Here is a 72089-nt window from a genome sequence, read left to right as displayed (position 1 = left end):
AGAAAGAAAGAAAAAGTAAAAGTAAGAGGAAGCAAGAAAGGAAGGAAGGAACAAAGAGAGAGAAAAGAAAGGAGGAAAAGAAAGAAAAAAGAAAGGAAAAAATGAAGGAAGAAAAGAAAGAACAAAGGAAAGAAAAAGAAAGATAAAGATAGAAAAGAAAGAGAAGAAAAGAAAGCAAAGAAGAAAAGAAAGAAAAGAGATAAAAGAAGGAAGGAAGAAAAGAAAAAAGAAAAAGGAAGGAAGATAGAAGGGAGAGACAATGGAAGAAGAAAAGCAAAAGAAATAAAGGAAGGAAGCAAAGAAAGAGGAAGAGAGAGAGAAAGAAAGAAAAAAGAAAAATACAGAAGAAAAAAGAAAGATGGAAGGAAGGAAAGAGAAAGAAAAAGAAATAAAGGAAAGAAGGAAGGAAAGAGAAAGAAAGGGCCAAAGAGGTAGCATGGAGGTAAGGCATTTGCCTTGTATGCAGGACAGTGGTTCGAATCCTGGCATTCCGAAAGAAAAGAGAGGAAGAAAAACACAAAGAAAAGAAACAAGAAAGGAAGAAAGAGAAAGAAAGAAAGAAAGAAAGAAAGAAAGAAAGAAAGAAGAAAGAAAGAAAGAAAGAAAGAAAGAAAGAAAGAAAGAAAAAAGAAAGAAAGGAAAGAAAGAAAGAAAAGAAAGAAAGAGAGAAAGAGAAAGAGAAAGAAGGAAAGAGAAAGAGAGAAAGAAGGAAAGAAAGAAAGAAAAAGAAAGAAAAAGAGAGAGAGAAAGAAAGAAAGAAGAAAGAGGAAGGAAAGAAAGATGAAGGAGAGTGAAAGAAAGGAAGGAAGAAGGAAGGAAGGAAAGATAGAAAAAGAAATAAAGGAAAGAAGGAAAGAGGAAAAAGAAGGAAGATAGGAAGAAAAGAAAGAACGAGGACGAGAGAAAGAACAAGAAAGAAAGAAAAAGAGAAAGAAGAACCAGAAAAGAAAAGAAGGTAAGATATAAGAGGAAGGAAGGAGAGAAAGGAAATAAAGAAAGAAAAGAAATAGAAAAGAAAGAAAAGATGAAAGCAAAGAATAAAAGAAAGAAAAAGAAGAAAGCAAAGAAAGAAAATAAAGGAAGAAAGAAAGGAGGAAAAAAGGAAAGAACGAAAAAGAAAGGAAAGAAGGAAGGAAAGATGAAGGAAGAAAGGACAGAATAAAAAGAAAGAGGGGCTGGAGAGAGAGCACAGCAGCATTTCCCTTGCAAGCAGCTGACCAAGGACCTAAGGTGGTTGGTTCGAATCCCAGCGTCCATAAGGTCCATGTGCCTACCAGGAGCTATTTCTGAATAGAGAGCCAGGAGTAACCCCTGAGCACCGCTGGGTGTGGCCCAGATAACTAAAAAAGAAAGAAAGGAGGAAGAAAGAAAGAAAAAAGAAAGAGGAAGAAAGAAAGAAAGAAAGAAAGAAAGAAAGAAAGAAAGAAAGAAAGAAAGAAAGAAAGAAAGAAAGAAAGAAAGAAAAAAGAAAGAGGAAGCAAAAAAGGAAGGAAGGAATAGAGAAAAGAAAGGAGAAAAAGAAAGAAAAAAGAAAGAAAGAACAAAGGAAAGAAAAAGAAAGATAAAGATAGAAAAAGAAAGAAGAAAAGAAAGAAAAGAGATAAAAAAGGAAGGAAGAAAAGAAAAAGAGAAAAAGGAAAAAGATAGAAGGGAGAGACAATGGAAGAAGAAAAGCAAAAGAAATAAAGGAAGGAAGCAAAGAAAGAGGAAGAGAGAAAGAGAAAGAAAGAAAAAAGAAAATACAGAAGAAAAAAGAAAGAAGGAAGGAAGGAAAGAGAAAGAAAAAGAAATAAAGGAAAAAAAGGAAGGAAAGAGAAAGAAAGGGCCAAAGAGGTAGCATGGAGGTAAGGCATTTGCCTTGCATTCAGAAGGAGAGTGGTTTGAATCCTGGCATTACAGCTGGTCCCCTGAGTTTGCCAGGTGCAATTTCTGAGCATAGAGCCAGGCGTAACCCCTGAGCGCTGCCGGGTGTGACCCAAAAATCAAAAATAAATAAATAAATAAATAAATAAACAAATAAATAAATAAATAAATAAATAAATAAAAACAAGGAAGAAAGGAAGGAGGAAAGGAAAGAAAGAAAAGAGAAAGGAAGAAAAAGAAAATAAAGAGAGGAAGAGGAAAGGAAAGAAAAAGAAAAAGAAAGAATAGGAAGAAGGAAAGAAATAAAAAAGAAGGAAATAAATAAAGGAAGAAAGAGAAAAAAAGAGGAAGAAAGGAAGAAGGAAGAAAAGAAAGGAAGAAGGAAAGAAAGGAAGAAAGGAGAGAAATAAAGAGAAAAAGAAAAAGAAAGGAAAGAGAAGAAACAAAGGAAGAAAAGAAAGACAGTAAAAAGAAAGAAAAAGAGAAAAAAGAGAAAGAATGAAAAAGAAAGGAAGAGGAAGCAAGTATACTCCATTCCATATTTTATAAAAGTTAGATAGCCAGGTAGACAGATTAGTGTCTTGTGGTCTGTGGGAATTTTATTTGTTTGGGGTTTTGTTTGGGTGGGTCATTTGACTTTTGGTAAAGAGATTATAATTCCCTTGTAATGGTGAGATTCATGAATCAGGAGTATGATTTTAGTGTTTTTTATTTTTATTATGTTTGTTTTGGAGATCTGAGTATTTTAAATACATATTTAAGTTATATTACAGTTATTTTCAAATAAATGTTTTTATTTGGGGTATTTATTACAACTTGAAAAAGAATGGCATATTGGACATAAAACTACCAAAAGAAGGAATGTTGTGGTATCCTAAACAAAGAATAGGAAGTAATCATCAGACAGATGGCAACTAACCTCTGTATTAGAGTTTCAGCCATGATAAATATGCCAATCATGACTCTCTTGAGGAGACAGTATTTTAAAATTTAATGGACAGATGATGTCAAACTAGGATGGAATGGGTAAAATATTAACATCAGTGATAAAAGTGAATCTAGACTCGCATGGCTATGCAGTAAGGAAAGATTGTACTTTCTTTGTACATTACTTAAAGATTAACATGAAGTTAAGCATGCAAAAGCTATAAAATGTCCTATTAACAATTTGACTCTGGTGTGTACCTTCAAAGGCTCACACCAGGATGTCTACAAGTATGACCAATGACCCACACTTTGATGTCACATCAGATAACCTGTACTATCAGATATGTACAAAATTGGTCTGTTAAGTAGGGGGAAAAACTGCCATATAGTTAAAATGGTTGGCCATTTGACAAAGACATGTCTGTTCATTTCTTCTCCCCATTTCTCCCCATTTTTTGATGGGTTTAGAAGATTTTTTTTTCTTGTTTGTACCTTGTACATCTTACATATTAGCCCCTTATCTGATGGGCAGTATTGGGTGGATAGTTTCTCTCATTCTGTGGGTGGCTTTTGTATCCTAGTCAGTCATTGTTTCCTTTGAGATGCAGAAGCTTCTCAGTTCAATGTAGTCCCATTTACTTATCTCTGTTTGCACTTGTTTTTTGTTTTTTTGTTTTTTGTTTTTTTTTGTGTGTGTGGTTTTTGGGTCACACCCAGCAGTACTCAGTGGTTTTTCCTGGCTCCATGCTCAGAAATTGCTCCTGGCAGGCACGGGGGACCATATGGGACGCTGGGATTCGAACCGATGACCTTCTGCATGAAAGGTAAACATCTTACTTCCGGCCCCTCTGTTTGCACTTGTTTGGACAGTGCTGTTCTAATTCATTAATTGTTTATGTTTTAGAGCCACATCTGGTGATGCTTAAGGGTTTCACCACTCCTGGCTCTGCAATCAGGTATCACTCTGATCCAATGACAGAGATGAAGATGTGGTGCTGAGCCCAACACCAGTGCACAGGGGGACCATATGGGATATAGGGGATCAGACTCAGATCAGCCACTTGCAAGGCAAAAGTACCTTAACCATCTCACTAGCCCTGGTCCTATTTTTTAATAGATTACATAGTAATTACATATATATTAAAATCAATCAATTATTTATTTATTTATTTTTGGTTGTGGGGTCACACCCAGCAGCGCTCAGGGGTTACTCCTGGTTCTATGCTCAGAAATTGCCCATGCTATTTCTTCGTCCCAAAAGTAATCTATTTTTAAAAAGAATTTGTGGTTGGGAAGATGATTCAAAGGACTGTAGCTTTTGCTTTGAAGGAGCTCCATATTCCAGCTCTTGTCCCCTAAACACTCCTGGGAACAGCTGCTCAGCATTCTGAGTGTGGCCCCAAACTAAATCTATTCAGGTACATGTTACCCACTTCATGCCACAAACTGTGTTACAACCAACCCCAAAACTTGGTGTGTTAAAACAAAATGAGTTATTTGGTTTATGAATGAATAGCAGGGCTTAGGGATTACAGCTAGATCAGTTGGGTTCTAGGTTTAACCTTTCAGCACTCATGACTGTTAAAGTGCTATATACTTTTCTCTGTGACAAAATATGTTGGGCATATCCATTTGTCTCCACATGGGTTTTACAACACCATGGCTAATTAGGCTTCCTTATGACCCAAACATATGGTAGCAAAGTTTCAAAAAAAAAAATTTTTTTTTTTTTGGTTTTTGGGCCACACCCTGTGACTCACAGGGGTTACTCCTGGCTCTGTGCTTAGAAATTGCTCCTGGCTTAAAGGACCATATGGAATGCTGGGGAATCCAACCTTAGTTCATCCTAGGTCAGCCACGTGCAAAGCAGACGCCCTACTGCTGCATCTCTGCTTCAGCCCAAGAAAAGGCTTTTTTTTAAAAAAGATTAAGTTTCTTGTTTTTACAAAATGATTCCTTGTAAGATTTTTGCATTTTTGTTTGCAAAGATTTTGGCGAAAGTGTTCAGCAGGGAGTGAACAGGAGATCTTGTGGAGCATATCCAGAAACCCTAACCAAATCACATAAGTCAAAGTTTAGGGGAAGGATTTCCAGGGTGACAGTTTTATTCACAATTCCCCCCATCTTCAAGGCGGGTCTCTTGTGTTTTGTCATTAGTGTGACTATAGTGGCCCATGATAGTATTGCTTTGAAGGGAATAATGTGTCTTGCCACATCCATGAAGACCACCTTCATCCCCCCACACACAGAGACAGTCCAGAGGGACAGCAGGATATTGTGGAAACTCAGAGCAGCAGCCCACACGGGTATGGGCAGGTGCATGACAACTTATGAAGATGATGTATGTATACTTGGGTGAAATTTAGGACATCTTTTCCACTTGACTATCCCACACCCCCACAAATTGCTGCTCTCTCAGAAAACATCACTTCCCTCCTATCAGCTATGGGAGCCCTGAGGTTTGGTGGCCATCTAGTCAGCGATCTTCCTGACACTTCTGTTCAGTGTCCCAAAATCAGAACTGATAAAAGTCTTGGAAAGGACATCACTTCTCAGAGGGTCTGTCTACTGGGGACAGCTATGAACTTATGTAAGCAATCATGTAAGGGTAGTTATATTATTCCTTTGTTTCAAATGAGTAAACCGAATGATTAATTTTCTTTTTCTTTTTTTTTTTTGAATGAATAATGTTCTAAAGATCTCACAGCTAAGAAGAAGAAAGATCTCACAGCAATTAAGAGGCAGAGTAGAGACTTGAAAACAAGTCTGCGTGGAGCAAAAAACAAGCCTAAATTAATTATTTTTTACATCCACCAACTAATTTTCTCAGCACCATTTTAAAAATAGTCTTTCTTTTGCCCCTCTTCAAACTTTTTGCTTCTTTGTCAAAGATTAGTTTCCCATATATTTGAGTCTTTGTCTCTGGACTCTGAATTCTATTCCCTTGGTTTGAGTTTGTCTTTAATCTGTCTTGATTACTATTGTTTTATAATATAATTTAAATGTAGAGAATTAAATTAACCACCCAGCTTCAACTCCCAGCACTATACCTTGTATCACAAGTACTACCAGGAGTGATCACTGAACACTGTGTGAGGAGTAAGCCCTGACTACCACCAAGTGTGACAAATATAGATCTTCAATCCTCCTATAGTTTATGCTCTGGTCACTAATTTCTGCTACTCTGATTTTTGTCTTGTCTTGAATGTTGCAAAAGATATAGGTTCTAAATTTGTCCTCTTTCACTTGGCCTAATAACTTGAGATTCTTCCATTTGCTGCATAGGCGAATACTTCAGTTCCTTTATGTTGCTGGCAGTTTTGCATTATGTATGTAAAATGTGTTTGTTTAGCCATTTGCTGTTGTAGATCTCTTGGCTTATCCAGGGGATTTTGGGGCAATGATGAGTCAAGTTAACTATAAGAATTTGCATCCAGATTATTCTTGGTCTTAAATGTTATTTTCCCCCCATTAGATTACATGCCTTAGCGGCGTTTGCCTTGCAAGCAGCCAATCCAGGACCAAAGGTGGTTGGTTCGAATCCCGGTGTCCCATATGGTCCCCCGTGCCTGCCAGGAGCTATTTCTGAGCAGACAGCCAGGAGTAACCCCTGAGCACCACCGGGTGTGGCCCAAAAACCAAAAAAAAAAAAAAAAAAAATAGATTACATGCCTAATACTGAGATAGTTAGGTTGTGTGCCAAGTCATATTTAGTGTTCATGAAACAGCCATACTGTTTTTCCCAAGGGCTGACATTTTGGCTACCAGTCAGCAATACAGTAGACTTCCTATTGCCCTGCACACTAGGTCAGCAGTAACAGTTTTGGGTTCTGTTTGCAATGTTAGCAATAGTAGTAAGTGTGTAGTATAATTCCCCAGTGTCTATGTTGAGCATGTTTTGTATTTTGCATTCTGTACATTCTTTGACAAAGTATTCAAAGATTTTGTTCTTTTTAAAAATTGGACAAATTATATTTTCTTCAGAATTTTGAAAAATTTTTTTATCTATTCCGGCAAGAGTATTCTTAGAAGATACTTGCTTTTCTCATATGAGTCACTATTCAGAGGCAAGATTTCATTTGGGGACATTTTCTTATTTAAAAATTTCCCCACTCTGACTTTCTAAACAATACAAAATAATTGAATAAATGCAGGTACTTGAGAGAAAATTCCCTTGTCCTATTTGCAGTTGCAGACCAGGTTTCCCCTCCAGAGACTCAAAGCTTCCATAAAGTAGTTACTTTTGGTTAAGGTCAACTGCCTGGTTCTTTCAGAGACTGACGTTTTAGGAAGTTGTACACATGTACACCTCTGACACTCTTGGTTCTGGGCTCCTCCTCCTGTCAGCAGAGAGATGTTCTCCTTTCCTCTCTGCTTTTGGCCAGAGAACCAGTAAGAGCATACAATTGCCTGAGGAGAAGATATCAGCAAGTGGAGTGGGGGGCCTCTACTTAGAGAAAACAGGTAAGTCCAAGGCACTAAAGGGAAACTATGGATCATGGAAGCATCTTAAAAAGTAGAAAAAGAGGTCTGCTTTTGAGGAGGTAACAAAGGAGGTAATTAGGTAAAAACAGACAGCGATACAATGCCTACTAGATTTTAGATACCAAGTCAAGCTCTTGTAGGTTTTACCTCCGTCCTACAATCACAGCAGTAGATGGAAAGCAGCTGAAAGGCAGGACTTTTTCAAAAGAAATCTATGCAAGAAGGGGTCCTCTCTTAGGCTCTTAATTTCCCACAAAGTGTCTAATGAAACCCACCATCTCTTTCCCCAATGGGTTGAAAATACATGGCAAATTCCTGCCTCTATAAATAAAGTTATGTCTATTGAACACACACTGTGGCAGGGGAATGGAAGTCACATAGAAACTGGTAGACAACTGTCTCGATGTAACATTTCTGGACCTCAGTTTTGGCATTTTTACAGGGAAACAATATAAGGAATGCCTAGTTAATAGATAAGACCCAATGAGTAGATTTTATTATCTTGCACCACTTTTTTCATTAGCCTGCAAGTAGCTTTTTTTGGGGGGGTGGTGGGAGGACATACCTGTGACACTCAGGGATTACTCCTGGTTCTACACTCAGAAATTGCTTCTGGCTCGGGGACCATATGGGATAACGGGTATCGAACTAAGGTTGGTCCTGGATCGGCTGTGTGCAAAGTAAATGCCCAACCGCGGTGCTATCACTCCAGCCCCAGCCTGCAAATAGCTTTTGGAAAAAAATAATCCCATTGTGAAATGCCTAGGGTAGAAAGTGAAGTGAAAATTTGAATAATTGAACTATCTGAAAATCTTTACAGGATTATGATTGTTGTCTTAGGTCTCAGTTCATATCCTGGGAGCTAGGAGCCATCATTCCACCTGCTAAATGAAATACACTAAAGGTCCCCTCTTTTCCTGAGAATTGGGAGTTATTTGATATTTTCCCCCCTGAATCCTTACAGCCCTTTCTCTAGATTCCTATAACAATTTTTTAATTTACTTTTTTTGTTTTCGTCAGACCTATTCATGCTCGTGGATATGTTTCCTGGCTATGCTCAGTAGAAACATGTGCAATGCTAGAGATTTAAATCTAGATTCATAGCATGCAAAGCAAACATGTTAACCCCTGTATTACAGTGTCCTATTTTTAATCTTTTAATGAGCTCCTCAAATGTAGATTTTTTTTCTTATTCAAATATTTTCTTCTGACACATATTGGCTCTAATTAAGAGATGGGTGATTAGCCCATGCCAACGATAATTGCCACACTAACATTGTTTTTACAGTGCTCCTTTGACTTCAAACCTTAAAAAAAAGTTGATGGTCACTATCACTAACAGGTATAAATAGCACAAACCTGAGAACAATAATCCATGTTAATTTATAAGAATTGTGTCCTTGTGGTGTCTTATAAATAATGCACTGTATGCAGTACTAAATAGTTGCATCATGCTGATATATTTAATTTTGTGTGTATCCTGTAATTATGTTAAAGATAAGGACCTCAAATATTTATTTATTAGGATATGAAGAATTACATGACTAAGACATATGGTTTGACTAGTGTAAAAAAGAAGAGATGGGTGATTGGAAATGTAAAGAACAATTTTTCTTGAGAAAGAAAAGTAAAAGAATAGATATAACATTCTCCTCTCTTCTTTCTCCTCTCTCCTTTCTATCCTTCTCCCCCCCTCTCTCAGCTGTGGGCTGGGAGGGTTGTGGTTTCCTGTGTTGACTGTTTGGGCCTGGCCCAGAGTGCCCGTTGCCTGCCTGGGCTGACTGCCCTGTCTTGTTTCCTTGTACCCCCACCCGCGCCACCCCCTCCTCCTTATAAAAAAAAAGAATAGATATAGCGTGACTAAAAACGTATTGATTGATGTCACAATATGTTATTTTTTAAACTTTGATGTTTAAGATTAAATATTAGTTGTTTAGGGGCCAGAGAGATAGCATGGAAGTAAGGCGTTTGCCTTTCATGCAGAAGGTCGGTGGTGCGAATCCCGGCATCCCATATGGTCCCCTGAGCATGCCAGGAGCGATTTCTGAGCATTGAGCCAGGAGTAACCCCTGAGCGCTGCCGGGTGTGACCCCAAAACCAATAATAATAATAATAATAATAATAGTTTAAAAACTGGGGACTATATATAATATAAACAGAAAAAATAAACTGGCAAGTCATTATTAGCAAAAGTCATTTACATTTCTTTTTTGTTTTGTTTTTTTTCTTTTGGGCCACACCCAGTGATGCTCAGGAGTTACACATGGCTATGCACTCAGAAATTACCCCTGGCTTGTGGGACCATAGGGGACACCAGGGGATCAAATCTCGGTCCATCTTAGGCTAGCACATGCAAGGCAGATGCCTTACCGCTTGTGCCACCATTTCGGCCCTCATTTGCATTTCTTTAGGAAGAGACAGTAATACCGTTGCCTGCTCTGGCTTTGCAAATTGGTATACTTTATTTTATTGTATTTTAAAATTCCATTTTAAAAGTAACCTGTTTCACAAATATTTATTCAAGTGTTTCTCCTTCTGTCTTCTGCCTTATTTTTCTTTTTGTTGTTAATTACATTAAAATTAGAAACTTTTTGGGCCTGGAGTGATAGCACAGCGGCGTTTGCCTTGCAAGCAGCCGATCCAGGACCAAAGGTAGTTGGTTCGAATCCCGGTGTCCCATATGGTCCCCCGTGCCTGCCAGGAGCTATTTCTGAGCAGACAGCCAGGAGTAACCCCTGAGTACCGCCGGGTGTGGCCCAAAAACCAAAAAAAAAAAAAAGAAAAGAAAAAAAGAAACTTTTTGCACTTATGTTTAAATTATTTACTAACCCCCAAATAAAAAAATCTTTAATAAAACTCTTTATGGTAATATTGCTCTATATTTAGCCACATACATTCAATAGATGATATCAAATATAAATATATTTTCCAATTAGCTCACCTACTTAATATACATCTTTTTGTTTTGGTTTGGTTTTGGGCCACACCTGGTGACGCTCAGGGGTTACTCCTGGCTATGTGCTCAGAAGTTGCTCCTGGCTTGGGGGACCATATGGGACGCCGGGGGATCGAACCGCAGTCCGTCCAAGGCTAGCGCAGACAAGGCAGGCACCTTACCTCTAGCGCCACTGCCTGGCCCCTTAATATACATCTTTATTTTCATAGTGACAAAATAGTTATTTTATATGTGTATATATACACACAAATACGTATGCATATATATCATCTCATATCTACTTGGATCTTTCTACCACTTCGTTACATTCATAGTTTAAGATAGTTCCATATTAGAGTCACTGAATTAGAGTCACTGAAAAATTTCCAGTGATATCCCATCACAGAAAGACTTCATTCTCAGTTTCTCCTTTCAGCCCATCCTCTAGTCCCTCCAATAACCACCATATATTTTTCATAATTTTTTCTAGGAATTAATGTTGCATTCCTCTACCTTCCTTGCTTTTATTTATGTTCACATATCTGTGAAAACATCTGATAATTATTTTTCATTTCTTATTTTACTTTGTGAAATAATTTGAAGCTTTCTTCACTTTGTCCCTAAATGAAGAGCTTTGTATGTTTAAGTGTGTGTAAGTACTCTGTTGATTATATATGTTACAATTCCTTTAATCAGTCATCTACTCATGGATATTTCTTCATAGAAGCATTATATACAAAATTATATCCAAAATCTAAAATACTTTTGAAGTTCACCTCTCATCACCCATTTATCATCTTCTATCTAAATATTAGCCACCCAATTATTATGCAGATCAAATTTATTATAAAATCTGATAAAAAGAACTCTTCCCAAAGAAAAATCCATTGCTTTCTGTGAGAAATTCAGTTCTTAGAAAAAGGGTTCTGCCACATCCTGATTGTGGGTTCTCTGAAAAGTTATAGAACATTTAGGACCATTAGTAACCTTAGTGGAAAATAAAATGACAGGAGGCTGGAGTGATGATATATCAGGTAGGGTTCCTGCCTTCCATGTGGTTGACCAAGGTTTGATTCCTAGAAATCCATATATGGCCCCCTAGCCCCTGCCATAGCCCTAGAACTGCCAGGTGTGGTCCAAAAATGAAGAAAACGAAAGAAAAGAAAATTGAATGATGTTAACAACAAGAGGGCTAGGAGTTTTGAAACACATGCTTTATATGTGAAAGCATAGTTGTAATCCCCCGCACTACATAGTACCCTATCGGTAGTGATTCCTCTAAAAAGTAGAAGGATAATTTCTATTACGAACATATGATTTCTATTATAAATATGGAGTTTTTAATGATATAACTTGTTCAAGTAGTATGCACATTTAATAAGTTATAAAATATATAGCACATAGCATATAGATTATATAGCATATATATGTATTAAGTATTTTATATTTAGAAAAAGAGTACATATACTAGTATTTAACTTTGCATTTTGTTTAATAGTGTTCAATTGTGCATTTGTGTTCAGTTTTTTTCTCCATACCTCCAGCTCCCACCAATAAAAAGGTGGGAACACAAATACAACACAAACAATAATCTTTGTCTTTCTTATTCTGTCCACTTCTTTGTGACTTTCTGTGTAGCTAAGACAGTACCCTCACATTCCTTGGATACAATCCTTAAAATTGTGTCAAATAGATAGGCTTCTGCATACATTAGTTCCCTCAGGGTTACCAGGAGGATTCCTGAACATATAGACATAAATGATCTAGAATTGGAAATTAGGGAAGTTTTAGAGAATATTTGAGTCTATTGATTGATTAATTAATATAGAAAAACTCTAATCAAGGTAAGTTGTGACAGAAAGTAGGAGGGTGTATTAACAAATAAGGAAGCTGGCTGGTGAGGTGGCACTAGAGGTAAGGTGTCTGCCTTGTAAGCGCTAGCCAAGGAAGGAACACGGTTAGATTCCCCGGCTTCCCATGTGGTTCCCCCAAGCCAGGGGCAATTTCTGAGTGCTTAGCCAGGAGTAACCCCTGAGCATCAAATGGGTGTGGCCTCAAAAACCAAAAAAAAAAAAAAAAAAAAAAGGAAGCTAAGGCGATTCCAGAATTACCCACAATATCAGAAATGAGGAACATTGAAAATTTAAAGTTCAGTGAGAAAGATTTAGCTCATCCCTGATCTGTTGAATTTTAGGTGGCAGCAGAACATTCAAAAGACATATTGGAATATGGGAAATCAAAATTTCAAACAGAGAACATCCAAGTGAGTAATTCCAACAAAAATATCCCATCTTTGCCCAGGAATTTTGGGTAAGTATGCCAAGTCATGGATTCACATACCTCAAAGCACATGACAGATAAGAAACCAAAAAACAAAAACACTTTGATTCTTTCACCAAGTGTTAAGTCACTTAACCAGGAGTCAGTGCTCTTCATCTAATAACAGGAAATAAGGAACCTTGTTTTTCTATTTTCTTTGTTTACCTGTCTCAATACATTTGTTTTGAAGATTTACCCTGACCATTTCATTATGCACTAAACTTCTATTTCTGGGGTAACCACATCCTGCCACTGCTACAGTTGCTGAAGGTTTGTAAAGAAAAATACTCATGATTACCTGATGCATTTTAACCTAGATGTTCCCATTAGGACTTTCTGGTTTGGCATTTTGAGAGCCAAAGAACCAATGATATATGGAATTAGTGCCCCATGTTCAAAAATCCTAGAATGGCAGATCCAGTTATTCTGCCAACCGTGGAATTATTTGTATTTTCCCCATGTTTTCTGGGGGAAATTTTGAAAGTTTCAATTAGTAATCACTAAACTAAGACCCAAATTAGGAATTGGAGATCCAGATATCCCCCTCAACAGGGTGTACTTCTTTAGTAAAGTAAAAGATCACATATTTGGGGATTATCATTAGACATCTGTTAAAACACAGAGTCCAAATGACTACACAGAGTCCAAATTACCCGAGGGCCAGTAAGACAGTACACAGGTAAAGGGCTTAGCTTGACCATGACTAACCTGGATTTGACCTCCAGAACCCCTTTAGTCTATCCTTCAAACCCCAAACTTCACCGTGTGCAATTCCTAAGCACAAAGCCAGGAATAACCTGTGGACACTGCTGGTATGGTCCAAAAACAAACCAAAAAATATATTAACCTAGACTTGTGGGCAGTTAATAATTACCAGAGATAATTATTTCTTTTCTTTTTATGGGGGATTCTGAACCCTTCAAAAACAAAAATATACAAATTGGAATGTATTGAAAGAAAATTCAGTGGGTCAAATATCTCAACTAACCTTGGCCCATATTTTATTTGATCTTATTTGACCTTTACAACTCCATGAAGTAAGCAGTTTACATTTCCTCATTTAATAGAACAAAAAAACTAAAGCTCAAGCAATTCAAAGATAACTCAAAATCAACCCAACTCATCTCCTCATGAATCTTTTATCTCAGAAATATGGTTTAATAAGCTTCTTCTGGTGGATCAAAAGCCAAGCAAGGGGCTGGAGCAGTGGTGCAGTGGTAGGGCATTTGCCTTGCATGCAGTTGACCTAGGACAGACTGCAGTTAGATCCCCCGGTATCGTAAATGGTTCCCCAAGCCAGAAGCAATTTCTGAGTGCATAGCCAGGAGTAACCCTTGAGTGTCACCGAGTGTGGCCCGAAAATAAAAAAAAAAAAAAGAAAAGCCAAACAAATGAAATAAAAACAAATTATTTTAGTCATCTGGCCTGTATTCTGAAGAAAAAGTTGTACTGCAGCCATGACCCTCAACCATTAAGGCTCTAGGGTTCTTAGACCATAGAAGCAAAGGTCAGGCCCTGTCAGTCTTGGTACACACAGCCAAAATCCAAAGCAACAGTCTCTTTTTCACTGCCCTTTCCAAAGGAAATTTCCTAAGAAAGCTCATCAGAGAGGTACTTTTTCATGCTGTTTTCCAAATGTATCTGATTTTCTGAAAAGAAATTTTTTTTGGGGGTTTTGGGTCACACCCAGCAGCGCTCAGGGGTCACTCCTGGCTCTACGCTCAGAAATTGCTCCTGGCAGGCTCAGGCAACCATATGGGATGCCAGTACTCAAACCACCATCCTTCTGCATGCAAAGCAAATGCCTTACCTCCATGCTATCTCTCAGGCCCCGATTTTCTGAATTATTTTTGCATAGTTTTTACTGGTACTTGTCACATTTTATAAAGGACTTAAGCATTCAAAATAGATGAGTATGTCACAAATTCAAAAAAATTGTCAGGATAATACTTTGATATCTGTCAAGATATCTGACTGCTCACTTACTTTTTCTTCAATAAAAGAAATAACAAGATTTTTGTATTTAACTGTTAAGCTTTTTGTATTTAGCTGTATCTTAGACTCAAGGAACAAATTTGGTGATGTTCTTAATTTTAGTGATTTATCAAAAAATCATTTACTAATAAAAATTAAAAAAATTAATTTACTAAGTGCCAAATACTATCGCATATGCTTATGAATACCACAATTGAAGGAAGGTTATGGTTTAATGTATGCTATACTTTTGTGAATATTTGGAGTATATATCATAAATCAAAATTCAGAACACAGTATAATCTTGCTACAAAAGTATGCACATGGAAGAAAATTCTGAAAAATCTACACATGTCTTCCTAGTTTTTCTAGAGAGGACTTCAAAGTGTGGACTTGCAAGGGACCAAGTAAATTAGTGAAGTTGGGAATAAGCAAACAATTACTTTGTGGGGAATATAACAGAAATTTCCTTTTCCAACTAAAAGTTGATGGTGCTAGCTTGTATTTCCAAAGGGCCAGTTAAAACCTTGAGGACACTCTGACTTGATAGATATATTCATGTCACACAGAATACATTTCCTCTTGGTTTAACCAAAATGCTTTCCATAGATATGGTACAAGGAAAACCCTAATAAAGTTGCTGCCTTCATTTGGTATTATAGGTGCTGGGACAATACCATGTCTGAAGGGTGCACCTGCTTTACAAGGTGAGTGGAGATGCATATAATAAGTGACAAGTTACTTTTGTTATATCTGTTATATGACTTGCATATAATAACAAATTATTTCTGTAAGAGTGATTTCAATGTGATATTTACTGAAAGTTGCCTCTGAAATCCCAGCTACGTGTGGCAACAGAAGTGGCCTGTTCCTCAGACACCAGTATCAGTGACACTTCAAGTTTGATAAGGAATAGCAGTCTCCTGAGAAATATTCTCCTTAAAGGGAAATGCCACTTAAAGAGAAAAGCAGAAATGATACTGAGTTGCCCCTTGCAAGTCCTAGAATTTCCACATATGAAGCACTCTTTTTTTACTTTTTATTAATTTATCTTTGGTGGTAGCAATGGGAAGATATTATAAAGAGTTTAACAGCCCCAAAGTTAAAAGAATGAGAGGAGTCAGAGAGAAAACTCAGTGGGCTAGAGTACATGCTTTGCATGCAGAATACTTAGTTTCAATCACCAATACTATATTATTCCTATACTATATTATTATATAATACTATATTATTGCCAGGAGGAATCTCAAAACACTAAGTAGCCTCTGAGTACCATGGAATGTGTGGACCCCAAAATTGGATGAGTGAGATTCCAATTTGAGTGAATAACTTTCAGAATGGAAATAGCTAGGATGGACATGGATTTGTTTTGCTTTATTGTTTATTTATTTTTGTTTTTGTTTGTTTGGGGACACATCCAGTGGAGTTGTTACTGTGGGTGGTTCAGGGATTAATCCTGGTAGAACTCAAGGGACCATATAGGATTTCAGAGATAGAGACATGTTGGTTGCATGCAAGGTAAATGCCCCGTCTAGTGCATTATTGCTCTAGCCCTGGTTTTGGTTTGTATTGTTTTGCTCTGTTTTGCCTTTTTTCCCCAGTATTGTGGCTCAAACCCCAGACCTCACACACATGAGGCAATTCTCTACCACTGAGCTACATTCCTGGCCAAGATTGAGAAAACAAAATATTAGATAAGAGGTTTCTAAACTTATTTAACCTACTGCCTTCTTTTTGGAAAAAAGAAAAAGTGCTTTATTGAGAATATCAACCATGCCTCAGAGAAATGGCTACGGAAGAAGCCAATTAATTATCTGGGGTACAGAGTAAAAAATTAAAAGTCACTAAGTACTTTTAATGACATTAACTAGACTGTGTAAGTAAACCAGGACATACGGTCATTTTTACAGCAGAATTGACTCCTAAAATAATAAACTTTTGTTATAATTATAACTTATTTTTTCAAAATAAAACACCTAAACGGAGGAACTCTGATTCATTTATATGTGAATTGTTTGGAGCTTTTATTTTCTTGATTAATTTTTGGTTTATAAGTCATTGACTAAAACTAGAAATTATGAGCCCTCTTTAATTGATATGAAAGAAATCAACATTTTGCAGGGAAAAAAATGTCCAAAAGAGTGTTATCTATAACATCATCTTATTTTTCCATCTATAAATAAGTGTGAGTATATATGTCTATCTATGTCTTATGAAAGAGAAGGAAAGAAAGAATTCTATTTGATCTCATCATTCATTTTTCTGTCCTCATTTCTTGTTTCAAAAAAAGTATTGCAAAATAACTAATTTTAACCATCAAGAGTAAAAAATAAGTTTTAAAGACGAGTTATTTTCTTTGAGAATATCTGAATATTAAATATCAACTTTTTTTTTTACAGAAAAAATATACACATTTTCAAAGGGAAGCAAAATTCCCTAATGGAAAGTAAGTAAGTTACTTCCTTTTCAATCTACCATTTTTCAATTTACCTCTTTTCTATGTTTGATAGTTTTTTGCATCAATAGAAAACTTAGACATTTTATTGCACTGTCCACTTGTGGTATCTCTGTCGCCATTTAACTTTAAGATAATTGATATCCATGTTCTTTTTATCTTTGTTTTATTTTATTTATTTTTGGTAGTTGTCATAGTTCTTGGGTTTTTTGTTTGTTTTTGGTTTTTGGGTCACACTCAGCAATGCTCAGGGTTACTCCTGGCTCTACGCTCAGAAATGGCTCCTGGCAGGCTTGGGGGACAATATGGGATACTGGGATTCGAACCAATGTCCTTCTGCATGCAAGGCATATGTCATACCTCCAGGCGATCACCTGGTCCCCACCCTGATTCCCATGTTCTTCAGTTAGCGCCTGGGCTCAGGAGGTTGAAGCAGTTAACTGAGAAAAACAAAAATAAAAGATAGAGACTGAAACTTTTGGAACTATAAGGCTAGCATGAAGTTCAAAATCACAGGGGTGTGGCAGGCTTTATAGTCAAGTTGAAGATTCAGGTCTTTTATTCACAACTACAGGGGATAAGGAAAGGCTTTAACCAAAGGACAGATAGAATCACATTTATACTAAAGACAGTATATTGGAGTAGAATCCAAGAGGACCACTGAGGAGGCTGACACAATAATCTCAAACGACAGAATAAGGCTGCAGTTAAAAAGAGATTTCAGAAAATAGTGGTGAATAGAACAATCCCATGGGAGGGAAAGAATAAAAAAGTGTAAACCTGAAGACAGACCAGTGTTTTGGCTAAAAAAAAGATTGGGTTTATGTTTGCCATCCTAAATTTCAATAGAAAACTCTGATTTCTTCACTTGAATTTTTAAAATAATCCTTATAAAGATATCAACAAATAATATAGCCCCACACCTGTTTTTACCCAGAGGAATGAAATGTAAACTCTAGAAGAGCTCTATTCCATCTGAGAAAACCATGGTGGAAATAAAATTTTATTGCAAAACCTCATTAGTTTAGCATTGAAAACAGACATTTTCTTGTAATGATACTTTGGGAAGTTCTAGATGGTCATGGGGATCTAAGCAAGCTTTCAACACTGAGGCAACACAAATCCATAATGCTATAAAAAAAATGACCTATATGGGTATTCCTATAATCTTTTTGTTTTTGTTTACTTTTGTTTTTGTTTTGTTTGTTTTTTATTTTTGGGCCATAACCAGTGACGTTCAGGAGTTACTCCTGGCTATGCACTCAGAAATTGCTCTGGGTTTGGGAGACCAAATGGGGCACTGGGGGATTAAACCACAGCCTGTCCTAGACTAGCACTTGCAAAGCAGACGCCTTACTGCTATGCCACTGCTCTGGCCCTGACCTATAATCTTTATAAGATAACATTAGGAATTAACCATATGAGAATACATACTTACAAAACAGGTGTATTTTACAGAGGGCAGCAAACATGTTCACTTGCCTCTGCTGATGGCCAGAAACTATCAATTTAAGTATAATAGCTTCAGAAAGGTTTAGTGTAAATAATTTCCTTTTCTGGGTCCAGAGAGATGGGTTAATAGAGTCATTTTGCGTGCAGGTCTAGGTTCAATCTCAGATACTACTTCCCTAACTCAAATAAGTTTCTTTTTTTGTAAAGCTTTTATTGAGTATGGACATCTATATGACCACCACCTGTTGTCACCAGCAGAACATAAAATAGACAATTCTCTAGGGACACTGTGGCTCTCTTAACTGCCTTTTATGATTGTCTATAACCCTCAATAAGACAGACTGTTTTAGTCTATTTCCTTATTGACTGAGTATACAGTTTCATAATGTCCTAATACACAGTAGATATACAATAATTGTGAGTAAGAAAAGAGAGGGATGGAAAGGAAGAAAAAGAGGCAGGAGAGAGAGAGAAAGAGAGAGAGAGGAGAGAGGAGAGAGAGAAAGGAGAGAGAGAAGAGAGAGAGGAGAGAGAGAAAGGAAAGAGAGAAGAGAGAAAGAGAGAGAGAGAGAGAGAGAGAGAGAGAGAGAGAGAGAGAGAGAGAGAGAGAGAGAGAGGGGAGGAGGAGGCAGAGTTTCTTATCCAAGACTCACTAGATATAGCTCCCTTCACTTAGACTCAGCCTTATCACAGACTTGTCTTGTTTTAGTCACCTATAGGCATGCACTGCAGTTCAGGATAGACTTATAAGGGCTTCTGCAACCACTCCTTATGATTGTATCCCCATCCAAGTTCCTCAAATCTCCCTATCATTTGAAATTTCATTGGGTTGTATTTTTTTTTTCTCTAGAAGAAGAAACATCATCTACTTCCAAGCAGGTAATATGAAGTTCTGAGTCTTTTTCTGCAATGACAGAGGAAATGCAAATGTCCTTACAAGCCTCCAAGACTAGTGATTTTAATATGAAAGAAAGACTAGTGGAGAGTAATTTTGAGTGAGAGACCCCCCTAATGCAGTACCTAGAGAGAAAGGCATCAGATATTTGTATTTAAATGATTTGAAAGGAGCTGGTATTTACTGAGCACTTAGTTTATGCAGACAGTAGACCAAGTAGTTTATGTTCAACATCACAACACTTCTATAAAGTTGACACTATTATCTTCCCAGATTTTATTGATGAAAACATAGAGATTAAGGGACAGTCTCCTAAATCCAGACAACTAATATGATTCAAAATTAGACCTCACTCCAAAGCCCAATCTCCTTCTCCCATATTTTACAATTTTGAATTTTTTTAATTCCTAAAATTCCACTAAAAGAAAAATTTGCTGAAGTTGTTTGCCTTTTCAATAATATGGGCCCTCAAGAATGGGTAGTTAACACGCACAACCCAATCACTTTCTGAGGCGATCAGATTGTCTTGTTAAATAAGAAAAAGCTGGTCTATGGGTTCTGAAGATAGAAATTAGGTGTTCCAAGACACTGGAACATGGGTCAGAGTCCACAGATAGTAAGCTAAATACATTGACAGCATGTGCTAGTGACTGAGGTAAGGGCCAGACTTCTAGGGAAAATATCCAAGAAATGGAAGTGGGATGCTTTTGAAAGAGAGACTTTGCACAGAGCAGCTCTGTTTTGAAATGAAAAGGTAAAGGGTTAACTTGCTGGTTTTCTTTTGACCATCAGGCCCCTGCTGACCAAATCTTCATGGAGGATCTATGCTACACCATCGTCAATCACAGTGTTCCTAAAACACCAGCAGGGGATCCTTCTGAAGAGTACTATGAAAATGTTTCCCCCAAAGCTGGGAAGTTGTTGGGGAAAACTGAAACTGAGTACTCGCTCCTTCGTGTGACTTCCACTCCAAAACTTATTTCTTCCCCAGAAAATGACTATGAACTTCTGGGACCAGAGAGAATCTATTCTCACTCCTTGCAACAACAGTCTGCCTTCCTCTGAGACTCGGTTTACCTGAGTAAAATGAAGTTTGGGGCCACCAATAGTTTAATACCAGTAAATACAATCTGGGAGGGTTAAGGCAAGCAAGCATTGGGTACAAAGTCCTTCCAGCTTGCCCTCCAACTTATATCAGCTCTTGCTGCAGGGTCCAGCACCTGCCAAGTGGACTATTGTGTTGTCCCCTTATCCATGCAGTGTTCTTTGCACTGCTTTTGAAGTACCTTTGACTGCCTTTGATTCAAAACTTGATTGATTATGAGTTGAATCGGTAATTTAAGTATATATGATTTTTATTGTGTGGAGTGCCAGATATGAAGACATCCAAGAAATAAGCAAGTTTAGCTAAAGAGCTGACAGTCCCAGGGGAGGTGCAGATAAACATCTGAGGACTCTTAATGCAAATTACCAGAACTGAGCTGGGCAGGCCAGGAGTCCAGTATTCAGTCTGTTATCTGTTGCCCCTCCTGGAGAAAGACAATCTTCAGAGATTTTACCTTAACTTCCTCTTTCCTCATATCCCCTAATAAAATGTAAAACCCCACTTCAGGTTTAATTAGCATTAGTTAGGAATTTGTATGTTATCTGCCCTTCTTCCTATGAAAGATTATTCCTGAACAGTAAATGCCCTTTGTGGAGTATAGTCAGGGTTCTAAGCTCTATTATGTTTGTCTTGTTTTGGGGGGGGGTTTTCTTAGGGGGGGCACACCCGGTGACACTCAGGGGTTTCTTCTGACTATGCGCTCAGAAATCACTACTGGCTCAGAGAGACCATATTGGATGCTGGGGGATTGAACCATGGTCAGTCTTAGGTTAGCCATATGCAAGGCAAATGCCCTACAGCTAGCGCCACTGCTCTGGGCCCTGTCTTGTTTTCTTAACTCTCATGGTAACCTTGTTTCATGCCCCTTCATAGTGGGGGGAGAGGTTGGTGTGAACTTGGGCAGTGGAGACTATTTCTAATAGTGCAAGAAACTTGCAGGGCTCAAGAGACACCAGAGTCACACCCAGTGGAGCTAGGGGAGCAAATGCCTTGGGTTAAACCCAGAGTCTCACATATTCAAGGCATGTGCTTTTTGAGAGGGGGCTACACCTGGTGCTACTCAGGGGTTACTCTTGGCTCTGCACTCAGAAATCACTCCTGGCAGGCTCAGGGAATCATATGAGATGCCGGGAATCAAACCCGGGTCCGACCCGGGTCAGCCTTGTGCAAAGCAAATGTGCTACCTCTTGGCCCCCCAAGGTATGTGCTTTACCAATTAAGCTATACAGCCAATTAATGTAATTTTTATATAAAGCTAACTCATATTTTTGACTTGTCATTTCTCCCCTAGCACTATTTTTTTGTTTTGTTTTGTTTTTTTGGTCAGACCCTGTGGCACTCAGGGGTTACTTATGGCTTTGCGCACAGAAATCCCTCCTGGCAGGCATGGGGGACCATATGGGATGCTGGAATTCCAACCACCTTCTATCCTGAATAGGCTGCTTGCAAGACAAATGCATTACTGCTGTGCTTTCTCTTAGGCCCTCTCCCTAGTACTGTTAACAGCAAAATCGTAACATTAGACAATAATGTCTAACATTAGATGATAATAGAGTAGAAGACTGAAATGCTCTTATCCAATTGCCCGTTTTTAGACCAAAAGAAAAAAAAAACAGCTCAACAAAATATAGCAAGTTAAAAGCCAAATTTTATTTATCCGGGACTTGATTTTCTGACTGCTCATCTAATGTTTCTAGAATCTTAGGAGTCTACATACAAAAGTTTCTACTACATAGTTATGTATTTTAAATAATATGACCTGGATAAAATATCTACATGGGAAAATATGCAGATAAATATACCTTCTCTAATAAACTTTTATGTATATTTTAATCATTTATCTTTCCTGACCTTTATTTTATTGTTCCAATAATTAAATTTCTCCCCTAAAACAGGAATCATCAAACTTTGACTTACAGGTCAAATGTGATCTATTGTTTTTATAATTAAAATATAGTGAACATATAGCCAGACTCATTTGATTGCCCATGTGAGTGTCTTCATCACCCAAAAAAAGTTGAGAAGTTTAACATACACAAAGTACATTTCAAAAAGCCAAAATATTTATTTTTGGGCTCTTTCCAAAAAAAAAAAAATTAATGGAATTCTGACCAATAAATATGTGGTAATGTTTAAAGCAAATTTTGGTTAAAAATATAACTCCTAAGATTTGTCATTGATAAAATTATAAAATCACATATCGAAGCAAATATTAAACCTTTTGGACCAGTGAAACTAAGCAGAGTCAACAATTTCTATACCCACAATTGTGCTCTCAACTTCCTGATTTATTTAACCTATGTCCATTGTGCTAATTTTAGGGATGTTGAAAAAGTAAGAGATTTTGTGAGATAACCAGTAGAAGCATGTTTTTCATTGCTGTTTTTCCCAAAATAACCTATATTATATGAGTTATTATACTATTTTAAAATGCTAGAAACCTAGTAAGGATAAACATAGTTAGCTAACTTTAGAGGTCTCTGAGCAGGTTTGCTTTCAGACTTCTGCCAGCTGAAGATCTTCAGTTAAAGTTCAATCATAGTCTAGTTCTATTGTAGTTGTAACTAGTTATATTGTAATCACTGCTAACTTCCTATTTTGGCCCAATTATTTCACTGACCCTTAAATACCTTCCTATCAAAAAGAAGGCATGCAGGAAATTGGACTAATGTACAATATGTAATTTGAGTTAAAAGTTTAAAGAAAAGAGTGTCCATACTGGAGTTATACAATCATTTATTCAAAATGTGATTCTATCTTGTCTTTCCTCTGTGACTTGGAGCATAGAGACACAGTATATTTTACCCGTCAACAGCATAATTACAAGTCATGTATATAATGATATCAAAGAGCAAAGAAAATGTGAAAAGAAAAGCATATCTGTATGCAGCATCAACTATGAGTACATCTTTCCTCTCTTCTCCACAGTCTTTAAATAAAGCAGAAACAAGGAATTTGAGTTTTATGCTAGTTTTGCATTGAAAATTGGCCTGTTATGGAGGTGGTTGGTTTAAACATTCTCTCTCTTTTTGTTTCTGTTTTTGCTTGTTTGTTTTTTTGTTTTGGGGTATGGCTTTGCACTCAGAAATCTCTCCTGGCTCCGGGGGACCATATGGGGTGCCGGGGATCAAAACTGGTTCCGTCCTGGGTCAGCCACATGCAAGGCAAATGCCTTATCACTGTGCTACCAGTCCAGCCCCAGTTTAAATATTCTCAATACCACAAAAACTATATTTGTTTGAGACGATGTGAAAGTATTATCTGTCATAAACAGTATGTACCTTTTATGAGGAACATTTCAAAAGTATAAATTTTAATAAAAGTAGGTTTTATTTTAATAAAAGTAGGTTTTATTTAGAGAGCTTATGACAAGAAATTGTTACCAAAGAAAACCTTTAAGAATGATTTGAGGGGCCTGGAGAGATAGCACAGCGGCGTTTGCCTTGCAAGCAGCCGATCCAGGACCAAAGGTGGTTGGTTCGAATCCTGGTGTCCCATATGGTCTCTCGTGCCTGCCAGGAGCTATTTCTGAGCAGACAGCCAGGAGTAACCCCTGAGCACCACCGGGTGTGGCCCAAAAGCCAAAAACAAAAAAACAAAAACAAAAACAAAAGAATGATTTGAGGGGAGAAACCATTATTTTATGGTACAAGTTATTTTTTCTTAAAAAATACTTTGAGGTGGCCTGAGCCCTGGTGCGGTGGTAAGGCATTTACTTTGAACGCAGTTGACTTAGGACAGACAGCGGTTTGATTCCGGGCATCCATATGGTCCCCCAAGCCAGGAGCGATTTCTGAGTGCATAGCCAGGACTAACCCCTGAGCGTCACCGGGTGTGCCCCCCCCCCAAAAAAAAGAATGCTTTGAGAGGCCAAAATATAGCATAGCAGTAAGTGGATATGATTAGCGTGCCCCAAATTTGAGTTCAATTCCAGATACTACATGATCCCTGAGAATTGCTTCTTGTAGCCCTGGAGGCCCCAAGAACTGCAGTGTTGTGACTGTGAAGACTTACAGCACCACTGTGGTCCCCCAAGTAATCTTTAGCACCAAAGGACCTAAGCACCATCAAATCCTAGGACCTCAAACTGAACCTCTGACCTGGAGTAGGGTGCAAGGGTATGTATGGGGGTCACCAGAATCATTGGTGTGTTTCCCAGGTCTCCTGAGCATCACTTTGAGCAACCTCCCAGAAGAGTGATTTACAATACTTCTACATGTGAAATAATTAATGTGCTTATATTTCATACCAATATCTTTTCCATTCAGGTTTTCTTGTGAAAAGTATCTTCACAGAAAATATACGTTCTCTCGCTTTGTCTCTCTCTGTCTGTCTCTCTTCCTCCCCCATCTCTTTTTCTCTCCTCTCACCTAATTTCATCCCTCCACTCATTAATTCTCTCCTTCCTCCTTACCCCTCCCCAGCCCCCCCCCCCACAAATCTTAATATACATAACTATGAAGGAATGAGAATGCAAACCCTCAGTAAATGAATTCTTGTTCTTCATTTTAAAAACATTTTAAAAACAAGTTCAAGGGGCTGGAGCGATGGCACAGCAGTAGGGTGTTTGCCTTGCATGCAGAAGGTCTGTGGTTCGAATCTCACCATCCCATGTGGTCCCCTGAAGCTGCCAGGAGTGATTTCTGAGCATAGAGCTAGGAGTAACCCCTGAGCGCGGCTGGGTGTGACCCAAAAAAACAAGAAACAAACAAACAAAAAAAAAAACAGGTTCTGGGGTCAGAATGATGGTAAGTGGTTAAGGATTCTGCTTTGCATACGACTGACCTGGTTTCCATCCCAGGAGCCCCATATTGTACCCCAAACCCATCAGTAGAGATCCCTGAATGCAAAGTAAAAAATAAGGCCAAAAACTCAATTTTAAGAATGTTCCTCAAGATACAGATAAAAACCATAAAATCCTTCTCCCCTAAAACTAGGTCTTAAAGTTCTCAGAGACACTTTTTTTTTTTTTTTTTTTTGGTTTTTGGGCCACACCCGGCGGTGCTCAGGGGTTACTCCTGACTGTCTGCTCAGAAATCGCTCCTGGCAGGCACGGGGGACCATATGGGACACCGGGATTCAAACCAACCACCTTAGGTCCTGGATTGGCTGCTTGCAAGGCAAACACCACTGTGCTATCTCTCAGAGACACTTTTTATGTAGCAACTGCAGGCTCAGTGGCTTCTGTTTTACATTCATGCTTGCATTTATAAATAACGCCTCAGTACAGGAATAAACTCTTGTTTAAAATAGAATTACAAGAAAAGAATAAAGAGAGGTCAGGAAATTCTACTGATGAATTTATGTTATCAGTGCACAAATTTAGAATCAGCATTTTTAAGACAACCCCGAGTGAGGTATTTCAGCTATTTACAGGAACTAAAGGGCTTAACTAGGGCAGACCAGATGTGTGCCCAAAACTCTATAGGAGTTTCCAGAAAAACAATTCTTTTTATATTCATCTGGTATTGTTCTTTCCAGAGCCCCTTGGTCCAGAAACTACTCAAAAGCTCCGTGATCAAGTGTGTCTGGCTCTGCCAGCTGTTAAATGAATGTTAACATGTGGGAGGAATTCCTTCCACGTTTCTCCAAAGAATTCTTTGCAAGATAATTGGGGACAGTCATGATAACTTCAGAGTTCTATAGTTTATATATATATATATATATGTATATATGTACATATATATGTATATATACACACATATAAATATGTGTGTACATATGTATGTGTATATAGAACTTCAGAGTTCTATAGCTTTATATATATGTACAAAAATATATAGTTATATAGGACATTTCCACTCATCCTTTTTTCTTCACCAGTGACTCATTGTGGATTCCCAAATACCAGCCACACTTGAACTATGACTCTGAGCCACCCACTAGGATTGAAGGTCATAGATGGGTGTATGATTGTCTAATGGCTGTTCCCCAAAACTAAGACACTCAGGACTGATCTTCAATTTCTTCAGAACTTCACTTATTTTTTTCTTTCCTTAATTGTGTTTCTTAGACAATGTCATCATATAGATTTAAAAGGATAAGTTTAAACAATAAATAAATAATAAATAAATAAGATAAACAATCATTTATTTCTAAATTTTGTATAATCAATCTTATTTCTAAATTTTGTATAATCAATCTTATTTCTAAATTTTGTATAACTTTTACTTATAATTTTCAGATATAATTAATTTCTTCATTTTCTTTTATCTTTTAAAAATAAAAAAAAATAATAAAAACATTCTTTTTTGGGGGGACACACCCTGTAACACTCAGGGGTGACTCCTGGCTAGGCACTCAGAAATTGCTCCTGGCTTGGGGTACCGGGCTGGAGAGATAGCACAGCAGTGTTTGCCTTGCAAGCAGCCGATTCAGGACCAAAGGTGGTTGGTTTGAATCCTGGTGTCCCATATGGTACCCCGTGCCTGCCAGGAGCTATTTCTAAGCAGACAGCCAGGAGTAACCCCTGAGCACCGCCGGGTGTGGCCCAAAAACCAAAAAAAAAAAAAAAAAAAAAAAAAAAGAAATTGCTCCTGGCTTGGGGGACCATATGGGATGCCGGGCATTGAACCGCAGTCTGTCCCGGGTCAGCCGCATGCAAGGCAAATGCCCTACTGCTGCACTATCGCTTCGGCCCCAAAAATATTCTTTTTAATAAACTTAGCATTAAATAAACTTAGTATACACTCTTTCCAGTGATCTGAAGTTACAGACCAGTTACTGGTGAATACAATACCTATAAAACTCTAGCACTTCTTACTCTAGCCAGTTCTTTTCTTCTTCCTTTTTAATTTTTTTTAATATTTTTATTTAAGCACCATGATTACAAACATGTTTGTAGTTGGGTGTTAGTTATAAAAAAAAAAAGCACCCCTTTACCAATGCAACGTTCCCACCACCAATGCCTTCCATTTCCCTCCTCGCCTATTTTTCTCACTCACTACCATTGTCATGATAGTTTTCAGTGTGTTTATTTTTCTAACTGAACTCACCCCTCTTTGTGGCGCTCAGGGGTTACTCCTGGCTCTATGCTCAGAAATAGCTCCTGGCAGACTCAGGGGACCAAATGGGATGCCGGGATTTGAACCACTGTCCTTCTGCGTCTAAGGCAAACGCCTTACCACTGTGCTATCTCTCCGGCACTCCCTCTGACATTTCACTCAGCATAATAGTTTCCATGTCCATGATGAATAGAAAAATTTGATGACTTCATCTCTTCTGATGACTGCATAGTATTCCATTGTGTATATGTACCACAGTTTCTTTGGCCATTCATCTGTTGTCAGGTATCTGGGTTGTTTCCAGACTCTGGCTATTGTAAACAGTCCTGCAATGACTATAGGTGTGCAAAAGGCATTTTTGTGTTGTGTTTTTGTGTTCCTAGGGTATGTCTCTACGAGTGCTATAGCCAATCATATGGGAGCTCAATTTCCAGTTTTTTTGAGGAATCTACATACTGTTTTCCATAAAGGCTGGACTAAACGGCATTCCCACCAGCAGTAAATAAAAGTTCCTTTCTCTCGACAGTTTTTTGAGGAATCTCCATATTGTTTTCCAGAAAGACTGAACTATACAGCATTCCCTCTTGCAGTGAATGAGAGATCCTTTCTCCCCACATCCATACCAACACTGATTGTTCTTGTTCTTTGTGATGTGTGCCAGTCTCTGTCATGTGAAATGGTACCTCATTGGTTTTGATTTGCATCTTCCTGATGATTAGTGATGTGGAACATTTTTTATGTGCCTTTTGACCATCTGTATTTCTTCTCTGAGGAATTGTCTGATCATTTCTTCTCCCCATTTTTTTGATGGGGTTAGATGTTTTTTTCCTATTAAGTCCAGACCTTAACTTCTTGACTATAAAATTATTATTCTCTAATGCTGGGAATACCTAATCTCTAAATATAAAAATATGTCTGAATTATGTCTTATACACTGCTTATACTGCAACAATAGTAGAACGGTAAATCTACTATTTATTGTTAGGCCTAAAATTTATTTTAAGGAAATAAAGAGTCGTAAATCAGGGGAGGGAGAACTTAGTGGAATTGCTCCCATATTTTTTTCAGCATGATCATTCTAAATGCCTATGTAGAGTCCATAACCAAAATTTTAAGGAGAGAAATATCTCAGCAACTACCATGACAGTGGTAGTGAGAGAAATAGAATGCCTGTCTTAAATACAGGCAAGGTTTGGGGGAGGAGGGAGATGGAGGGCACGGTAGTGGGAAAGTTGTGCTGGTAAAGGGGTGTGGTTTATATATATATATATATATATATATATATATATATATATATATATATATATATATAACTACAAACATGTTTGTATATAAACCAACTACAAACATGTTTGTAATCAGAGTGCTTAAGTAAAAATATTAAATAAATATTTACTTATTCAAATCCCAATACTACATCAAGGGCTCACCCTGATAGGCAAAATCTGTTATAATTAACCAATACTGACCACTCTTTTCTGACCACTTTCATTTTAAAACCTGGAACTTTTTCTTCTTTCTTTCTTTCTTTCTTTCTTTCTTTCTTTCTTTCTTTCTTTCTTTCTTTCTTTCTTTCTTTCTTTCTTTCTTTCTTTCTTTCTTTCTTTCTTTCTTTCTTTCTTTCTTTCTTTCTTTCTTTCTTTCTTTCTTTCTTTCTTTCTTTCTTTCTTTCTATTTTTCTTTCTTTCTTTCTTTCTTTCTTTCTTTCTTTCTTTCTTTCTTTCTTTCTTTCTTTCTTTCTTTCTTTCTTTCTTTCTTTCTTTCTTTCTTTCTTTCTCTCTTTCTCTCTCTCTCTCTCTCTCTTTCTCTCTTTCTTTCTTTCTCTCTCTCTCTCTCTCTCTCTTTCTCTCTTTCTCTCTTTCTCTCTTTCTCTCTTTCTGTCTTTCTCTCTTTCTCTCTTTCTCTCTTTCTCTCTTTCTCTCTTTCTGTCTTTCTGTCTTTCTGTCTTTCTTTCTTTCTTTCTTTCTTTCTTTCTTTCTTTCTTTCTTTCTTTCTTTCTTTCTTTCTATTTTTCTTTCTTTCTTTCTTTCTTTCTTTCTTTCTTTCTTTCTTTCTTTCTTTCTCTCTTTCTCTCTTTCTCTCTCTCTCTCTCTCTCTTTCTCTCTTTCTCTCTCTCTCTCTCTCTCTCTTTCTCTCTTTCTCTCTTTCTCTCTTTCTCTCTTTCTCTCTTTCTGTCTTTCTGTCTGTCTCTCTTTCTTTCTTTCTTTCTTTCTCTCTCTCTCTCTCTCTTTCTTTCTTTCTTTCTTTCTTTCTTTCTCTTTCTTTCTTTCTTTCTTTCTTTCTTTCTTTCTTTCTTTCTTTCTTTCTCTTCTTTCTTTCTTTCCTTTCTTTCTTTCTTTCTTTCTTTCTTTCTTTCTTTCTTTCTTCTTTCTTTCTTTCTTTCTTTCTTTCTTTCTTTCTTTCTTTCTTTCTCTCTTTCTTTCTTTCTTTCTTTCTTTCTTTCTCTTCTTTCTTTCTTTCTTTCTTTCTTTCTTTCTTTCTTTCTTTCTTTCTTTCTTTATTTCTTCTTTCTTTCTCTTTCTTTCTTTCTTTCTTTCTTTCTTTCTTTCTGTCTTTCTTTCTGTCTTTCTTTCGTTCTGTCTTTCTGTCTTTCTTTCTTTCTTTCTTGGTCATACCCGGCAGTGCTCAGGGGTTACTTCTGGCTCCATGCTCAGAAATTGCTCCTGCCAGGCACGGGGGACCATATGGGATGCTGGGATTTGAACCAATGACCTTCTGCATGAAAGGCAAATGCCTTACCTCCATGCTATCTCTCCGGCCCCAAACCTGGATCTTTTTCTATTGTTTCTAATTTTGTTTGTACAGAGCAGTAAGACAAGCTACTTCTTTTCTTTTTATCGTTTTTGTTTGTTTGTTTGTTTTTGTGGACCACACCCAGTGACGCTCAGGGATTACTTCTTGCTATGAACTCAGAAATCGCCCCTGGCTTGCGGGACCATATGGGATGCTGAGGGATCGAACCAAAGTCTGTCCTTGGCTAGCGCACTCAAGGCAGACCCCTTACGCCCTTAGCCACCGCTCCAGCCCTACTTCTTTTCTTTATTACTGTTATCTTCATTAATATGTACTTTTAGACTGCTACAAAACACATCACTAGGAAATCTGGGAATGGTGGGATAGTACAGGGGGTAAAGCCTTGAATATGGCTGACTGGGGTTCAATTCCCAGCAGACTAAATGAATCCTCAAGCCTTTAAGCACAGAACCAAGAGAAAGCCCTAGTGTTTCCAAGTATGACCCAATCCTCCCCCAAAATTAAAAAAGAAAATATATGAAACAATGTTAAACTGAAGTAAAAAAAAAAGTTAGACTCATCAGTAGATTTTTGTTAGAAGGGGAATGTGTTATCTTTTCTACCCACAACTTGTAGAATAGAAAAGAGCAATTTTTCTTCTCAAATGCTTCAATTATTTCAGAGATGCTCGTTTAAATCTTATTATACACTAATCATAATGCTCGTCCTTAAGACTTGTGATGATTTACTTACTCTTCTCCTATACAGAAGGATCTAGCAGACCTTTGTGATATGTGGTTTCACTTTCCATTTGCAGTCACTATGGTCAACCACTCTCCAAAAATGTTATGTACAATAATGTATTTTGAACAAAAGTAAAACCACATTCATATTTACAGTATGTTGTCAATATTTTAATTTTATTATTATAAATTGAGCCTAATTTACAAAGGGTATAAAAGTATAGCACAGGTATGTTTATATAGAAAAATATTCACATATATATGTCTCTATATTTTATTTATGTATACATGTATGTATGAATGTATAGGTAGGGTCTGATACCATCCACAGTCAGGCATCTCCTCAAAGTTGTAAATCCTATCTCTTATAGCTGAAGTGGAGAAAGGGGAACTACTATAGAGATAAATGCCCTTTTTTCCTTTTTTGGGGGGGGGGTCACACCCAACAACATTCAGGTATTATTTATTCCTGGCTCGACGCTCAGAAATAGGCCCGGCAGGCTCGGGGGACCATATGGGATGCCGGGATTCAAACCAACGTCCTTCCACATGCAAGGCAAACGCCTTACCACTGTGCTATCTCTCTGGCCCCAATAAATGCCCTTTTTTCTAAATACCTCAAATAATTTAGTCACAGATTCAGTTCATTCTATAGCTGATCATATCCATGGAAAATTCGTCCTATGACTTACTAGTGGTCAGAAATCAGACATGGTGCTTACTTTCTTTCCCAAAGGAGAAAGGAAGCTCAAAAGCAAGCCCTGCCTATACCTAGATATAGGTAGGCCCTACCTTCTGACTCCAGAGCCTTTCAATATTTGTTCTACCAAGGAGAAACCCAGAACATGGAAGCCTCTTTGTCCTCTTACTGGAATGGAAAGACCCAGCCATCTCAGCCCAAACATAATTAACTAGAAAAGAAAACTGCCCTCAAGATGATAAAATATTTTTCTAAAACTATTTGCTACAAGAAAAAATAGCCCCCAACACCCAAATGATGGCCTTGAAGAGTCAACACCTACAAAACAAAAGTTCACACAGTAAAGTAAATGAAAAATAATTTATTGTATCTTTAAATTTTTCTACATTTAAGTTCTCCTTAAAAAAAAAAAAGTACAAACCACTACAGTTTTTACTTGACAGTATAAAAGAGGAAGAAAGTCACCTATTTTGCTATTTGTGAAAGGTCCTTAAAATGACACTCCTATTTACAATAAATGCCTCTTCTGGTTGAATAAGAAAGAAAATTCACATTACCCAGTCTTGGGTCATACATTGTTCAGTCCAGCCTAGCCTGAAACTCTCATCTCTCCACAAACCACCCATTTCTCCTACTGACCTTAATCTGGGGCCAATTTTAACCAAATATTGGGTCTACAGCTCCTCATTATATAATCACAAACTTCTTTTACTCTGGAAACTTCCAGTATAATAATTTTTCAACAAAACTAACACTGTATTCCCTCATTTTACACGTGTTGTCCACCTATTCAATCACTAAAGTAATCTACCCTATCCCCCAAAGAACTAGCAGCCTCTTCCAACAGCTTATTTTAAAATGTGGGGCTTCCTAGTTCACAGCTATCTTGGATAAAATTCACAGTAAATGCCTTGGCTGTAACATTAACATTAAGCAACAGAAAGAAACGGTGTGATGCCTGCAAGCAGACAACAGATGTATTGATTCTCAGGTGAAATTTTGTGGAAATAGTAAATATGAATGCAAAAATCCCAAACCACAGGTATAAATTCAGAACTGTCATGGACTCCTGCACTCCTAAGAATCACAGAACTACTGAGAGGCAGATTACTGTTGTAGCACATCTTCTTTTTGTAGCTACATAGCTTGCTGTAACATTGGATGAATGTCAAACTCTCCCTTCTAGTCTTGCTTACAGCTAGACCAAACATAATGGTAGGGGAGTGAAGGGAATTTCAAAGACTGGCATATTTTCTTTCACCCTGATGCTTGCCTCCTCCTGTTCCCTTCTCACTCTTCCAACACAGTTAGCCAAATTTATTCTGGAAGGCAACCCTTGCATCCTAAAGCTACAATGTGCACATGTGTGGGAGCTGACCAAGATTTCAGTGAGAGTGAAGTCAAGTCCACTACTAACTCCACCCCCCTCTCATCACCCTTGCCCTATTTGTCTTGGTGTTTTTGTCAAGACTGACTTCTTGAGCTTCAGAAGGAGTTAGTTTTGTTTTGGTGGCCATTGAGCCAATCTTATTCACTGTACAAATTGGGTGGAAAGGAAAGTTCACCCTCTGGTCAGTGCTGAGTCCTTCTACGTTAATCACAGGATCTTTTCTGTAAAACGAAGTGAATTCTTCTGATCTCCAAAACTCAGAAGAATACTGTTTTTCAGACACCTCTATCGCTTCACTCTAAAACAAAATGATAGTCATTAGCGTTGAAAAACCATAATTATTTTAAATACTTATGCTCTTAGTTGATTTCATTAGGTTGTGAGATTAAGTTGACTAACAATGAAATGTTTATAAACGTCTAATAGGAAATTTATTCTCCAATAGCATACACAAACCACTCGAGTACCTTTCCAAAAGAAAATGACATGTAGTTTATTTGTCATGTTTTGATACCATTCATGATAAACAGCATTTTGATGAGCTATTTTAGGCACTAAGGAGTTTCTTCTCCCTTTCAGTATTGGCCTACACACATTAGGGCTCCAGGCATTGGAGATCACATACTTCATTGAACACATACTACATTGCAGCTATGGTCACAGTAGGCAATTGGTATGTAGCTTTACTACATCCCTAAGTCCTAAAGATAGTTTAACATATAGTTCTTCTTATAACCTAATCATAAAATATCTCTAACTTTTTAAATTTCTAAAGCATCTATTAATTTTGGAGTGAAAAATAATTTTTGAAGTAAACATTTTGAAGTCAGATTTTGTGGACCTGGCCTGACTAAATTGTGTGGATTTTTTTTTTTTTTTTTTTTGGTGGTGGGAGCATTACTGTGCAGAGATCTGCGATACTGTGCACAGAGCCTGTCAGCTCCACAGCTGGTCTTTCATGACAAAAGTGCAGTCTGGAGAATTCTTGGGAGGGAGCAATTCAATTCTGGGCATTGTAAGCTATTGGAAACATTCCTAATCTCCCTCCATGAGTCGCTGGTCCCTCACGTACACTCCCAGTTTTGTCAAATAACAATGTCTCTGGACACGGAGAAATACTATAGAGCATGTATGATTGTCCCCACTTGAGTATTTACTCTAAGCATCCTAAGTTTCCCAGAGATTATATAAACAACCACAACAGTTTCCCTTGGCATCCCAGGTGGTCCCTACAAAGACTTCTCTGCCAGCAACCAGATTATCAATTTATCCCACAAATGTATAAACAAGATTCACTGTCTATATCTTTATTTTTACATAAATTCAGTTGTTGGCTTACTGGGAGGGAATGACAGGATAGCTTCTCCTTGTGCTAATGATGTTTCCAGGGAGCACTGCCCAAGAAACTATGCCTGACAGCTTCATGCTACAACTCATACTACTGGTTCCCAGAAGTGCAGGAGCATCGGTGTGAGACATGGACTCATCCCTTTAAGCTTTCCTCCAGGATAGTTCCACAGCAGTCCAATCTGTGTCTTAGTTACTGACTTCAAATACTAGTCAATCCCTTCAGTGTTACAAAATGACCTATTTCCAAAATAACACATGTACTTACATTTGTAAAAACAGAAACCCCCTCTTTATGCCTTGGCATATCAACCAGAAGGTTATGAAACTCACACAGGAGAAGAGGGAGAGAGAAGTGAGTTGGAGGAGAGGTGATGAATATTGAAATAGTTTTTTTATACCATGCCTAGGAATATATCCTAGGAATAAAAAAATGCTCTCCCTACGCCTATGTTTATTGAAGTACTATTTAAATACAATAGCTAGAATCTGAAAAAACAAAACAAAAACAGATGTCCAACAACAGATGAGTGGCTAAAGAACTGTGGTCCATAGACACAATGGAATACTATGCAGCTGTCAGGAAAAAAAGAGTCATGAAATTTTCCTATACTGGACATGGAAACTATTATACTGCGTGAAATGAATCAGAGGGAGCAAAATAGACACAAAATAGTCTCATTTATCTGTGGGATTTATGAAAACTAAAAGAAATTATGGTAATAATACCCAGAGACAATAGAGATGAGGGCTGGAAAACCACACCACAATATGAAGCTTACCACAAAGAGTGGTGAGCATAGTTAGAGAAATAACTACACCAACGACTATGAAGTCAATGATCGTGAATGAGAAAAATAAAACGCCTGTCTCAAAGACAGGCAGGGGTTGGGGACGGGGGAGATGAGGGCATTGGTGGTGGGAAGGTTGCCCTATTGAAGGGGGGGGGGTATTCTTTTTTGTGACTGAAATCTAACTACAAACATATTTATAACCATGGTGCTTAAATAAAAATATTATTAGAAAATAACATTTAAAATAAAGTTAAAATATAAAATAAATAACAGTTCTTTAACGTTGAGCAGGGGTAGTGAACAGGATTTTTACCTTCACTCAAAAAGGCAAAATGCAATATGTGTTTAATATATTATTGTTAAAATTATATGCTTCTGTGTGAGTGTTTGTGTTTTGGCAGGTCACTGTGTGGTGTGGCTCTCTGACTCCCACAGTTTAAAGTTTTGGTTCTTTGTGTCAAACTTGTTCACCACCCCTGACCTTGAGCATTAGGCTAAATGCAGTAAGTCAAAGATAAATGCTCAGGCCGGAGAGGTGGCGCTAGAGGCAAGGTATCTGCCTTGCAGGCGCTAGCCAAGGAAAAACCTCTGTTAGGTCCCCCTGTGTCCCATATGGTCCCCCCAAGCCTGGGGCAATTTCTGAGCGCTTAGCCAGGAGTAACCCCTGAGCATCAAACGAGTGTGGCCCAAAAAAGCCAAAAATAAAACAAAACAAAACAAAACAAAACACAAAGATGAATGCTGCAGGATAATATTAATATGAGGAATCTAAAAATCCTCAGAAATTAACAAAGAAAGAAATAGATTTGTGGTTGCCAGAGCTGGGGCAAAGACAAAGGAAAAAAGAAAATTGGGAGGAGGTGGAAAAGTACACACTTCCAGCCACAAGTGAACTAAGCACAGAGGCTCCAATATACAGCATGTGGCTAGAGTAAATGCTGCCAATGGGACATTTGGAAGCTGCTAGATCCTTAAGTTCTAAGAAACAAACAGGTTTTAGGTGCTGTTGGGACTTGAGCTCTGAACAAGGAGAGATGCCATTTTGTAAGAACCACATGGTATAAACCATATTATGGGTCTTCACAAGCCTATTTCCATAGGCACCTTCCCAAGCTACCTGGCCATACCAAGGAAGGACAAGGGAACAGTAGGATGGTACCCTTAGACAATAGCCAAGTATTTTAAAGATCATCAAAAAACTGGAGCCTCCCTATATCCCTTCTGTATATAATCTTCCTCATGATCTTGTGCGGGGCTCATCTCCTTCGGGAGTTGGCCCTGGCTGGACATTGTGGGGGTCTTGTTGGTAGATGATTAAAGTGTTGAATTTTATTCCAGCTGTGTGGTCTCGTCCTTCTATTCCAGACTCCAGCAGTGCTTATCTTGCATACAGTTAATTTTAGCTCTATCTAAGCACTGCATACGGTCTGCTGAAAACAACCAGGAATGAGCACAAAGATGGGAATAAGACCTGAGCACAAACAGGTATGGCTCCCAAATATCTTCCTCTCACTACCACAATAAAGAAAATGAAAGCAAAATGAATCCTAAAATTTCTCTTGACAAAGGAAATAAAACCCTTGTAACTCTATGGGATGAAGGATATTAATTAACTTATTTGGGGGAATCATTACACTACATATGTAAGTCATTATGCTCTACACCTTAAATTTGACATTGTCGGGGCCGGGCGGTGGCGCAAGAGGTAAGGTGCCTGCCTTGCCTGCGCTAGCCTTGGACGGACCGCGGTTCGATCCCCCGGCGTTCCATATGGTCCCCAAAGCCAGGAGCGACTTCTGAGCGCATAGCCAGGAGTAACCCCTGAGCGTTACCGGGTGTGGCCCAAAAACCAAAAAAAAAAAAAATTTGACATTGTCTCAATTATAACCCAAAACCAGAAAATACTTAAAATATTTTTAAAACTATATTATAAAACCTTTTTCTCTTTATAGAATTAAAATAGTCTTTAATTAGGTTGAATAAGCATTGCATTTCCAAATTAGAGAATAAAAAACTCATACAATATCTCAGATCACAATCTAATTTTAGTTTCTTTTTTTTTAAAATACTATCTTTATTTTAAACACCATGATTACAAACATGACTATAGTTGGGTTTCAGTCACAAAAAGAACAGCCCCCTTCACTAGTGCAACATTCCCACCATCAATGCCCCCCCCCCTGTCTATAAATATTACCAGAAGCGAAAGGGGGAAGGGTGTGGGAAAAAAACTGGGGACATTGGTGGTGAGAAAGGGGTACTGGTGAAGGGTGGTGTACATTCTATGACTAGAACTCAATCATGAACAATTTTATAATCCCGGTGCTTAAATAAATAATTATATACATACATACATACATACATACATACATACATACAGACAGACAGACAGACAGACAGACATTACTACCAAAGTATAAAGCCCCAAATGCACCACAATGTCTTCAGGGAGGTTCCCTAAAAATGTAATTATGTTTCAGGGGGAAAAGTAAATGCATATTATTTTTTTGGAGAAGGCACATGGCAATCTTCAAACTTCATCATGCAATATTCTTTAGTGTTTCTACAACCACAGACTGACATCTGTCGTGCTGCACACCAGACCACAAACTGGCGGTTATAACCATGGCAATAGCCAGAGATTTTCAACCTTTCTCTACTTGCAAACTGGCAGCAGTTGATTCCTCTCAGTGCAAGCAATTTCCATCTGCACCACTGTCACTACATCCGAGCAATTCATCTAAGTAATGTGACACCTCCAGCTAGCACCACAACGAGATGTGTGGGTACCAATATGCTCCACAGTGAGCATTAAATCAGAATGTATGAGAAAAGCATAACAAAAAGTGAAGTCCATTAGTCTGGAGAGATAGCAAAGTTGGATAAAATGTTTGTCTTGGATACAACTAACCTGAATTCCATCTGATATCACATATGCTCCCTATGTCCCACCAGGAGTGAATTCTGGACACAGAGCCAAGGTTCTGAACAGCACTGCATGTGAGCACTTAAATCCCTACTGAACAACACGATCAAATGTGCAAGCACACAATTGTGTGTGCCCAGCCTCCTGCTACTACAACTGAAAGAGGGAAGAAGGAGTACCGGTAATCATTCCTTTGGGATGAGTTTCCCAATGGCTGACCTTATACTAATACCTTACCAATAAATATTTCATAATTCAAAAAATACAAAAAAAATGTCTGAGACATAAACATCAACTACTGAACAGCAGATGCTTTGCTTTGTTTCTGGGGATGACCTAATCTATGTCTGGCCCTTGAAAATGTTTGTGAGAGCGCATGCCGTCTGAGCAAACTGCTATTTATTATATGTTATATTTTCCATCAATCTTACAATCCTCTTAAACCTGTTTTCATGCCCTCCCAACTTCCTCACACTTATTTGGAAAGAATTGGCAACCATAATACCACAGCGGAGGTATTGGACTCCAAAGATTAAGTCAGTCTCACCAGCTCTGCTACCACAGACATCTCAACAGGTTTATCACCCTTTTCTCACCTCTTCACATGGAAAATGATTAAAGAAGTTCTTTTTTTTCCTAATATTTCTGTCGAGAATGTGACTTCTTCACTCCACATAGGTCTGCTGACCACAGAAACACTAAATTTATTTAAAAAAAAAACAACTCTAAGAGCACTATTCATTTATGAGCTTGTGAGGTAATAGCATGTCTTCTTAAAATGTTACTACTTTGAAACCCATAGATGAGTGAGACCATTCTGCGTTTTTCTCTCTCTCTCTGACTTATTTCACTCAGCATAATAGATTCTGTGTACATCCATGTATAGGAAAATTTCATGACTTCATCTCTCCTGACAGCTGCATAATATTCCATTGTGTATATGTACCACAGTTTCTTTAGCCATTCGTCTGTTGAAGGGCATCTTGGTTGTTTCCAGAGTCTTGCTATGGTAAATAGTGCTGCAATGAATATAGGTGTAAGGAAGGGATTTTTGTATTGTATTTTTGTGTTCTTAGGGTATATTCCTAGGAGTGGTATAGCTGGGTCGTATGGGAGCTCGATTTCCAGTTTTTGGAGGAATCTCCATATTGCTTTCCATAAAGGTTGAACTAGACGGCATTCCCACCAGCAGTGGATAAGGGTTCCTTTCTCTCCACATCCCCGCCAGCACTGTTTGTTCTCATTCTTTGTGATGTGTGCCATTCTCTGTGGTGTGAGGTGGTATCTCATTGTTGTTTTGATTTGCATCTCCCTGATGATTAGTGATGTGGAGCATTTCTTCATTCTTGCAATAATAAATTTCAGACACAAAAGAGAAAAGAGCTGGAAGTTCCAGCTCACCTCAGGAAGCTCACCACAAAGAGTGATGAGTTTAGTTAGAGAAATAACTACATTTTGAACTGTCCTAATATTGAGAATGTATGAGGGAAAGGTAGAGCCTGATTAGAGTACAGGCAGGGGTTGGGTGGGGAGGAGGGAGATTTGGGACTTGGGTGATGGGAATGTTGCACTGGTGATGGGTGGTGTTCCTTTTATGACCGAAACCCAAACACAATCATGTATGTAATCAAGGTGTTTAAATAAAAAGAAAATGTTACTACTTTGAGGTCTGATACATGAATGAAGGGTCAAACTTGCATATGGCTGACTCTGCCCATGAGCATGTGGGTGCAGTCCTGAAGGTCCCTCAGCCCCTCCAGTGGTCTGGGGAATCCCCAACACACATTCTCTGGCTCCCATATTGAGTCACTCACCAGGTTGGCCAGGAATCCCTGGGAGGGACCTCTACACCTCCTGAGCATGGTTTGGGGAACCTTTCCAAATTAACATGTCATGATCTTATATAAGTCTCTATCTTATCAGTCTACTTCTAGCTTCTTCCTCAAGACACAGTGTCACTAGAGCCTCTTCCTGCCTGATGGAGTGACACACCTCAGATCTCATTTCCATTCCTGTGTGTGAGGTGTCTGTCATGCTTCCTACTGCTAACCACATCTCATTTGCATCTTTCTTTCACTCAAGTAGGATATACGACTATACTATGAAGTATGATGGCTTATGGAAAATACTCAAGATTGTTGGCACTGTGGGCTAACAAGATTGAAGGTTTTTTCAACCAGAAGTGAAAGGAGAAGATGCAGGAAGTCAAGGCCAATAATTCTGAGCAGATTCAATGGGAGGGCATTTTGAAGTGTGGGGCCACTGCACCTTCCTACCTTCCACTTTGCAGAACTTGTGTAAAGCATTAAACTTTCTCCGATCTTTGCCAGGGGAATGTCATCTCCATTTATTTAGTGACTCAACAACTGCCTCATTGTGGTCTTGACTTTAAAATTTAAAGGTAAACAAACAAACTTAATATATTATTTTCTAAGAATAGAGACTAATTTCCCTTATTCTTGTAACTGAATTTCTGAACAAACACACTGACCCTCATAAAAAAAAAAAGGTTACTCATATCAAGATAAATTTTCAACCATTTTTCTGTAAACTTTATTTCAAATTCTTTACCATTTTCTTAAGAAACTATGAAGCTTAAGTAAGTCACTGGTTGCAGAAATTATATGGTATTTTTATGAAGGTTCCTAACAACACTTTGAAGTGGTTTATATGGTGTAGAACATGCGACATGAGAGCAAAGATACATTTAGCAATTCTCATCGATAAAGTGCAATTATTTATTTGTGATTTTCCCCAAAACTCATGGAGAAAAGGGACTGTATGAACTCCATAGAATATGGAACATCACCTGCACAGAAACCAAACCAGGATTCCATCTGCCTGCAGTCTCATTTACGTCTTTACTGTCGCAAAAACTTACCATACAACCTACCATAGAGTGAAAGAGATGCAGGATCAAGCCCCAGAGTTTCACAACCAGGTATGTTCTGATCATGGAAATTCTGCCGCAGAACTCCCAATACCAACTCCTCACTCATCATATACTTCATAAAATTATCATCTTCAGGAACCCCAAATAGTAGGTGGTAGGTTACTGTGGAATTGTCATCACTGAAAGTCAAACCAAACATAAATTGTAAAACAGAAGCAGAATTCTAACTGGGGTCTTTCTTAATCAAGCATAAAGAAACAGGCAGGAGAAATAAAGAGATCTTTAAACTACTGATGGATTTAGGCTAGGCAAGCACCAGAAATCTTATACAAAGTTCAGGGGTCCATGAGCCTGTTTTTATGGGGGGTAGGGGGCATTATAACAATCTCATCATTACTTTGCTTCATGCTTAAGCAACATGGGGATACATACATCATATACCTTAACAGTATAGCTATGTTAACCCAAAATGCAGATAGGGTGGGCACCAAGCTATGGAGGGGCATGTACAGCATGGCACCTTATCAGTTTGGCTACAAGGAGTTTTCTTAGCTTGGAATAGGGCGGTTCATTTAAAAATGAATCTCGATTAAATAGCCTGAATCAGAATGCTGCCTCTGCCAAAAGCAGGCAAAGAGCGCCCTCTTGTGGCCAACAGTAATATAAGCATTTCGAAAGAACTGTCACACCTCTATTTATTGCAGGACTATTCACAATTACCCCAAACTGGAAACAACCCAACAGCCCAATGGATAAAAAATATTGTGATCTACATACACAAAAGATACTACTTAGCTATGAGGAAAGATAAAAATTAATGTTCGGTATGTTGATGGAACCAGAGGGTACCATGCAGAGCGAACTCTGTCAGAAGAAAAGAGAGACTCAGAATCTCTTATATATTGGGTAAAAGAAACATGGTAAGAGGATAACAATGGCCACAGGCAACAGCACCTGAAAACTGGGCAACTGGTGGGCAACAGAATTGAGCTTACCAAGGGTAGGGCTGGGAGTATACAGAAAATGAGAGGTGGGAGGAGTGAGGCACAGGATGGGGAGTGAACAGGATAAGACTGGAATAATGGTGGGAGGGCGTAGTGCTGAAACACTTGTGTGTTTGAAACCCTATTATGAGTGTTATTGGAACTTTAGGTTCTTCAAGTTAAAAATAACATCTTGGATGCCTCCCCCACTCATTCAAAGCTGAATTTTCTTTACTCCACTAGAGCAACCAAGAAGTGTGCCAAATTCTGTGGCTCAAATGAATAATACACAATCAGGAAAACAATTTCAGAGATGCTACTGAAATCAGACTGAAAGAAAATGTACTTCACAACTATAAATTTGTAAATGTCATTAATTGTTCCCTGAACTCCAACTCCTATATGTATTTAACTGGTACTGGTCAACATCTTGACATTCAAATACCCTGAACTTCCACAGGTAAGGACTTCGAAGTAAGAACAGTACAGACTGGTTTGTATGTGTATATTTAATACTATGAAGATCTGGGGTACAAGGAGAGGCTCAGCTGCCCAACCTAGCCGAGTGAAACTATCTTACTACAAGAAAGCAGGGTCATCACATGAAGCTAAATTTGGGGGGAAGAAAAGTTTATTCAGGAAGGCTTTTGCCTCAGTTGCCCACTGCTAGGATTGGCATAGCAGCTGATGAAACAAAAGGGTTTTTGCTCAGGTTTCTGTTGATTTCTGTCCTGGAGAGAAGTCAGGATCTTCACAAACACAAGACAAGTCAGAGTGGGCTAATTCCCACTTTTGGAAGCAATGACTTCAGTTTTTTTAATTCAGTATTGCTGAAATTTTGTCTGAACTTTAAAAACAAAACTATTTCCTCATCCTGGGGCCAAAGCGATAGCATAACTGGTAAGACATTTGCCTTGCACTCGGTCAACCCTGTTTGACCCTGGTATCTCATAAGGTCCACTAAGCCTGCCAGGAGCAATTTCTGAGCATAGAACCAGGAGTAACCCCTGAGCAATGCCAGCTGTGGGCCAAAAATAACCAAATATATATATTTGGTTTCATATATATATAAAAGAAATTCCTCATCCAAAATAATAAAACTTTTTTTCTTTCAACTTTTCTTTCTTATATATATATATATATATATATATATATATATATATATATATATATATATATATATACAAAAGAAATTCCTCATCCAAAATAATAAAACTTTTCTTTCTTTCAAACAACCTAAAACAGATAGTATAGCATTAAGTATTGCCATTTGACTTTGTTTTCTTATGGATTTTTTTCCCAGTAATTGACCCAGTTGGGTAATTCCACTTTTTCTCAACCCAGATGAGGCAGGATGCATGGAAAACTCTCAGGCTCTAAACTTCTCTCCTCTCTCAACTCTATGTCAGTTTTGAATTGCAAGTCAGACACATGCACAACAGAATGTATGTTGGCTGAGATATGCAACACTTCATTTCTAGTTAAATTTAAATGAAATTGTGATTGAAATGCATATTGTTAAAAATGTCACCACAATATTACAAGCAGGGTTGGGAACATTAAGAAGAAAAGTATAAGATCTCTAGATACAGAGTCTGATTTTATCACCCATGATGGAGCAGAAGTCTTCCATACACCACAAAAGCACCTAGGGGAGAGTAAATGACCATGCAAGGAGTCTGTAGTTATTCCCATGACAGTATACTTCAAGGGTGGAGAAACCCTGTATCTTTTAGGCCAAGGGAATTCCCTTTCTAATGCCCCCAATATTTACTGTGCCTATGCAGGAAAACAAAAAACAAAAACAAAACAGCACAAAGTAATCTTTTTTATTTATTTATCTTTTTGGGGGGCTTTGATATTGTTGTTTCCAATTTTTTTTTTTTTTGCGCTCTGTTTTGTTTTTATTTCAGGACCGTGGTTATTATGTGGTGCTTGTCTTTATTGCTGTAGTGCTCATTGGATTTTTTGTTTGATATTTCTTTTTGTATTATTGTGGTGTTTCTCTTCCTTTTTCCCTTTCTTCTCTCAAACTGATGTTGAGAGCCTCTAGAAGGACTCCACCCATTTTCGGCTTATTTGATTTTTACCCCATTTTATTGCTTTTCTTTTCTTCAAACAGAACCAACATAACTTGAACCATCTAGTTCCGCCTCTCAAATTGAGGGGGAAATAATGGAGGGTACCAAAACCAAACAGTTGTATGATTACTAAGTAGTAAGCTAGACACAGAGGGGACCACTTATACTAGCGGCCAAGGGGTGGGGTTTAAGGGTGGGGGATATGGGATGCAAGCTGGGAATGGGGGTGGAGGGAGGACAACTTTGGTGATGGGAATTCACCTGATTAAATGTTAATATGTACCTAAAATATTACTGTGAAAGATATGTAATCCACTTTGGTCAAAATAAAAATTATTATAAAAAGAAAAGAAAAGTATAGGGCGGTGTTGTTGTCAAAGCAACAAGCCAATGTATTCTCAGACTTCAGGACCATTCTAATCCTGCACCATGTGCTTCTCTTCCCAGGTCAACCTTACTAAGGTTTTGGAAGTAGAATGTGTGAGAGGTGAAACCTCAACATGATATAGTCTTTGATGGTCATCCCAGGGATACCTTAGGAAGAATAGATAATAAAGTTTTGCCATGTAAATCTTACACTAACAATACAAATGAAAAATTATGTCGTTGAACTTTCAGCTAAACTTTCAGCTAAACTGCATACATACAAACATAAAAGAATAGAAGAGAAGTTGGTGCTGGTAAAATGCAGCCTACCAACCTGGGTTCAATCTTTTATATTTCTTATGGTCCCTGAGAGCCCCACCAGTAGGGATTCCTGAGCCCAGGAATAATCCCTGATAACTGCTGTGTGGTCCCTCCCAAACAAACAAACAAACTAAAGTTATGAAGAATATAAAAAGGAAAAAAATGGATGCATGTGTATATGTTATAATATATGGAATATAAGGTACATATAATAGATAGATGATAGGAGAAATTGTACCAAACAGTTGATGGTTATTCATTCAGTAGAAGAAATGAACAACCTCACTGCATGTAGGATTGCCAGAACTGCATTATACAGGGATAAACGAGGGGATAGAAGTAAAAGGCAGAGTTTTCCTATTGTATATTTTTATTTAATATTATGAATACTCTCTTCTTGCTCGTATGCCTCAAAAGCAAAAGCCAATATGGAGTTAAATCATGACTGTCCTATCACTATCTGAAACCTATTTCTATTTTATGTGACCTATGTAGAATCTTATCTGATTAATCTGGACTTACTTTAATCCTTTATAAAACAAGAGAGTTGAGCTATTTAGCACCCAAAACCCTCCTAGCTATGAAGCAATGATAGTCTTTGATTTCTATTCTATTGTTTCCCTTAAGGCTTTGAGACTTGGGATTCCTTCTAGGTAGACAGTGATGTGCATTGCATTTCAGAGAAAGTTATAGTTTAGGTTCTTACCTGACATTCTCCTCTATTTGAACGGAGGTAAAATAACGACTCAGTGATGGTGATGAACTGTACACATCAGTGAGCTGAAATAAATAGCCACAAATAAGACAATGACACATTATTTCAGATCACGGTGCTTATCTACTGAAAATGCTGAACCACACTTCATATGTTAAGACCCATCCTGACTTTCATCTCTTCAGGAAGGTTCTATAAGACACTGTCACTGCCTCAGGTTGCTAAGAAGCACTCTTTTAGGTTTATATAACTCACTGAAACTTCAAGTAAAGCTCACTAAGTAGTGGAACTTATTAAACCGTTTTATTGCTACTTATTTTATTACTTCCTTTACTTGAACTGTAAGCCCCTACTGAACGTATAGATTGTGACCCAGGGATTTAGATATATGATGTACACATATTTAAGCACCATGATTACAACCATGATTGTACTTGGGTTTCAGTCATAAAAAGAGCACCCCCCTTCACCAGTGCAACATTCCTACCACCAATGCTCCCCCCATCTCCCTCCCTTGTTATATAAGTCAAGTCTCCGAAGATATCTCTAGCATTGATATGGAACACTTCACCTATATTAAGCTCTATGCATTTTTTGGTTTCAGATCTATATTTAAAACTTTAATACACTTTAATTTATTGTATTTTATTTATGGACTTAAAGAGAAATCTAGTTTCAGTCTCTGTCCCTGGTTGTCCAGTTTTCTTAACGTCACATGTTGTAGATATTTTTCATTTCTGCATTGCACTTCTAGATCCTTTTCCATATATTGATCATCCATACATGTGTTTGCTTCATATCTGGGTTCTCAGAGCTATTCCAGTGTTTTCTTTTTTGTTTGTTTGTTTTTGTTTTTGTTTTTGGGCCACACCTGGTGGTGCTCAGGGGTTACTCCTGGCTGTCTGCTCAGAAATAGCTCCTGGCAGGCACGGGGGACCATATGGGACACTGGGATTCAAACCAACCACCTTTAGTCCTGGATCGGCTGCTTGCAAGGCAAACGAAGGCTGTGCTATCTCTCCGGGCCCTATTCCAGTGTTTTCTTCCAAGACCATTTTAATTACTACTATCTTGTTAAATACCTCTGAGCAAAAAAAAAAAAAAAAAATGAGACTTTAACTTTTTTCTTTTTTTCTCAGAATTGCTCTATGTATGGTTTCATGTAAATTATTGTCATTTTCTTAGTATTTCTTTTTTAAATAAATCACTGAAATCTGAATAGCAATGATACTGAATCTGTATATATGAAATTTATGTCTAAGTATTTAATTTGGATGCAACTATGAATGGGATTATTTTCTTAAAATCTTTTTTTATTTCCTTCCTAGCTTTGTACAAATAGTGATGCCACCAACTTTTGCATATTGATTTTATAACCTGTCACTTGACTATGCTCATTATTGTTCCTACTAAGACTTCAGCAGAGTAGTTAAAGTTTTCTATTAACATTTCATCTGTAAAAGCTAATTTTACTTTTTTTCCTATCTAAACTTATTCCATTTCCTGTTCCTGTTTAATTACTCTAGCTAAAACTTCAAATAACAAGATAAAAAGAAGTATTGAGGGGCTCAAAAGATAGTGCGACATGTAGTGTCCCATCAGGAGTGATTGCTGAGTACAGAACCAGGAATAAGCCTTGAACACAGCCAGGAGTGGCCTCAAAGCAAAACCAAACCAAAACAAACAAAAAACAAGTGGTGAGAGTGAACAACTTTGCCATATACCTGAATTTAAAGAAAAATTCTGTTTTTCACCATCAAATATTATGTTAGCTCTGTTTTTTTTTTGTTTTGTTTTGTTTTGGTTTTTGGGCCACCCCAGCGTTGCTCAGGGGTTACTCCTGGCTGTCTGCTCAGAAATAGCTCCTGGCAGGCACGGGGGACCATATGGGACACTGGGATTCAAACCAACCACCTTTGGTCCTGGATCGGCTGCTTGCAAGGCAAACGCCACTGAGCTATGTCTCCGGGCCCAGCTCTGAGTTTGTAGTATAGAGCCCTTACTATGCTTGAGTATACTACTTCTATCTCCATTTTAAGAGATCTTTAAAACCATAAATGAATGTCATATCTTGTTAGATGTTTTCTCTGATATTACATGTAACTTTTGTACTTCCTTTTGCTATTGTATATTACATTAATTAACCTGCATGTGGTGTTGTTGTTGTTGTTGTTTTTTTGCTTCCATGTAATAAATGCCATTGGTCATTGCATATATTTTCATTCTGAATTCAATTTGCTAATCTTTTGCTGAAACTTTTTGCATCACTCTTCAACAGAGCTGTTAGTTAATAGAATTGGATTTTCTGTGTTTGTGATGTATTTATCTGGTCTTTGTATCAGGATATTGTTAAGCATTTAAAATGTGAGCAAATACTAAAGTTTGAGATGAGTAAGAAGGATCAAATATCTCCTTGAAAACTAGATAGCATTCATCGTTAGTGAAACAATCGGATTGCAGACTTCAGTGTTTTGAGAAATATTTTGATTACTATTTTAATTTCCATATTTGTGACCAACACATTGAAGTTTTCTCTTCCGGTATTCTTTTTAAGACTTTGGCGATTAAACCCAGGTTGCAGATATGCAAGGCATGCCCAATACATATCACTAAGCAATATCCCCCCACATCATCTCAGAGTCTAGATAAACTGTATTTTATAAAATGTATCAAGTTATTCTTGGTTATTAACTTTATTGGCATTTGGTTTTTCACAGTAAGCTTTTACGAACCTTTATGTGTCTGCATATATGTTGTAATTTTTCTCAAATTTCTATTATTGAGCCGTTTTCTCTCTTCTTATTGAGACTAGCTAAAGGTGTTTTTGAAGAAACAATTCTTGGTTTCATCTTTATTTATATTTATTTATTTTTATTTATTTATTTATTTATATTTATTTATTTATTTATTTATATTATTTATAATATAATATATATATAATATATATATAATATAATTTATTATTTATATTTATTTATTTATATTATCTGTTTGGCTTATTCTCTTCCTTTTTAGTAACTTTTGACTTCATTTGTTCTTTTTTAAACTTTAAAGTAAAATTTAGGATGGACTGTGATTCGATACCCCAGAATCCCATATGGTCCCCCAAGCTAGAAGTGATTTCTGAGCAAATAGCCAGGAGTAATCCCTGAGCATCACCAGGCATGACTCAAAACAAAAATAAATAAATTAAAATAAAAAATAAAACCTTTTTTTTTCTTTGGTTTTTGGGTCATATCCGGCAGCTCTCAGAGGTTACTCCTGGCTCTGCACTCAGAAATCATTCCTGGCAGACACAGGGGACCATATGAGATGCCAGGATTCGAACCACTGTCATCCTGAATAGTCTGCATGCAAGGCAAATGCCCTACCACTGTGCTATCTGTCTGGTTCCCAAAACTTTATTTCTTTTTTTTTTTTTTTTTTTGGTTTTTGGGTCACACCCGGCAGTGCTCAGGGGTTACTCCTGGCTGTCTGCTCAGAAAAAGCTCCTGGCAGGCACGGGGGGACCAAATGGGACACTGGGATTCGAACCAAGCACCTTTGGTCCTGAATCGGCTGCTTGCAAGGCAAACACCACTGTGCTATCTCTCCGGACTCACTTTCTTATTTCTTGATGAAGTTCTGTATTATATTAACTTCTCTTTTACTACTGTTTTTTTTTTTTGTTGTTGTTGTTTGTTTTTTGTTTTTGGGCCACATCCTGTGACGCTCAGGGGTTACTCCTGGCTATGCGCTCAGAAGTTGCTCCTGGCTTCTTGGGGGACCATATGGGACGCCGGGGGATCAAACCGCAGTCCATCCTAGGCTAGCGCAGGCAAGGCAGGCACCTTACCTCCAGCGCCACCGCCCGGCCCCTTACTACTGTTTTTACCTCATTCAAATAAATGTATACAATGCATTTCTTTTGGTTCCAAGTATTTTTTAAAGTTAAATTTGATTTACTCATTGACCCAATAGCTATTAAATAGCATTATATTTAATCTAAAGATTGTTTTTCCAATTTTCTTTTTGTGATAGACTTATAATTTGGTAATATTATTTATATATTATATAATATGGTAGCATTATCAAGCAAATAAGTACTTGGTATTCTATCCATTTCCATAAGTTTATTGAAAAGTTCTTGAGAATACTCAATATAAACTTGATAAAAATGTAAATTTAATGTCATTGCGTGAGATGTTCTTTAATGTCTATTAAGCATATCTGGTCTATTTTGTCACTTTAGGATATTATTTGCTTATTTATTCTCTGTTACTTATTATTTTATTTATTTACATACTTATTTCAATGTATGTGGAATGGGTCCTATAAGCCCATACTATTCTTGAATATGTTTCTATCTGTATTAATAACTGCTTTATGTATTTTGATACTTCATCACTTGTATCTGTCTTAAAAGTATTATGTCTTCTTGGATTAAATCCTTAGTCATAATATAAAGTTCATTTTTATATATTACCTTTCTTTTTTTATTTTTTTTGGTTTTTGGTTTTTGGGCCACACCCAGCAGTGCTCAGGGGTTACTCCTGGCTATCTTCTCAGAAATAGCTCCTGGCAGGCACGGGGGACCATATGGGACACTGGGATTCGAACCAACCACCTTTGGTCCTGGATCGGCTGCTTGCAAGGCAAACACCGCTGTGCTATCTCTCTGGCCCCTATTTATTACCTTTCTACTTGAAATTTTATTTGATCTTATGTGAATATAGCTGTAAGGCTCTTATGTTATTATTTATTTATAAATATATCTTCCTGTCTTTAATCTTGAACTTGTATTTGTTTGGAGAGCTAATATTAATTTCTTGTAGCATTTATTTTTTACATACTCAGATACTTTAGACCTTTTAACATGTTAAGTCAGGTTATTATTTGAAAATTAAGAAAAAATTAGAAATTTAGCTCCATTTGATCCAGCAATTCCACTATTAGGGATATACCCTAGGAACACAAAAACACAACAACAGACTTCTATTTTTGTTTGTTCACATTCTTTGAGGACTTTTCCCACTGCCTGATCATTTGCTGTAAGGCTCTTTTCTTTTCCAACTTCTTTTGTTGTATGGAGTTGTTATACATCTGATCTTCCAGCTTACTGATTCTGTCTTCAGATGCTGTTACTCTATTGAAGAGGTTTTCCAGTGAGGTTTTCATTTTGCATACCAAGTTTTTCCATCCTGTTATTTCAGTTTGGAGTTTTATCATTTCTACTTTCATATCCTCTTGATTCTTATTTCTGGCTCGTTCAGTTCTTTCCATGTTTTCTGTGAGTTCTCTGAGCATCCTCCATATTTTTTCTCTAACGTCCTTATCTGAGAAGCTAAATAAGTAGTTGGTACTTTTTGGGTCATCAGAGCTATCATCTTTATTCTCTAAGCATGGTGGAGACCTGTGTTGTTTCCCCTTTGTCACAGTTGCAGTGTGTTATTTTCTAAATGCCATGCTTGGGATGTTCCTTTGGCATGGTCTATAGGCAGTCTTCTCACTTGAGGTGTGGCTCTCAGGGGTCCAGTAGCCACATGCAGGGAAAGCCGGCTCCACCTTTCTAACTTAATCCTTGGGGCTGTCAGCTCACCTGAGGCATAGTTCTTGGAGGAATTTATTTCTTATTGCTCACATTTTTTACTTTCTCTCTCACTCACTCATACACTCACTTTTGTGTGATTTGTAACTTGCTGCTTCTAAGTGGAATTTATTTCCACTTCTTAGAAGTTCCTATTGCATTTTTGCCAGGCTACTTACTTAAGTGGGGATGAATTGTCTTAATTTCTGTTGTGTGTAAAGCCCTTGATTCCTTGCTCAATTCTGAGGATAATCTACAGGCACAACATTTTCCACTGAAAAATGTTTTTCTTTCAATACTTTAAGTATATGTGACATTATTTTTTCCTTTATGTTTACCAAAAATTATTGAAAAATAATCTTACAGAGATACACTTGTGTGTGATTTGTGTTTTGCTACATGCTTTAAGCATCTGTCCTTATGTTCTAGTTTTGTTAGTAAATTGCAATTTGTTTTGGCATGTGTCTGTCTAGGTTTTATTTTGTTTGGCAATCTTTTTGGACCAGTGTTTGACTATTTGATTCACTGCCCATGTTAGAAATGTGCTCTTCTTATACCTCTTCAAATCAAGTTTCTATCCATTTCTTTTTATCCCATAAAGCTCTTACATTTTTCCATATTTTTCAGTTCTTTCTCTGTGGGAGAGTTGAGAGGGGAGACTCTGTTTGGGTATTTCCCACTGTTCAAATTTCCAATTTACTGACTCTGTTAGCTTCGTCTTCTGATCTAATTAATCTTCTCTATTACATACTTGTTAAATTTAGTTTCTGTATTCTTCCACTATTATTTCTGTCTGAAACTTTTTTTATCATACCTGTCATTCTCATTTTGTAAATAAATCATTCTTGTTTTTGGTAGCTATTGTGAGGACTAGTGTTGCAGAACAAACTCTACCTAGGCTATGTACTTAGTTCCATTGCATTTAAAATTACCCTAAGTTTTTATTTTGTTCCATCACTTGTGCTATATTCACCTGTCTTCATTTTGCTTGAGACTGTATGCTATTTCTGTATGTAAACTAAATCGGTTTATTTCCTTCAATTTGACCTTTGGGCCTTATACTAAAATGATAGATTGCAGGCAATAATCCAAGGCAGTTTACTGAATCTACTGTCCTACCTGTTGCTGTACAAACTGAGTCCTCCATACCTGTTTGAATAGAAAATTTCTAGACTCACTATAGGGTAGGTAGCCCCAACCTGTATGGTAGTGTTCACTGCCCTTACTGATGTAGTGCCAGGCACTTGGGACTTCAACTGAGCATACACACATCAATTACCAAACAAGTCTCTTACTGTAAACACACTGCTCCTCCTACTATTCAGCCTTCACTCAGGGACAGGTATTATATAAACGTGCATTTTTTTTGAAAATATGAATAGTAATGGGAGCCCAGCCTCTTTACTCTTCCACCACTGCCAAATCAGTTTCTTGCTTGTGCAAATTACACTCTATGCTATCCACACAATGCCAACATCACTGAAGCACTTTTTTTATTTTGTCAAAAATATATATGGGTCAGTATGTGACACGTGAGTGTGGAAGATGTGTTAAGAAATAAAAATACTGTCCTTCAAGATGCATTTCATCAAAAGTCATGATTTCTTGTATCCCACTGGCAAAAACACATTTCTAATGATTAGTTTCTGCCAAAATCCAGGGGGGGGGGGGAAATCCAAGTTTGAAGCTACTCTAAGCTTCTGACAATGTAGCAGGATTCCTGTGCCAGCATTGATCATTAAATCATATGTATGAATTCCTTACCCTTGCAGAGAGCAGATGCTGCATTTCCTTTTCACTAGCACACTCTTCCGGGATCTTTAGAGTGACCAAGAATGTTTTATTTGAAGATAATTCAGGTTTTTCATACTCATCTTCATCAATATAAGTATCTAAAGAAAGTAGAAACAAAAATCATGAAGGAAAAGAAATGCACATATGAAACAACTTTTATTTCATATATTTTATGAACTTTTATTTCTATATTTTGGAGGTATTGGGTCACATCGGCGGCACTCAGGAGTTACTCTTGGTTCTGCGCTCAGAAATAGCTCCCTCCTAGGACAACACTGATGGTGGGAATGCCCCTCATTCATTGTGCCTTAAATATTACTGTGAAAATTTTGTAATTCACTTTTACCACAATAAAAATTAAAGAAAGAAAGAAAGAAAGAAAGAAAGAAAGAAAGAAAAAGAAAGAGAAAGAAAGAAAGAAAGAAGAAAGAAAGAAAGAAAGAAAGAAAGAAAGAAAGAAAGAAAGAGAAAGAAAGAAAGAAAGAAAGAAAGAAAGAAAGAAAGAAAGAAAGAAAGAAAGAAAGAAAGAAAAAGAAAGAAAGAAGTAGCTCCCTCCTAGCAGGCTCGGGGACCCTATAGGATGCCAGAAACTGAACCAGGGTCCATCCAGGGTTGGCTGAGTGCAAAGCAAACACCTTACCACTGTGCTATCGCTCCAGCCCCTTATTTCTGTATTTTTATAAGAAAACAGCAATCACTCATCTAAAATAAAGCCTATTTATTTCTGATACAGTGCAAAAGACAAAGCAGAAAAGCTTTCACCTCTCAATTAGGCCAGAAAAAGATGTAGCTAGCCTCTTTCATGATAAAAATTGTCTGAACACAAGACTAGAGGGAAAGCCAGTGCAGTGAGTATGAAGTATGAAGAAAATTAACTTCTTTGCTTCCGTGGAATTGCATTCAGGTATCAAGGCAAATATATGACATGATCAATGGGTGATAAGTAAAAGGAATGAGACTGGAAACTTTCCTGAGTCACAAGCTGTTCTTTGCTGATGTGGAAGAAGTGACAGCGTCCATCAGAACGAAGGTGTGACTAGAAAATGAGCTTGTATGAGCCCACATCTTGGATTTCCCCAGGAAGAACTGATAAGCATGACATCATTATTAGAGTATGGCTACAGAGAGGAATGTTGACACACTCTGTTTGCAGAAGGGAAACCAAACGCAGCCAAAGCCTCAGGGTGCTCAAGACATACATTCTGTGGTCAGGGAGTTCTCTGTGGCTCCTTGTGTTCTAATGACTGAGCTAATTGATGTTTAAAGAGGAAGATCTAAAGGAAAATACACAAAGCCTAGAGCCAGAAGCTAGAAACTGGCGTTAGTGTTTGTAACATGCGTCTGTCGCTCCACACCAGCCACACAGGCTGGGCCACATAACCTAAAGACCACCTCTCTGAACCTGAGAAAGGCGTGGGAGGGCAGAACCAGTGTGTGTGTGTGTGTGTGTGTGTGTGTGTGTTGCTGTGAACTTTTCTATCAGATTCCAAACTCCAAACATGACATAATCAATCTCTTCACTGGATATGAAAAATTTCACTGTGACTCAATTCAGGTTTCTAATGGAACAGCTAGTGAAAAGCAAAATGAATGGTTTTGCAGAGGTCTGCGAAGGTGAGGCATGGAGGACAGGAGAATGCACAGTGAACACCAAAGGCCTGAAACTATTAGTTCAGAGAGGTATGCTCAAGATTGCCCTTGCGCTTGGGCAGAGTTCCCATATTTCCATGATAAGAGTGGCTTGGAGAGCCCGGACTGTTTGTGCAAATACATTGGCTTATGTTGAAAATCATTCCTTCTAGGACTGTGGAATCTTACAATGTTAACTGCCTTTTACAATCCCAGTAAAAGCTATAGAGACTGAGTCTCTATAGAGCTGCCATAGTAGTCAACAGTTCACATGTACTGTCACATTCAATTCTAGAGGTAAAGAATGCATTGTCAAAACGAAAAGCTCAGACCCCTTTTTAACACCATAAGCAGAAGATAAATAAAAATGAATTAAAGACCTAGATATCAGACCTGACTCCAAAAGTTACCTTGAAGAAAATACAGATAAAACTCATGACATTGAAGCTTGAGGCCTTCCTAAGGCATCAACATCATTGGCAATTGAAACAGAAACAAAGATAAATACGGTTATATTAAAATATGAAGCTTCTGCACTTTAAGAGAAATAGTGACCAAAATGCAGACTGAGATAAATTCTTTTCCCATTACTCATCTGATAAAGGGCTAATTTCTAAGATATATAAAGCACTCATTAAATTTTGCAAGAAAAAATTTCAACCCCATTAAAAAATGAAGAAAATAGAGGCCAGAGAGATAGCACAGCGGTAGGGCATTTTGCCTTAGATGCAGAAGGACGGTGGTTCGAATTCCAGCATCCCATATGCTCCCCTGTGCCTGCCAGGAGCGATTTCTGAGTACATAGTCAAGAGTAACCCCTGAGCGCTGCCGGGTGTGACCCAAAAACCAAAATAAATTTAAAAAAATAAAATAAAAAATGGAGGAGAGGAACAGAAACTTCCATAAAGAAGAAATACAACTAGCCAAAGTTTTTATGAAAAAAAAATGCTCTAAATCACTACCATCAGGGAGATGCAACTAAAACAACAATGAGCTATCATCTCACACTATAGAAATTGTTACACATCAGAAAGAATAAGAAGCACCAGTGTTGGTGTAGATGCAACAGAGGGAGGGAAGGAGTCAGTTACTGTTGGTGGAAATATCAGCTGGTCTAGACTTTCTGGAAAACTTTTAAAAAAATCTATGAATAGAGCTTCTACTGTTTTCATTTGACACAATTCTACTTCTTGAACTATACCTCAAGAGTCCAAAAATAAAAAGGATAAATGACATCTGCACTTTTATGTTCCTTCTAGCACTATCCAAAATAAGTAAAATCTGGAAACAGCCAAGTGCTCAAAATTGGTGACTGGAAAGAGAAACTATAATGCAGGTACACCATGGAAATATTACTCAGTCATGAAAAAGATAAAATCATGCAATTTGCTGCTACATGACTAGATCTGAAGACTATAATGCTGAGTAAAGTTAGAGGAAAAGAGACTGATAGAACTACTTATCTCAGATGTGGAATATAAAGAAACTTAATGGTGGAATAACTAATGACCAAAGGCAATGAAAAGCACTGGTCTTCAGCAGAAAATATGCCATAGTGACGGGGAGGATGTGTGTGTTGAGGAAGAAGATAAGGAGGATGCTACAACTATGGGAAAGGGAATTGTTCAACCAGAAGGAGGAAGGGGATACTAAAAGGTGATCAAGTATTAAGCACATAACCCTATTATTAATAATAGTATAAACTACAGTGCACTTAGGCTCCAGCTCTATATGACACATCATTTGGAAAGAAAAAGTGCGCCTTGGGGGAGGGAGGTTTGTCTTATGGTATGAAAAATACAGTAGGTATTGAGCTTCTATGTGATTCAGCAATCCCACTTCTAGGCATCTACCTAAAAGGCCCCAAACTTTTATCCAGAAAAGACATTTATGTTTTTATGCTCATCACAGTATTATTCACAATAACCAAAATAGTTATCTAAGAGTCTAAGAACATATGAAAGGATAAAATAGAGTATGTATATGATAATGAAATACTTATTCAACTCTAAGAAAAGATGAAACAATGCAGCAATCTGCTACCATGTGGATGGATCTGAACTACATAGGCTGAGTGAAGTTAGTCAGAAGAAGGGGAGGTACTGAGACCGAATGAGATATGAATAAACATAGCAAGGAAATAACAAATGTCCAAAGGCAATAGAAACAGAAGGAAGCTCCCCATGGTGAGGTGGTATTGGGGGAAGGGGCCCTGGGACAGCAGTAGAGGGAGTGAGACTGGAATATTTTGTGTAAGAAACCCTACCATTAACACTATTGTAAATCATGACACTTAAATAAATAAAAGATAAAAATGGATTGTAAACCATTTATATTTTATAAATGTAGAAACTTGGGCAAAGAGGGTTGAAGATTTTGACCTGAAGTTACACAACTGAATTGTGGCTAAATTGAAATAAACCTGATTTCGTGATTAATATAAAGGGTGAATTAATTGGGGAAGGGAGCAAACAATGGAAGTCTTACATGAATAAAGTTTAAGATGCTTTGCAGTGTTCAATAAAGAATATTCAGCAACATCTTATGAATATAAATCCAAGAATCACCTTGAGAGGATGACTGCTACTTTGGGAGTAAATGAGCTCTCCAATGAAAGGAATGAAGATAATGAAAAGTAAGAAGGCTAATCACAAGTGTCAACCATAACAATGCAGAGGCTGAAGGCTGGAAATAGCAGATCAACAACTCTAGAAATCCTGCAGACCCAAATAGTTACTACACAGAGATGCAGGCCACAAACAGTGCAGAATTGAGAGAAAAGGGACTGGATTTTCTAATTAAGCAAGTTCTAAACCTCAACTTGGGACCACTGGTGCATATGATTTTAGGAGGGAGCAGGAAGCAAGATCTGTCTTCAAAGTAAATATTTACTTTCATTTTCTACTTCATTAGTACTTTATCATCATTATTTACTAGCTTCTGCTTCTGTAATTTGAATGTGCAATTGCTTGTGTAGATACTTAAATAGGCTGTTTTTTAAAACATTTATTTGCTTACTACAATAAATCATTTAATTTTTTAAATTTAATTAATTTAAATTAATTAATTAAATTAATAACAATTATTTATTTAATTTATTAATTATTATTAATAATAAATTAATAATGCATTAAATTAAATATTTAATTTATTAATTAATTTAATTAAATTAAAATTCAATTTATTTATCAATTAAATTTAATTAGTTTAATTGATTTATTAATGAATTAATTAAATTAAATTAAATATTTACTTTACTATTTAATTAATTTTAATTAATTTAATTAATTTTAATTAAAATTTAATTAAATAAATTACTTTATTTAATTAATTAATTAAAATAAATTTATTTTAATTTAAAATAATAAATTTACTTTACTTAATTAAATAAATTATTAAAATAATTAATTTTAATTAATTAATTAATTAAATTTAATTAAATATTTAATTTACTTCTTTGAATGAAAGGAGCAAGAAAAATAATCTTGATGAAGTAAACAGATTCTGATGGGAAATTTTTTTTGAAGGACAATGCTAGCACATTGAAGAGATCCATGAAGAGAAGTGCTTGTGAATGCTAGGGAAAGATGAAATGATCTGAAGATCCACAGATCAAAAGAAACTGGAAAGGATTCTAAGGAGAGCAAAGGTGGTAACAGAATCAGTCTTGGGAAAGGTGGAGAAACCTAAGAGATAAGAAAAAAAAACAGGTAAAAGTGCAAAGACATTTCAAAACACTAGATCTGCAAAGGTGTTTTTATTTCCCTGTTCCCCAAGGACCGTGGTAGTTTATAACTTGCTAATGTTGTCAGCTGAGAATTTTCCCATGAGTCACACTATGAGCATTGCCCATATATCCTGACAGTCTGCCAGGAATACATGATATCATAAGATGTAGCTCTAATTCCCAACTCAAAAGTAAAACAATTCAACACAGCACCACTTAAGCCTGCTATGATCCTAATATAACAGCATTTCTACTCATGAAAGTTTAAACTGAGTAGAAAGAAATGCAGGAAGAGCTTGTAACCGTGAAAAATAGCTCTGTAAGTGTCCCTAGAGTGTTAAAACTGATCACCTCCAAAAAAAAAAAAAAAGAAAAGAAACATAGTTTTGTTTAATAGAGTATCCAGGTGAAGAACATCAGGGCTATTCCCAGTATGGGGCTATTATGGATAACACTACTGAAAACATTCATGTAGAAGTTTTTATCTGAGCATAATTCTTCATTTCTCTGGAATAAATATTGTGGCATACAATTAAAAAAAAAAAACAAAAACTGATCACCTCCTTCTAAACGTCTGCCTATTTAAATCTGTCACAAATTTTTGTTAACATTAAAATGTTCACCTAAATCAAGAAAGGGTTTCATTTAGAAGCCTTTATTCAGCATCTCTACACTCAGGTTGAGCCATATCATTAAAAAAGTAAAACTCAGGGGCCAGAAAGATAGCATGGAGGTAAGGCGTTTGCCTTTCATGCAGAAGGTCATCGGTTCAAATCCTGGCGTCCCATATGGTCCCCCCCCCCACCCCCCGGTGCCTGCCAGGAGCAATTTCTGAGCATGAAGCCAGGAAAAACCCCTGAGCACTGCCGGGTGTGACCCAAAAACCACAAAAAAAAAAAAAAAGTAAAACTCAGAGCCTGAGCAGGTAGGGCACTTGCCTTGCACACAACCCATAGGGATACCACAGATATTCCCCCAAGCCCTATCAGAAGTGACTCCTAAGTAACTCCTAGGTATGGTCCAAAAGCCATTAAAAACAAACAAACAAACAAACAAAAACAAAACATAACCCATAACCCTGGATAAAAATACTCTCCAAATTTTCCAGAAAAAGCATAATTTTAAGGGAGAAAGAATAACATTTTTTCTTTTAGCCTCCACCCCAAGGAAGGAGGAGAAAAATCCTTACATAATAATCCTCAAAAGCTGGCTAATGAGAGAAATAGAATGCCTTTCTTGAATATGAACAAGGAATGGAGGAGGAGGGACTTGAGGGGCACTGGTGGTGGGAATGTTGCACTGGTGGGTAGGTGGTTCTTTTTTATAACTAAAACTCAACCACAAACATGCTTGTAATCATGGTGCTTAAATAAAGACATTAAAAAATAAAGTGTTACATGGAAAAAAACATATATATTGAAGGTCACTAAGCCATAGTAATAGAGAAAAAAAAAAAAGCTGGCACAATACCAGATACCTAGATTCACCAGGATTCCTTGTACACTTTCCCCCAAGTTGGCATTTTCAGAGGAAACCATTGTATGCTTTGAGTGCTAATGGTGTTCTCTTGTCTCTAGTGTGCAGCCAGCTCTGGCTCAATGTCTTTGGCTGATCCATGAGCTGTATTTGTCATCACCTCATTGGAATGCCAAGGGCAGAGTGAGGGAGAGTGTTCCCTGAGTGCAGGAAATAGTGGGTGCCCAGCATGTAATGAATTAACAATAATCAACACGGCACAGATTTGTTTCTATTATTACATAGTAGCTTAACAGAGACAGGGACAAGAACTTCATCCTAGGCAACCCACTGACTCCGGCTTTCCATTCTGGGATTTGTTTATTGTGCCTTCCAGCTCCATAGTGGTTCACTGCACCTGGGTCCTGTATATGGGCACTACTAAAATCTGAAATGGGAGCTGTAAGAAAAAAAAAAAAAACTCATTTCATAGTGAATCTGGGCATGCTCACAAGTCCTTACAAATATTTGACTCTAACAGTGGCTTTGGAATATTATTGCAACTCATTACCCCCAAAATGACTTGCAAAGTTTGTTTTGGCAAGAGAATCTGTCACAAAAAGGGGCTCCCCCCTGCATTTTTTGGGGGGGGCCATACGCTATGACGCTCAGGGGTTACTCCTGGCTATACACTCAGAAATCAATCCTGGCTTGGGGGACCATATGGGACGTGGGGGATCAAACCACAGTCTGTCCTAGGCTAGTGTGGGCAAGGCAGATGCCTTACTGCTTATGTCACCACTCCGCCCACCCCACCCCCCCTGCATCTTTTTTACCTATTGTGCTCTTTCACAGCCTACCATGAGTTTCCCTACAGGCTCAAATCTTTCAAAAATCAGGTACCAAAGTAAAACAAAAGTATTTACCTGATTGAAGGAAAATGTTTTAAAAGATATCTTAATGCATTAGTATTTAGAAATTCTACTTTAGGATACGTTGAAAGTGGTTTCCTTTATAAAGTGTCCAAAAGATCTTCTCTGTATATTATCCTTTGCACTTTCTTGTTTCCCAAAGGAATTTTTCAAAGAGAAATCAATCCCTTTCTCTGAAGATGATTCTTTGAATTTCAAAGAAGTCATTTCAAAAATAATTTTTTGAAATGGAAAGCAGGTCTTAGATCTTGGGTTTTATAATCCGGAACATGTAGCCAACTAGACCTATTACATCACCATTTGTTGAAATTTGTTACGGGTTTCATGTGCCAACAGACAAAGCAGGGTAGGTAGCAACAAATGGTTGTGATGGGACAAGACTGTTGACTCAACTTCAGTTTCAACATCCATGTGTAGGAGATGATGGGAAGAGGGTGTGACAATGTTCCCACTAGAGCTATTGTGCTCAGCACAGTGGACAAGGCCCAGAACTTCTGACTATCTTCTCGTGATAATGAGCTTATAGTCTCAAAGAATCATCCATCCCACCCGATACTGCCCTAAATAACTGAATAAACACAACACAGTGCATTTTCTGGATGCAAGAGACGAAGTGGGTAAGACTATTAAGAACTACAAGGTAAGTGGCAAATGTAGTTCTATAGGACAATCCTCAAAACCCCTTCTGGAGAGACAAGGAGCATCTCTATTCCTTAACTGTTTTAGGAAGAGAATCAACCCAAATTCTTGTAAAGATCTCAAAACCCACTAATGTCTACCAGTTTTAGCTGAACTCCCCTCTCCCCAAAATCATTTCCATTAACAACAACAACAAAAATCCTTTCTTCCTATTTTGAAAGGCAATAATTGATCTGGAGCAGGCTATATTCATATCTCATGAAAGTCTCAACCACACTGATGATTATTTTTTGAAGTCTGATAGTTATCTAAAAGGCTTTAAAAATAGCTTCAGGCCACATCATGCAGTAATTAAAAGGGTCCCAAATATTTTTAATTCATTGAAATAATCTCACATAACCCTAAAATCTTAATAATAGACCATATGATTTTTTTTTAAATACTAGCAAGTGAACATATCAAGAGATAGGACAGCAGGAAGGACTCTTGCCTTATACACAGATCAGGTCTGATCACCACCACCACATAAGGTTCCCTGAGCACTGCCTGGAGAGATCACTGAGTGCAGAGCCAGTTGTAAGCCCTGAACATCAGCATATATAGCCACAAAACATAAACGAAACAAAACAAAACTTATCAAATGATTTTAGAAATGCAAGTGACAAAAAAACTAGAAGATAACAATTTATCAACAAAATTAACATGTGACATGTAAACAATATTGTCAATGCCATGCAAGTTTTTATTTTTTATGTACTTAAAATGTAAAGATAATAAGGTATTTCTAAAACAATTTTAAAATAATGAGTTTATAGATACATGTTCTATAATTTAAGCCTATCAAATACCTTATAAATTATTTTATCACTATAATAATTTATCAAATATATCATAATGTTACAAATTATAAGAAAAAAATTTACACTAGGAGGTTTGGAGATACAATAAAACAAATTTTTGTAAAGCTATAAAATTTAAAATATAGGGCCCGGAGAGAGCACAGCGGCGTTTGCAAGCAGCCGATCCAGGACCAAAGGTGGTTGGTTTGAATCCCAGTGTCCCATATAGTCCCCTATGCCTGCCAGGAGCTATTTCTGAGCAGACAGCCAGGAGTAACCCCTGAGCACCGCCGGGTGTGACCCCCCCCAAAAAAAAATTAAAAATATAGCATACACCTTCACTCTTCTTCCAGTGCTTATAAAACAAATAATAAACAAGTTATAGTTAAAAATAAAAATCTACATTTTTATATTTAAAATCTATACTTTATATTAAAACAAAAAAAAATATATATATATTTTCTACCCAACATCACCTAAAGCAGCTTTAATTCAATGCAAATAATGAAGCAGCAGTAAGTGTATGCTCTATTTAACTGTAAGCCATTAAATAAGTTCTTAAACTATGTGAAGCCAATCATACTTAAATTTTCTTACCTCTAATAAGAATTAAGCTCATGATGATCACTAAAATGAAAGCTATGAAAACAGAGACAATGGCCATCCACAGCTTGCACCTCCAACACAGTATTTTATTACAGGGTCTCCACGGGTCTTCCTTTTGGACCTGGAAAGCAAAGGGAACATATGGGGATCTCAGTGCTCATTTCTAAATGCTCACCATAGGCCAACACTACAACAATAAGGCAGTCTGATTCAGGCCTACAGAAGTTATGTTCTAGTGAGTTACTTACTGTCAGACTCAGGACAGAAAGGAACAAAAAGCTGAGCAGGAAAATGCTCTAGAGCTCTGCGCTGTGGTGGTGGGGACAAATAGAAAGACTTTTAAAGGACTGCTCTCTAAACCAAGAAGAGTCTTATCCCCAGTGTTGACTCAATGAAAATGGTGTGATAGTCTCATGGGTATTTATTTATTTTTTTATTTTTTATTTAAACACCTTGATTACATACATGATTGTGTTTGGGTTTCAGACATTTAAAGAACACCACCCATCACCAGTGCAACATTCCCATCACCAATGTCCCAAGTCTCCCTCCTTCCCACCCAACCCCCGCCTGTACCCTAAACAGGCTCTCCATTTCCCTCATACATTCTCATTATTAGGACAGTTCAAAATGTAGTTATTTCTCGAACTAAACTCATCACTCTTTGTGGTGAGCTTCCTGAGGTGAGCTGGAACTTCTAGGTCTTTTCTCTTTTGTGTCTGAAAATTGTTATTGCAAGAATGTCTTTCATTTTTCTTAAAACCCATAGATAAGTGAGACCATTCTGCGTTTTTCTCTTATAATTAAGGTAAGATTTGACAGAGGGGAGCAGGTGTGAGACAGGGTAAATGATGCCAAAGCAATCTGGATGTAACTTGGTGAGTCTGAGGATCAGCTGGAGATTTTGGAGCATAAGAGCTATGTTGAAGAGTAAAATGACATGCAGGTAAATGTAAATCACAAAGAAAGAACAAAGATGCTTCAGGACTCCGCGTAATTATGGCCTAGGCAGGCAATAAAAGAAAGAATGCAACGAACTTAGTGAGGCAGTGTGGCCTTAAAGGACTAATTACTACTGCTTCGGTTTCTGGATCTCCAACACTTCAACCTAGTAGTCCTCCAGGCAGGCTTTAGCCCATTTTAAAGGTGCAGCTTTAGAGAAAAAAATTTCTGAATCACTACAAAGCCTGCAATTTGCCCTTTTGTTTACAGCTCTCCTGAGTAGTACTATGCATGTCTGCCTGCTCTGCTGGAACATCCATTCCCAGTGTCGCTACAAGTCTTTAAACATCCCACAACTTTCCTCTACTTTTATTAAACCACTAGGGAATTCCCACATGGTGACCTCAGGAAGCAATGGAGGATGAAGAGGAAGAGTTAGGGGGCAGGAAAATGGACCTTGCAGGTCATAGCAGGGGGGTGTTTTCCAGTTTCAGTCAGGAACCCAAGCTCAGTAACACCACTTAATGGCAGGGTCATTACCAGCAAGTTCCTGAAACTTGATGGCACCTGTGGAACATGAATACATAAACTAACTAAAGATAATATGCACACAGCATGAGATAAACAAGTATTAGCAAATCAACAAATAAAATTATCAAGACTCATGGTGTTTGCAGCCCTCACAGAACAGCACAGAACAGTCACTTGCGGCCGCCACACAAAACTGTTGCATTTATTAATTTGTTATCCTGATTTTACTTATTGGGGCTGTGTCCCCAGTGGTGCTGAGGAATCTGGATGTAATTCCCAATGGTGCTCAGCTACATGGGTTGGGTCTGGATCTGATGATTTCTGTTGGATTCAGAAGCCATGAGAGCCATCAAGGTCACACCTAGATAATGGGGGTGGAAGAATGTAGTTCTGGTTCCATGGATTAAAACTCCACCCTGTGAGAAAGGTGAGGCCAGGTATGCACTACACCTTTTTTAGTTTTCTCCCCACAATCTCCCATCATGATTTTCGAGGTTGTCATAAAAAACAGAATTGTTTGCTCATTTTAAGAACATGCTTCACTCTTTGTCGGCGGGAGTTTCAAAGCCTCTAAGCATATGCTTAGAGCAATAATTTAATACTTATGATATGCCGAGTTGGGGTTTAAGGGACTTGGGAGGTTTAGGGGAGGTGAGACTAGATTCCAAGTTGAAAATTTAAACTTCCAGAGTAAATTATTTTAGCCAGATTGAGACTGATCTGAAATCTCCTCTCTCTTCAGGCCCCAGTTTAAATTCTCATGAAGTAGCTTTCCAGCCCTTCCACCCGTGGAAAGATTCTTTATTATCTCTCTTATTAGCCACTGTCCTTGAACTGCTCAAATGTCAACAGTTATTGGCTTTGTCACCCTATGTAAACTGGAGCCACATAGAGGGAGAAGTGGCTCTTAAATTTTCCTGAATTTACACCATACACGTGCCGCATTTAGATTGAAAGGTAGAAGAAATTAAATAATTTTTCTCTGCAGCTTCCTGAGGACTTGCCCTTAATCCCCTGGACCCTACCCCTTCCTAAATCCCAAGAACCTGCCCTTGACCAAAAGATACATTTTAAATGTCGCAAACCTTGTGACTTGTGGTTATCTAAATCTTGCAAAAATGTCAAATGGACCACCATGATCTCTGAAGACTCATTAGGGACAAAGTTCTGACATCAGTCTTCAGAGATCATGGGTTGGTTGTCTTCAATTAAGAGGTTAAATAGGGCCCGGAGAGATAGCACAGCAGCATTTGCCTTACAAGCAGCGGATCCAGGACCAAAGGTAGTTGGTTCAAATCCCGGTTTCCCATATGGTCCCCCGTGCCTACCAGGAGCTATTTCTGAGCAGACAGCCAGGAGTAATCCCTGAGCACCACCAGGTGTGGCCCAAAAACCAAAAAAAAAAAAAAAAAAAAAAAAAAAAGTTGCAAATGAATATTAAATTCTAAATCCATACATTACTTTTGGGATTACTTCTGAAAAGAAAAAACTAGAATCTAAAATATAATCATACATGCCACTATATCAAAACAAATGAGAAGCAATGTTTAACCATCCTTCTAAAAGAAACATATGGCAAAGAGCAATAAAATATATAGAAAATAACAGAACATTATTTAAAGAAGAGCTTTCCAATACAAGGCAGAATTTCTAGAAGAAACTAAATTTAATCTAAACTACCTTTTTATTTCTTTTATTTATTTTCCCCCAGTGAATTCTAATGTAGCCATATAGCACACAGCAGTGTGTTAATTTTAATGCATCCATTGTAAATATGACTGAGAACAAGGGACCATATCAGCATAAACTTATTATTTGAAATCTAACTATCTTTTTAATCACTGGGATTTTAGTTTATCTGTTGCAAATCACCGTCAACAACTGTCAGTGATGGAACTTGTTAGATATTATGCAAATCAAATGCATAAAAATTCTATGAGGCCAGAATAATGGACAGTCATAATAAAATTGCCTTAAATATTTCAAAAATGATGTAATAAAATATGCATTTTGTTCACTGCTAGATTTAATCCACTTGTGGTTCCCAAAGTACAAAAGAGTTAGTTGATGATACTTGTCCTAGTTGATATTGTCCAAGTAATGATTTTACTATAACTGGGGCTAATTTTAATTACCCATTTGTATAAGCCTTGCCTGCATCAAAACTATCAGTGTCTACAATGATGTACAGCTTGTGAAGTAAAAACTGAGTTAACTCTGAAACATGGGATCTTAAGCTGTCACTGTTGACATTCAGACTGGAGGCTTTGTTGTGGGATTCATCCTGTAGATTATAAGATGTTTAACAGATCCCTGATTCTGACCATTGGCTACTCATGGCACCTCTTCGTCATAGTTACATTGTCCCCAGTGCCTCTAAGGTGAGAACCTCTGTTCTCTAAAGGCTGTATTGTAGGGAAGAAATAGTATTTGTGTTAGATATTTTGGGGGTTACGGAACATGTGTTTGTTCGTATTTAAACTGTACTTTGGGGCCCGGAGAGATAGCACAGCGGCGTTTGCCTTGCAAGCAGCCGATCCAGGACCAAAGATGGTTGGTTCGAATTCCGGTGTCCCATATGGTCCCCCGTACCAGCCAGGAACTATTTCTGAGCAGATAGCCAGGAGTAAGCCCTGAGCACCGCCGGGTGTGGCCCAGAAAACCAAAAAAAATAAAACTCTTGGCATAGGTTTCTCAGACTTGAAATCTTAAGATATAATAAAGGAGGAAAAAATGATTTCTTATGAAGCTCTAAAGGATTTCTAAAAACTCAAGAGAAAAATCTATTTCTCACTAATCCTAAAGTGTATCATTTCAGGCAAATGTAGCAAGTACTGGAAAGTAAAAACAATAAAAAATTTATCACTTTAAAATAACTATCAGTGTATAGGTTTATTATTATGCTAATGCTTCTACCATCCCTGAAAAATATCTCTGTGACTTCTATTTGGAAAATTTATGTCTGATTTTATGAAATGAGCCACAGAAGAAAACTAGTCTAGTTCTATCACCCATGATTTCTTTTTTACTTTTTTGCAGTGGTACTAGGGATTACATGTACCACGTCTGGGCCATAGAATCTAGGTAGATACCTTATGCCCTGTACTATCTCACAGCCCCTTCATGTTGACCCAACTTTTAAGCAAAATACGAAGGCCTAAATTCTTTCCCTGCAATTCTCAAACACAAATCAAGAAACACATTCTCTCTGCTGAATTTGTTTACAATAAATCTCCACTAATGTCAATATTTAAAATGAGAGCTTTAGGGACCAGAGAGATAGCATGAAGGTATGGCTTTTGCCTTGCATTCAGAAGGCCGGTAATTCAAATTCCAGCATCCCATATGGTTCCCAGAGACTGCCAGGAGCGATTTCTGAGCATAGAGCCTGGAGTAACCCCTGAGCGCTGCCAGGTGTGACCCAAAAACCAATAAATAAATAAATAAATAAATAAATAAATAAATAAACGAGGGCTTAAGAACAATCAGATATATAACAATACATTTTTTCAATTGCTGTGGAATTTTTGTTTCTCTTCAGCATTTTATTTATTTATTTATTTATTTATTTATTTATTTACTTCTGTTTTTTTGGGCCACACCCGTTTGATGCTCAGGGGTTACTCCTGGCTAAGTGCTCAGAAATTTCCCCTGGCTTGAGGGGACCATATGAGACGCCAGAGGATTGAACCGTGATCCTTCCTTGGCTAGCGCTTGCAAGGCAGACACCTTACCTTTAGCACCACCTCACTGACCCCTCTCTTCAGCATTTTAAACAAAACACCACTGGATAAAATAAGTTCAATGAAGAATTGCCTGGAACTTCCATAACTGTTCTCCCACAGAGGGAGAAGCCATGATGAGATAGATGTCTTCTTTCTTATAATGTAAAAGAAATGAGCTTCAAATTTATCCCTACTCTTTTTCTACTTATACATTCAATTAATTTTGCTTTTATTTTTGGTGGGGGGTCACACCCATCACTACTCAAGACTAATTATTCCCAGTCTGCACTCCAAGATCTGTTCTGTTGGGGACTGAGAAAATCTATAGGGTGCTGGGATAAAAGCCGGTTGACAGAATGCAAGGCAAGTAACTTGCCCACTGTACTATTTTTTTTGGAGCCCACAAATCCAGTTTTTTTTTAAAAATATTAAAATTAATAGATTTTGAGGGGAGACATAGCTGGGTTTAATCCTAGTTCTGTACTACATGGCATTGTTCAGGGAACCATATGAGATGCCAGGGAATGAGCCTGAGTCAACTTGATGTAAGGCAAGCATCCTATTCACTGTACTACCTATCACTCTGGCCCCTTAAACAACATTTTCATTTAATATGCACTTCAATTTATTTTATAGAACCAAAGAGAATTATTAGCATATCAGATAAGGACTCCCCACACAGTCATGTTTAAAAGTCTGTTGTTCAGGTATTTCTAGAATGCCCCCTTATGTTCCTGAAACTCTCCATCTCCATGTCATTTTCCGGCTCACTGCAACTTGACCATTTCGTGACCTATAAAATTAATTCACAAGGAAGTCTAAGATATCAGAATACACCTGACTAACAAGGAAGTAATTAGAACATGAAAGCTCATTCTCAACTAAGTTCTAAACAATTATAACATGCTGATTCCTTCCTGATGTTTGCCAGCTACTACCACTAAACCATATTGAAGAAAGCATCTGTTCTAGACAGCAGAGAAGGCTGATGGCTACATTACATCATAAAGATTTCCAAATGAGAAAAAAATACACTTTCGCCCTTAACTAACCTAATGGGAAACACTAAATCAAACTCACCATTTAGTAGTAAAGCTGTCACCAGAACTCTTGAGCTCTAGGTTCAGTCTAAACCCATGCAACATCAACAATGCACTCCCATTAACCACTTTTGAATACAAGTGCATCATTGTGATCCCTGTAAGGGACCATAAATTCCTCCTTGGTGGGGGGGTTCTGTTTTTGTTGTTGATGGTTTTTGGGTCACACTCGGCAGCGCTCAGGGATTACTCCTGGCTCTATGCTCAGAAATTGCTCCTGGCAGGCTCAGGGGATCATATGGGATGCGGGGATTTGAACCACCGTTCTTCTGAATGCAAGGCAAATGCCTTACCTCCATGCTATCACTCCGGCCCTCCTTGGGGTTCTTTTTTCCACTCAAATACAAGGTACCCATTTACTCTAACAAGTAACTATAGATCCCTGAAAGAGCAGGATTCAGGACCTGGAAAAGGCTTAAATGGTAAAACATTATATCTTGCCCATGCAAAATCATAGCTATAAGCTCAGCCATTCAAAACAACTGGGCATGGCCTTAGCACCCACTACCCAGACACCACAGTCTGAGTAACTAGGATGTAGCTCCCATGATAATTTTTATTACATTTTATTTTGGGGGGCCGATGACGTGGCGCTAGAGGTAAGGTGTCTGCCTTGCAAGCACTAGCCAAGGAAAGACCACGGTTCGATCCCCTGGCGTCCCATATGGTCCCCCCAAGCCAGGGGCAATTTCTGAGCACTTAGCCAGGAGTAACCCCTGCGCATCAAACGGGTGTGGCCCCAAAAACAAACAAACAAAAAAACATTTTATTTTTAAGTTAAAAATAAATTAAAGCAAATTTAACAATCTTTTCAGGAATCAAAACAGTAACAGAACATTTCAACATTTGCATTTTCTGCTTATCCCTAACATTAACCATTAAGAGCTATAAAAATAGAAGTGAAAGAGTGACACTTAGAAAACTCCGATTACCTAGAACCAAATAGATATACTGGGAGTATCTTGCTCTCAATAAAACCTAACAGACTTAGGTGTTCCTCAGAAGGCAGGTGGCTCAGAATTCAGTTTGGTAGTTTACAAGCATTTGAGGAGAAACTAATAATATTTTATAATAGCTATGGCTGAATCAAAAGGAAGTTCTACTTATATAAACATTCTCAGGGATTTTCTTGAAGATTAAAGTTAGGCAAAAGCAAATACAGCTTGGGGAAAAGAACTTTGAAATTTTTTTCATTGTTTTTAAAAATTTTTTATTTAGAACTAACTTCATTGCAGATAAATTGTGGAAATAAAATAAAAATAAGAGATCCATATACTCTGTTCAGAGGTAGCCACTTTTACATTGAGAGCTTTGAATACTTTTCCCTCTTCAAGTAGGGCCAGTGCATATGCCAGCTCTTCCAGTTCCTTCTAATTTCTCACCTCTTCCCTATTTCTCCTCCTATAGAATTAAAAGCCCAGAATGGGAGGAAAGAAAAAAAAATAAAGACAAATTGTAAGTGTGTGTGTGTGTGTGTGTGTGTGTGTGTGTGTGTGTGTGTGTGTGTGTGTTTGTGTCTTTCTTGGGGAATGAAGAGATAGAAAGTGTGTGTGTGTGCCTGTCGTCTGTCTGTCTCTGTCTGTCTGTCTGTCTCTGTCTGTCTGTCTGTCTGTCTGTCTGTCTGTCTGTCTGTCTGTCTGTCTGTCTCTCTCTCTCTCTCTCTCTCTCTCTCTCTCTCTCTCTCTCTCTCTCTCTCTCTCTCTCTCTCTCTGTCTCTGGAAGGAGAGTGTCAGACATCAGACAGTAAAGGAGAAATGAAAGGCAAAAGTGACTCTGGAGAAGACAAGAGAATTAAAGGGACCACTCAAGTCCTTCAGACATGCAAAAAGAAAGTTCAATGAGTAAGAGAATTTTTTGTAAACCTCCTGGATCCGCTGGGGCTTCTCGCAGGGAAGGAGCCGAGACCCACCTCACAAGCAGGACTCTTGGAGTTCCTCCAGGGCCCAAAGTGCTGGAAGTCCTGATTAGGGCTGATTGAGGCCGGGGCACTCACTAGATCAGCTGCAAAAAGAACTTCCAGGGGCTCACTGTCTACTGTCTGAGTAGCCAGAAAAGGAAATCAGAACCCAACTGGGCTCTGGGGGAGCTCGGATAACACCACCCCGGCGCCAGATGACTTTACCTGGATTGGGCTTGGCTGCTCCGCCGAAGAAGACACCCTCTGGTCGACTCCATTGAGAAGTCTCTGCTCCTCCGGCCGCTGCCCTTCGAGGACCGAGAGCTCCACTATTACATTTCCTGGTGATGGGTTCCCGGTGGCTTCCATGGGCCGGCACTCCTAGGAGGTTGACCCGGCGCTGGAGGCGCGCACAGCTCACCTCCAAGGTGCAGGGTCCAAAGTGATCAACTTGCAGACACACCCCGCACCCGTCGGAGGCAGGCTGGAGGTGCAGGGCGGAGCTGCCGCAGCCACAGCTCCTGCAGGCTTCAGGGGAGATCCCCAGAGTCCTGCAGGGCGCACCAGGGGTGCCCTGCTGTTGGGCTGGAGAGAGCAGATGAAGGGCTGTTTTTCTGGTTTGTTCAGGGCGCTGCCTGCTTTGTCATTTCAGGGTGCAGAGAGACAATTCAGAAGAGCCCAGGGGCTGACTGGGAGGCCCGCTGAGGTATGAATGGACCCTCCTAGTGCCAGGAGTGAAAAGTGGCATTCCACCTTAACAGTTTTCTATATGCCAGGGCTTGCCCCCATTCTCTGACAAAAGTTCATTTTCATTGAATCAACAAGTGATTATGAAGTGTCTCCTTCGTGCCAGGTATTATGCTAGATGCTGATCGTGTAAAGATGAATAATAATACATGCACATTTTTTCCAAAAAGATTGTCCAGAAAGGTGGACTTCCAAAACCAGGTTACCCAAATGAATGTCTTCTCAGGGCGAGAGGTGTGTATCTCTGATGCTTTCACCTCTTCCTGCTAATTTCCTCATCTGAAATGTTGGCTGAATGTTAAAAAGTGCTGACCTCATTGAATTATTGCCAGGATGAAGAATAGATGTCTATCAAGGATTTAGAACAATACTGTGGCAAGCATTATGAATAATGACTACTTCATCTCCCGTTAAAAAAAGAAGTCACATGGGGCCGGAGAGATAGCATGGAGGTAAGGCGTTTGCCTTTCATGCAGGAGGTCATCGGTTCAAATCCCGGCGTCCCATATGGTCCCCCATGCCTGCCAGGAACAATTTCTGAGCCTGGAGCCAGG

General features: G+C 37.9%; 1 protein-coding gene across 1 annotated transcript; it reads right to left on the bottom strand.

The window, feature by feature from the left end:
* Positions 1-40908: 40908 nt before the first annotated feature.
* C13H3orf52 (chromosome 13 C3orf52 homolog) lies at positions 40909-71157 on the bottom strand. Its single transcript, XM_049785609.1, has 5 exons — positions 71014-71157; positions 62585-62714; positions 52737-52864; positions 45413-45471; positions 40909-41131 (listed from the first exon to the last, which is right to left on the bottom strand). Exons 1-5 carry the CDS (start codon positions 71155-71157, stop codon positions 40909-40911), a joined length of 684 nt encoding a protein of 227 aa, XP_049641566.1.
* Positions 71158-72089: the final 932 nt, after the last annotated feature.

The sequence above is a fragment of the Suncus etruscus genome, chromosome 13, assembly GCF_024139225.1.
Source record: "Suncus etruscus isolate mSunEtr1 chromosome 13, mSunEtr1.pri.cur, whole genome shotgun sequence".
NCBI lineage: Eukaryota > Metazoa > Chordata > Mammalia > Eulipotyphla > Soricidae > Suncus > Suncus etruscus.
This window is presented reverse-complemented; position numbering and strand designations above follow the sequence as displayed.

Coding starts and splice junctions, on each gene's coding strand:
- C13H3orf52 (XM_049785609.1), bottom strand. CDS start 71,157: ATGGAAGCCACCGGGAACCCATCACCAGGAAATGTAATAGTGGAGCTC. Junction 52,865..62,584: donor GAGCTTAATTCTTATTAGAG/GTAAGAAAATTT, acceptor TACTTTCTTTAG/ATACTTATATTGATGAAGAT. Junction 41,132..45,412: donor TATTTTACCTCCGTTCAAAT/AGAGGAGAATGT, acceptor ATTTATGTTTGG/TTTGACTTTCAGTGATGACA.